Source organism: Trichechus manatus, unplaced genomic scaffold, assembly GCF_000243295.1.
Source record: "Trichechus manatus latirostris isolate Lorelei unplaced genomic scaffold, TriManLat1.0 scaffold00051, whole genome shotgun sequence".
Classification (NCBI taxonomy): Eukaryota; Metazoa; Chordata; class Mammalia; order Sirenia; family Trichechidae; genus Trichechus; species Trichechus manatus.
This window is the reverse complement of record NW_004443987.1, coordinates 383,754-440,846: the sequence shown is the minus strand read 5'-3', so window position 1 is coordinate 440,846 and position 57,093 is coordinate 383,754. Positions and strand designations below refer to the sequence as shown.

The 57,093-nt window shown below is 42.3% G+C and overlaps 4 protein-coding genes across 6 annotated transcripts in view; 1 reads left to right on the top strand and 3 right to left on the bottom strand.

Moving 5' to 3' along the window:
• Positions 1-1,637: 1,637 nt before the first annotated feature.
• TIMM8A (translocase of inner mitochondrial membrane 8A) lies at positions 1,638-5,858 on the bottom strand. Its single transcript, XM_004377529.2, has 2 exons — positions 5,666-5,858; positions 1,638-3,978 (listed from the first exon to the last, which is right to left on the bottom strand). The coding sequence occupies exons 1-2, from the start codon at positions 5,795-5,797 to the stop codon at positions 3,817-3,819; spliced, it is 294 nt and encodes a 97-aa protein (XP_004377586.1). The 5' UTR covers positions 5,798-5,858; the 3' UTR covers positions 1,638-3,816.
• A 722-nt stretch (positions 5,859-6,580) lies between these two features.
• Positions 6,581-42,340, bottom strand: BTK (Bruton tyrosine kinase). Of its 3 annotated transcripts, none has more exons than XM_004377528.2 (19): positions 42,178-42,340; positions 30,555-30,725; positions 29,925-30,023; positions 27,883-27,951; positions 26,225-26,306; positions 19,495-19,623; positions 19,101-19,168; positions 17,093-17,280; positions 16,627-16,689; positions 16,017-16,071; positions 15,640-15,719; positions 15,337-15,464; positions 14,379-14,453; positions 13,353-13,524; positions 12,625-12,841; positions 11,546-11,610; positions 10,802-10,920; positions 9,685-9,842; positions 6,581-7,081 (listed from the first exon to the last, which is right to left on the bottom strand). In XM_004377528.2, exons 2-19 carry the CDS (start codon positions 30,693-30,695, stop codon positions 7,010-7,012), a joined length of 1,980 nt encoding a protein of 659 aa, XP_004377585.1. In that variant the 5' UTR covers positions 30,696-30,725; positions 42,178-42,340; the 3' UTR covers positions 6,581-7,009. The 3 variants fall into 3 exon arrangements, with proteins under 3 accessions (XP_004377585.1, XP_023588147.1, XP_023588145.1); XM_023732379.1 differs by having other exon boundaries at positions 6,605-7,081; positions 30,555-30,744; positions 42,178-42,307; XM_023732377.1 differs by lacking the exon at positions 42,178-42,340 and adding an exon at positions 33,446-34,127 and having other exon boundaries at positions 6,605-7,081.
• A 4,545-nt stretch (positions 42,341-46,885) lies between these two features.
• Positions 46,886-49,348, top strand: RPL36A (ribosomal protein L36a). Its single transcript, XM_004377527.3, has 5 exons — positions 46,886-47,038; positions 47,464-47,569; positions 47,713-47,780; positions 48,878-49,000; positions 49,278-49,348. The coding sequence occupies exons 1-5, from the start codon at positions 46,928-46,930 to the stop codon at positions 49,296-49,298; spliced, it is 429 nt and encodes a 142-aa protein (XP_004377584.1). The 5' UTR covers positions 46,886-46,927; the 3' UTR covers positions 49,299-49,348.
• Positions 49,349-50,783: 1,435 nt separating this feature from the next.
• Positions 50,784-57,093, bottom strand: part of GLA (galactosidase alpha) — a 15,135-nt gene continuing 8,825 nt past the window's right edge. Inside the window, exons 5-7 of the mRNA XM_004377552.3 lie at positions 52,863-53,024; positions 52,551-52,748; positions 50,784-51,697 (exon numbers count right to left, since the gene is read on the bottom strand). Coding sequence (XP_004377609.1) covers positions 51,431-51,697; positions 52,551-52,748; positions 52,863-53,024 — 627 coding nt within the window. The 3' untranslated portion in view covers positions 50,784-51,430. The remainder of the gene's footprint in view (positions 51,698-52,550; positions 52,749-52,862; positions 53,025-57,093) is intronic.

Here is a 57,093-nt window from a genome sequence, read left to right as displayed (position 1 = left end):
GGGTGGGGAGGGAGAGTGAGGGTTATTTACTAACTAGATAGTAGATAAGAATTATCTTAGGTGAAGGGAAGGACAGCACACACTGCAGGAGAAGTCAGCACAACTGGACTAAACCAAAGCTAAGAAGTTTCCTGAATACAATCAAACACTTTGAGGGACAGTGTAGCAGGGGTAAGGGTCTGGGGACCATGCTTTCAGGGGACATCTAGGTCATTTGGCATAACAAAGCTTATTAAGAAATTGTTCTTCATCCTTTGTTGGTGTATAGCATCTGGGGTCTTAAAACCTTGCAAGCGGCCATCTAAGATGCATCAGTTGGTCCACCTGGAGTAAAGGAGAATGAAGAACACCAAAGACACAAGGAAAGTAGTAGCCCAAGAGACAGAAAGGGTCACATAAACCACAGACTTCATCAGCCTGAGACCAGAAGAACTAGGTGGTGCCCAGCTACCACCGTTGACTGCCCCGGCAGGGAACACAACAGAGAGTCCCTGATGGAGCAGGAGAAAGGTGGGGTGCAGACCTCCAATTCTAGTAAGAAGACCAGACTTGGTGGTCTGACTGAGACTGTAGGAACCCCGGAAATCATGGCCCCTGGATTCTCTATCCGTCCAGAAATAAAACAATTTCTGAGGCCAACTCTTCAGACAGTGATTGGACTGGACTGTGGGACATAAAGTGATACTTGTGAGGAGTGTGCCTCTTAGCTCAAGTAGATAGAAGAAACTAAACAGGCAGCTTCTGTTCAGAGGTGAGGTGGGAAGGCAGAGAGGCTTATGAGCGGGTTGAATGGACATGGGGACTCAGGGGTGGAAAGGAGGAGTGTGTTGTCACAGTATGGGGATAGCAATTAGGGTCACATAACAATGCATCTATAAATTTTTGTATGGGAGACTAACTTGAAATGTAAACTTCATTTAAACTGCAACAATAAACAAACAAACAAAAAGAACTGAAAAAGATGTCAATTATGCAAATTGGTTTTTAAAAAAGGGCCATCAATTGTTTCCCATTATCCCATGCAAAAGCTGTATGGGGTTTATTGACTTGTTACAAATTCAAACTCCTTATGCAGCTTCATTATCATAAATAAGTATGAAGTGCTTGATTTCTTTGTATCTGTTATTGCTAATGTTAGTTCCTGAACTCACTGGCATGGACGTTAGGGATCGCCTTATTCCTGTTTTCAAAGTATGCTTGGTAAAACCCTAAAGGTTCTAAGATAGTGCTTTAGGCCATCACTGGGGAGTGTGAGGGAACCCTGGTGGCGCAGCAGTTAAGAGCTCAGGGTGCTAACCAATAGGTTGGCAGTTCAAATCTACCAGCTGCTCCTTAGAAACGCTATGGAGCAGTTCTGTTCTGTCCTGTAGGGTTGCTGAGTCAGCTTGATGGCAACGTGTTTTAATGGAGGCGTGTGTAAGGAGAGAACACAGGCAGGGCCCCAGATACCCCCACTACCAGAGCAGCTTCGCTTTTCTATTTTATATATTAGGCTTCTCAGTAAGGTTTCATTTCACGAAAAGGCACTATTAATCCTTTTGTTTTATAGTTGAGTCTTGAGTTTTATACCTTAAATAATTGGAATGAGGACTTTGAATGCCATTAAGGCTAACAGCACTAGCTTTCTATCTAGGTTCTGAAAACTAATTTGAGATTGATAAAACAAAAATCCAAGTGGTTGTTCTGGTAGTTAATAACCTTCTGAGGACAGAGGCAAATGTTTGGTGCTCAAACATACTGCCTGAATGTGATAGAGTGTTTCTCATTGTGTGTATTAGCTCAGCAAGCAATGATACTGTAAAAGAAGACATTTCAGTTTGTGTCTAAATGTAACGAGAATGCTTTAATACTAAATGAAGTTAAATCAGTAAGAAGGAAAAGACTCAAGAGCCTTCCTTCATGACTTGAAATTTTACATGACTACATTAAATTTTGGAGGGAAGAAATTAACAAAGGCATATAGATACAAGGTATATGCCAGCTAAAAAACAAAAACCAGATTTCTCTGGGCTTCAAAATGCCATTGTTTTTATTACTACATTTCTCTGACCTCATTTCTTACCATTCTCCTTACTTTACTCCAGCCATAAAGACCTTTTGGCTGTTCTACAGGGCATACAGCTCCCACCTTGGGGCCTTTGGATGTGCTGTCACCTCTGCCTGAGATGTTCTTCTCCTAGATACCCACGTGGCTTGGTCAGTTGATTCCTTCAGGTTTCTGTTGAAATGCCACCTTCCCAAGGCGGCTGCCTCTAACCATCTTATATAAAATAACCACCTCACACATACATTCCCTAGTATCTTTACTCTGCTTTTTCTGCATAGCATTTATTGTATTGACATATTTACGTCTATTGCCATTTCTGCTCACAAGGGGAGGAGAGGCTAAGGACGGAGACTTTGTGTACTGCTGAATCCCCGGCACCAAAAACAGTGCCTGGCACAGAGTAAGCACTCAAATGTTCGTTGAATTGTGTTTTCATCATCATGATTTTAAAAAAATTCTTGTTGGGCTTATATGGCAAAAAGCTAAAGAAGGACTTGAGACTTCTGGAAATGTTTATTTCCCCAGCTTTCAAGAATCTGCTCTAGAGGCTCCAAACAAGTGGTTTCACTTTACGTCTATACTCCAGTCTACTAGGATTTGAAGTAAGAGGAGGGGAATCCAGTCAATATAATCTCTTTACTGCACTCAGGGGCTTAACTGTCAGCATTGACTTCCTTCCCTCCCCATCTCATCTCAAGGTTTTGTTTTGTTTTTTTTTCTCATAAAATGGTCAGGGATCCATGAAATACTGTGCTATGCCTTACACAGACCAGGCCCCCAGACTGACTAAATTTCAGCCTTATAACCAGCCCACACTAAATCTCTCCGGGTTGCAGGTGATAACCAAAATAGGAATCCTTCTCCATCACAGAGCTGAATCTTGGAGAAGCTTTTATTTCAGTGATCAAAAGAATGCAGTAAATGGAATCTATACTGATTAACGTTAGGCATGCACCTCTACCTGAAACTGCTGTTAGGTTTTGACTGGCCGAAATCTTTATGACTAATTTAGGCACATCTTTGAATTTTCTGTACCCTGAAATACAGGGGAGATTAACTTCTTCCTTGTGGCAATCTAGTAATGTGAATTATGTTTACTGGCTTGATTCCTTTACAACTAAAGGCCTCCAGGCTCTCAGGCTGCCTGTACTGCCTCCAGAGACCATACTTTATGTAGGTCTGTAAGTAAATCATAGTATAGGGGAGGGAGATAATCTAGAAAGTGAAGTGTACAGTCTGAATGCTCCATAGATTTTTTTCCCAGCACTGATAATTGAACACTAGATAAGGAGGCATGCAGTTACAGTACCAAATTACTCTTCCCCCTCCCACGGCTGTCCTTTCTGACACAAATATGAGTATCGATCTTCCCAGAGATACGAAAAGGAATCCACACAAATGACAGATTTTTACCTATGTGGTCCCACTATCAAATTACAGAAAGCAGTTCCACTCTCAAATTATAGGAAGCAGTTAATGGGACTTTGAGAAAATCATAGTCCCACATACAGTAATATGCATCTGGTAGAGTTTTCCATTCATCTGTCAATTATTTTCACAATACCAGCATTAAAAAACACAACCAAATACACATATGACCCTCAAACCACACACACACAAAATGGTCTTTGTTCATTCTCAGATGACAGGATGTCCCCAAAGTGAAAAAAGGTGGCAGCCAATCCCCTGGTAGCCTTTTCTTCAATCATCCCATCAACAGCTCTTCATTTGTTGATCTACCTTCCTTTTCCAAAGAGGTAATGCTGAGATCAGTCAGAAAGGCTTTCTGAGAAGACTGGCTTGGATTTCTGGGTCTGTTCCAGTCGATTCAAGATGAATTGGCTTGTATCAATGAAGCGCTCAACGCAGTTCACAAAACAGGCCTCAGCCCGACTGTCCAACTTTGGCCCAGGCTTGTCCATGCACTTCTCCTGCTCAGGACAAGATACAGAATCACAAAGGGAACTTGGGGGTGGGGGGAGTTACTTACTGATTAGAGGAAAAACTTTACCTAAAATAGAACCTGATGTTAATAATATCAACACTTGGCAGCTTACCATGTATCCAGCAATTTTCTATAGACTTACATTAAATTTTCACAACAACCTTATGGAATAGATATTACAGTTTCTGCAAAAGCCAGAACCCGTGTAAGACGGAAACCTGTCAGAGAAGGAAAACTCAAGTATTTTCTACTAACAGAGAGCGATAGAAAAGTGGTAAGACTGCACTCTGTCAAAGGCAGAAAACTTGCGAGACCCAGAAAAGCAAGGCAGTCCTGTCGAGTTCTGGCTCTCACAGGTTTCACTATATCATTAATCCTCATTTCACAAAGCAGGAAACCGTAGCACAGAGATAATTTGCCCGAAGTCATAGCCAGAAAATGGTGGCGCTGACATATTACAAAGCCAGAAAAATGGCAAAATACAAATGAAGTAGCCCTTCACTGAATTTGGTTATAACCCTAATTCCACTTGCATTAAATGCCTTCAAGTTAACTGCAGAATAAAAGGGTGAAAGGATAAATCACTGCCGCAAGACAGCCTAAAACTTAGCAGAGCAGAAAAAGAAAATCTATGACCTGAGATTCTGTAACCTTGTCTACTTAAGCCAAAGGTTCCTGAATCCTCTCAAAATGCGTGGAAAATTCTATGAATTTTCCTAAAGGGTCCATAGCTTACACGTTCTTAAAGGAGTCCTTAACCACACCCCCTCCTTAACCAAATGTCAAGAAATCAAAGCACTCTGGTCCAAAGCAGACCAGAGTTAAGCAAGCATTTGTTAAGGGGCATGGTCCTGCCATACCATAAGTTTATGGGAAAAGGAATTATGGAAACCCATTACTGTATGTAGTTCAAGTTAAGTAGTTCAAATGAATTTCGTTCATTCTCTGTGTACACAAGCCTCAGATCCTCCAATTCCAAGAGAAGTTATCCTTGGCCTCTGAATTCTGTGGGGAGTATACCGACCGTCCTTGGCAGCCAGAACACTTTGATCCCAAGCTGCAAATGCCTTCCACCCTCTTGCCAAAGTCCCCTCACGGGCCACACTCACTTCCTCAACCTTCAGACCCGAAACAGCTCGGCGTTACCAAACAATCCAGCAAGAAAGGCAGATAAGTGTGTATGCTGGGAGAGATTACGCCACTTTTATAGTTAGTGGGCTAGAGCCACTCATTTCTCACGAGGGAGGGTAAGAGCAACTGGGTAATCAAGGTAAACCTCGAGGAGTCCACAAATAGCAGATTCACTCACTGACTCCTTGGGACTTGGGCTTCTAAAACTAAAATCCCAGTGCTAGGGGCTCTGGTCAATCTTGGAGACCAGCACTAGTCAGCTTCTACCTCAGGCGCCTGAAAGTGTTGTGTGGGACAGCGGCGTAAGTTTTGTTTGATCCCCAGTCCTCTGCACCGACAAAACCGAGGTCCGGAGTGACAGTCCCCTGAGAAGTGGAGTCACCCCTTCTCTCTTCCGGCTCGGCTTGTGGAACCTGGGGAAACCAAGGAAGTGCTGCCGGGTCCTCCCCCTCCCTGAATCCCCGACCTTGTAGCGGGTCCCGTGGGGTAAGGGTAGAGGGAAAGTAGGTAGAGTGTCCCGGTCCCAGCCCCAGGATCCTCACCCAACAAAGTTCAGTCATTTGGTGCACCAGCTGCTGAAAGCGCTGCTTCTGCGTCTCCACCTCGATGAAATGCTGCAACTGTGGGTCCACAGTACCCAGACCCGCCGCAGAGGAAGACGAGGAGGAATCCATCCCAGCGCGACCACGCGTGCCGAGACCAACTCCGCACCAACTCACCGACCTTCACGTGTCTCCGCGACGGAACCGGAACCACAACCCGCCGGCTCAGGGACCGCCCCGTGAGCGCACTGCGTCGGCGCGAAGCTGGCCCGGAGGCCACTCCGCCGGCTTGCCGCGGCCCCATGCCCGGGCGCTGCTCCCGGCTCCGGCGGGCCCGAACTCCCGCCCGCGTCCACCCGGGGGCGCTTAACCTGCGTCTTTAGCTCGCAGGACTTGCCGCCCAGCGCCACTGGCAAGAGGTTACTTCCCAAAATAAAATTATGTATATCTATATATTTAAGTTCCTTCAGACCTCGTGTGCCGTTCCTGGGGGCCCAACAGCTCCGCCCCTGCCTCCTTCCAAATTGGCCCGCGCTTTTCCCCCGTCACCGTGGTTGTGGCGCGAGCTGCTCATCCTCTTAGTGCTCTTAGCCATCCTCTGCCCCTGGCTCAAACATATTGATTAAAATTGAGTTCTTTGATGGAGTTTCTCCCTCCTGACATAGGGAACTGAGGCTCTGGCAGAATTTATCCCTAACTTTCAGATTCACCCAAATATTTAATGGCTAGTCTGTGCCAGACACTGTGCTTTGGCTTGTGAATTGGAATTCTCCAAGAGCTTGAGGGGTTCGATGCCGAGGATCCTGTTGAGTTCTCCGTGCAGGAATATGTGAAACCAATTCCACATGTAACAGGAATACTGAGATAGGGCGCTTCAGGGAGGCTGCATGACGAATGGAGATAGCAGAGAACTTCAAGCTTTCTAGTAATTTTATTTTATCAAAAACACCCTCCCTTCCCATTTTTACGACACTGTTTTATTCTTGCCCGATTCTGCCCCCGCCCCCTACCTTCCCAAGCTCTAATGCCTACCCAAAGAGCTCTTGGACCTCTTGTGAGGCTATTTACATCCCTCCCTCCCAAAAATGTTTCCATCCAAAATTCAGTCTGTCTTATACTCTTGGGAAATTTCCGGGGAGGGGGGAATACCAGGCAAAATAATTCCTTGGCCTTTGCTCTCAGGGAAGTCAAAGAGGAGAGGCATTCCTAGATGGAGAGTGGGGCCTCTGTGTATTCAAGTGGGAGTATAAAGGCCCTAGGGCAGAAAGCCTGAGATTTCCTCAGAGAAAGTGAAATTGGGGCTTGTGGAGGAGAGGAATAGAACCAAGAAGCTTATTGGCCAGCTCAGGATTCTTCATCCACGACATCTAGAATGTTGCTCAGAAGAATTTTGAAAGTGGGACGTTCATCTGCTTTCTAAAACCAAAGAAAAAGTAGAGTGTTATAATGGACTGAAGTCCAGAATTCAAGGAAAATGCAATGATTAAGCAGCAAATGTTTATTAAATGGAAACCCTGGTGGCAGAGTGGTTAAGAGCTCAGGCTGCTAACGAGAAGGTTGCCAGTTCGAATCGCCAGGCACTCCTTGGAACCCCTATGGGGCAGTTCTACTCTGTCCTAAAGGGTTGCCATGAATCGGAATCAACTCAATGGCAACAGGTTTGGTTTTGGTTTTCTATGTCCAGCAGCATACCCTGTCGATTACAGAAGAAAGAAAGAAATAGACATACAGGCTCTCCATAAAGTCCTTGTGCACTTTTGTTGTTAATAACTCAGGTTATAAGCGTGATAAGAACAATTTGCAAATTATACTGACAAACGTATTGAGTAAAATTGAGGGCCGGTTCATTACATAATTGTACACCGATACATTCTTATTTTGGGTGGTGGTGTTCAGTGCCGTCAAGTCGCTTTTCAGCTCATAGCACCCCATGTGACAGAGTAGAACTGCCCCATAGGGCTTTCTAGGCTGTAATCTTTATGGGAGCACATCGCCAGGTTGTACTCAGGTGAAAAACGGCTACCAAACAAGTTTAAGTGGTTGGCCAAACTAACATCCTATAAGCTGTGAAAATTTTTAGTTTGGCTTCAAACATTGTTGCTGTCACCCCATATATACAAAATTAACAAAGGGAGTAAGATTTCAAAATCATGGGCTGTGTCACTGGGCAGGGATCCTGAGCACCTGGGACCTTTTATCACTGTTTGACTTCTAGACTGAGGCTCTTTTTGACATCCACAGTCCATAAGTCCCTGGGACATTTGGTAACTCAGGGCACACTCATGCCAGAATGGTCACCATCTGTCAGAACCAAAAGGTCATGAATTCCTAGGTCCTTTGAATCAGTGTTTCTCAAACCTTGCTGAGTATCAATATTTCCTAAGAAGTTTAAAAACTTCTGAAAGGGTCCCTGGGTGGCGCAAATGGTTTGCACTTAGCTGCTAACTGAAAGGTTGGCGATTTGAACCTATCCAGTGGTGCCGTGGAAAAAAGGCCTGGCAATCTGCTTCAGTAAAGATTACAGCCGGGGGTGGGGGCAGATTTCTGTGTCCCACTCCAGACATACTTAATTAGAATCTCTGGGGATGAAGCCCAGTAATCCATATTTTGAAGACTTCCCCAGGGATTCTGATGCACATCCAGTTTTGTGAAGCCCTTTTTTTGTTTTTTATTGCGCTTTAGGTGAAAGTTTACAGCTCAAGTTAATGTCTCATACAAAAATTTCTACATATGTGACCCTAGTGTCACATTTATGTGACCCTAGTTGCAGTCCTCACAATGTGCCTGCACACTCCCCCTTTCTACCCTGGCCCGTGTTGTGAACCACTCTTTAAACAGGCTGTGGAGAACGTGCCTATCTGAAATCGTTTTTAACTAGCAGAGTGAAAGTGCCCTAGTTGTGAGGGAGTGGAGCCAGTCTCCCTTAATCCTGCCTCACATAGGAGAAAGAAGGGAAATTGTTCCAAGGGGTTCTCCCTTTTTCCGCACTTTCCTTGGGACCTCTGTTCATTTGTTCAAGGGCAAGGAGCCATGTTCTGACTCCAGATACCCCTCTTCACCTCACCAAGAGGGCTTCAAATTCCCATATGTGCTTGTTGGACACTGTCTGTCTTTCCCTGTTTCTAGTAGGGGCAGAACTAAAAGCTGGACATCTATTTCCTATGAGAGATTTAGGTTGTCAAGTTAAGTTGCCAAAGATCTATTGAAAAGTGGAGAAGACACCTTTGGAAGAACCCAATGTGAGAGCAGTGAAGCATTTAGTAATAGTAGGACAGGTTACTTATTCCCCAAATACCACACCCACCCACATATCCCACAGTGTACTATATTAAAAAAAAAAAAAAAAAACTACCTATTTTAGTTTCCTATCATGTCTTAGGGTTAAAAAAAAATGTCATTTAGGACCTCAGGCAGAAAAGGTTGGCAGCTAGTAAAGTAGAAGAAAGGGCCTATGACTCCCAAAAGAATAAACTTTAATGACTTTTCATTTTTAATGTCCATACGCTTGCCTGGGTGCCTTTGACTGCCTGGTTTTCCTAGATGACGTGGCCCCACAGCACCCTCTCCCTAAAACTGAGTTGGTATGGGGGTCTGCTAATGATACTCTGGAGTCCGTGGGTGGCGCAAATGGGTAAGCACTCGACTACTAGCCAAAAGGTTGGTGGTTCAAACCCACCCAGAGGTGCCTCGGAAGACAGGCCTGGTGATCTGCTTCCAAAAGGTCATAGCCTTGAAAACCCTATGGAGCTCTTCTACTCTGCACACATGGGGTCACCATGAGTTGGAATCAACTCAAAGGCAACTAACAACAATGATACTCTAGTGAGAATAGGGGTAGGCCTGGGAAAGCCTCTGGCCATTAGAGGATTTGGGGTGCAGGCTGGGGTAAGGGAACATGTGCAGCTATCAGTCTGTGTCTAGCTGGCAGGTAGCCATGGAGGAGGGCCTGGGGGCCTGGCAGGTTACATGGGAAAGTAGGTTCAAGAAAATAATTTCAGAGGACACCATAAAACACTTACCTCATGCCAGCAGCTGTACATGATGGTATATACCCTCTCTGAAGCCAGATGAGGCCTGTAGAGACGTAGGCCTTGAGCAATGTGTTCAGCGGTCTCACTGTTAGTAAATCTCTCATATGGCATCTTCCCTAGAGAGTAGATTTCCCACATCAAAACCCCTAGAAGATTAAAAAAGAATGTGTTTAAGCCAGGTGGCAGTCTTTTTGGGTAGTTAGGGTCCTAGTCTTCTTATATCAACCTCAAAGATTAGAATCAACCGTCCCTCCCTCTGTGTTTTTTGCATTTGTACAAACTTCTGCTATAGTACTGACTACACGGGTTGGTGATCAGGGTTGCTCTAGAATATTAGCTCCTCTATGACAGGGACAAGGTCCCGAAGTGGTGCCAATGATTTGCACTCGACTACTAACCTAAGGGTTGGAAGTTTGAACCCACCCAGTGGTGCCACAGAAGAAAGGCCTGGCGATCTGCTTCTGTAAAGATTACAGCCAAGAAAACCCTATGGAGAAATTCTACTCTGTAATAGGGTCACCATGAGTTGGAATTGATTCGACAGCAATGGGTTTTTTGGTTAGGAGAAGGACAGCATCTTTATTTGTCTTTGTAGTTACAGAATCTGGCAGAATCCCTGGTACATAATTAACCAAAACCCGTTGCTGTTGAGTCGATTCCAACTCATAGCGACCCTATAGGACAGAGAAGGACTGCCCCACAGGGTTTCCAAAGCTGTAATCTTTACAGAAACAGACTACCACATGTTTCTCCCAGCGAGTGGCTGGTGGGTTCAAACTGCCAACCTTTCAGTTAGCAGCCGAGCTGTTAACAGCTGCGCCACCAGAGCTCCTTGGTACATAATTAGCATTCAGAAAATATCAAATACTGAATGAATTGTTTGCTTCCTCCAATATATTATAAGTTCTAAGAAAGCAAGGATCATTCTAGTTTACTGTTGTTATCCCCAGCAACGCCTTTAGTGCCTGACACATAGGTGGCACTCCCTAAGTATTGGATGAATGGCAGCAAGAACAGTCTCTCTGGGAAAGACGCAAGGTGTGAATTTTCCCATTGCATTCCTCTTCCTTTGGGCTGTATAATTTGTACGATCTTGTCCACTTACCAAAAGCCCAAATGTCAGATTTGCTGCTGAACTTGCTGTACATAAGGACTTCTGGTGGAGACCACCGAACTGGAAATTTGGAGCCTACTGAGCTTGTATATTCATCATCCAGGACATACCTGCAAGGGATTCAGGACTTGTTACAGTTAAGATTTGAAGAGCTTGATATTTGCTTAAGTTTTCTTGGCACAGTCACAAGAGCTGCACAAATATACACTAAAGGTTTTCTCAAAAGGCTCTGCTGGCCAATGTAATTTCTTTTTTTAATTTTCCTGTTTTTCATATCTGATTTAGCTTTTCAGATAAACATTATGATTGCAGGAAGGATGAAGTGAAATAAATCTAATAAGTACTCCCTCTTCTCTATCCCCCTTTCCATTCTCTGTTCCTTTCCTTCCCTTCCTTCTGTTCTGCCATTGTCAGTGGGAATTAGACTGATTATTAAAGAAGAAGGGATGGAGCAAAGTCAACAGGGTTATCAGATCAAAATAAGGTGTTGGGAGAATAGCTAACAAAGCGGGTGAGCAGAGATAAAGGGAGAAAGAGAGGGATATAGCAATAAAGCAAAAGGATGAGAGAAGTGACTTAAATACTTTAGAGGCAGAAAAGGAATAAGAAGATGGTAGAAAATACTAGAATGAGAAAACAAAAAGAAACAGAGGGGATTAAAAACTATAATGTCTCCTCATCTTTGTATTATGGTAGTTTTACTTTTAAAGGGAAAGATGAAAAGGGCACACTCACCTGGACAGGCCAAAGTCAGATACTTTAACAACTCCTTGGTCATTTACCAAACAGTTTCGAGCAGCCTGTAGTACAACAAATACCAGTGAGACTTGGTCCCTGGCACACAGGTTAAAGGCACAAAGCTTCTGCCCACTAGCGGAATGAAGCCGGGGGAGCTTCATCTCTTTCAACGAGACACCTTATCACCTAATAAGAGTCAGTTGATGCCACTAAGACACTTTGGTGCATTCTTGTAAAGCCCTGAGGACACACAGAACGATTTCATTCACACGGCCAATTCCATGACACCCATCCCTTCCCTGAAATGCTGAGAGAATTAAGGGAGACCAGAAGAGAAGTTTGTTTTCTGCTTTTCTGCCAGTGGGAGGAGGGGCAATTTGAGCTTTGGCCTAGCTGAAACAAATAAGGACACAAACTCAGATGCCGCCAGGCAGGTAAAGTAATAAGAGTGGAGTGAGGTGGGTGGTGATCGCAGGAAACGGGAGAACACACGCCTGGTCTCAAGGAGGCAGCTCCAGCTCAGCTGACCGTTAGCATGGCCTGTGAGAACGCTGGCCCAGTGTTATAAGGTGGTCCAGATTTTCAATAGACGCTAGAAATTCAAGTTTTTTGTTTTTTAATGTGAAATATCTCTTCTTAAGTGATTGCTAACTAACATATAACGTTTGTTCTTAAACCCATGTGGGCGAAATACACCCACAGGCCACTAGTTTGTGACTCTGATGTAACCAAATGATAGCTCGGTGCCAGGAGCAGTCCCTTTGGGAAGCGCGGGGTTGCCCTTCTGCTCCAAGTCTGGAATGGCCACTGAAGGACCCTACCATTTCCTTCTGGGTCATAGGGGGTTGGAGGGGAGTCACTGCTCTAGTACCCACCGTGGCAAAACCCATGGATTTGAGGCTGGAGATACTTAACTGGCTCACCACTGGGGCAGAGGCACAACTAACTTTTAGTGTTTTCTAGATAAAACTTAAATGACGGCACAGTAAGCCTCCCCATCAGTGTATGGTATATCTTCCACTGCTACTTCTACCCCCTCAGCCCTTGGCCCCAGGCCAATCCTCCTGAGGTCCCACCAGGTCTCGGTGAAGGAACTGCTTTGACTCCAGGTATTCCATGGCTTCACAGACATCCTTGCACATCTCCAGCAGCTGCTGAGTCTGGAAGCGGTGGCGCATCTCCCTCAGGTAGTTCAGGAGGCAGCCATTGGCCATGTACTCGGTGATGATGAAGATGGGGCGCTGTTTGGTGCAGACGCCATACAACTGCACCAGCTTCTCATGGGAAAGATTCCTACAGAAAAGGCAACGAACCAGTCCTCCCCTCTAGCTCTACATACTAGTCATAAAGGAGCTGGGGAAGAAAGGGGTTGGCCTAGAAGTAGAGCACCAGATAAAGGTCCATAATAGCAAGTTTACATTCCTCCTTCCCACCCTAAACCTCAAGTGCCTAATATGTGGAAGTGAGCAGAGATTTGGAGCCCATCAACAGAACAGGAAACAAGTCCAGGGCTGAAAGAACACTAAGGTTAGAATCTCTCTTTCTTTTGATAGTCTCATTTTCTACATCTACCCCCAAATGCTACTGAGATGGTACGCATTCATGATCAATACTATTCTCAACCAACATCTAAGGCAGAGAAATGATTACCTTAGCAATTAGGACTCCCACAAATTAAAGGTTGACCTGAGGCCCCGCTTCCAAATCTCTCTCACTGTAAGTCACCTTAAACCACAGTATGTTATCCTGGTCATTCTTAGATTCCAACAACTGGTTGGAGAATTGAGTTTGGACTGTAACTCACATCATGACTTTGGCTTCTTCAATGAACTCATCCTCGGACATGGAGCCTTCTTTGATCATCTTGATGGCCACGTCATACTGGCCTCTCCATTTCCCGTACTTCACTACCCCGAATTGTCCAGTCCCCAGCTCCTTCAAGAATGTCAGGTCCTTTGGATCTATTTCCCATGATCCTATAACAACAAAACCTTGGTATGATTCTTTGGGAGTTATGTATATATAATTCTACAATAGATAATCCTTACTGAGGTAGAAATAGGGAACTAGTGAAAGTGAAGTTCTCGGGAATACTTATCCATCTTTGCTCATGGTAATTCTCAGGCACAGGGAGTTAATGGTTGGGAGAAATCTGGGAATTTTAGGTGAAAGTTGGCCATAAGGTAAGAAGATAGATTCGACAGCCTCTCAAAAATTCTTTATGAGGTTAGATAGGAAGCTTAGGGGGCAGTGAGTTCATGATAATGGGGGAAGAGCAATTCAGAATAGCAGAGCAAGAGTTGTTGTACAATTGGAAGAATGTGATCGATGTCACTGAATTGTACATGTAGAAATTGTTGGATTGGTGTATGTTCTACTGTGTGTATTTTCAAGAACAATAACAAAAAATAAAATAATTTTAAAAAACCAATGCCATTAACAATAGCATCAAAAAGATGAAATATTTAGGGATAAACCTATTAAAAATATTCAAAGTATTTGTATTAAAAGTACAAAATATTGCCAGGACAAATGTCTGAAAAACTAAATAAACGGAGATATACCTTGTTAATGGAAAAAAAAAAAAAAACCCTTTATGAATCTATGTGTTTGCAATACCAACAGAAGCCACTAGAGGGAGAAAAATCATTAAAAAAAAAAAAAAAACAAACAAACTTGTGCTTGGCTCTGTCTTAATCTTTATTGAGGTAGCTGGTGCCCAGAATTGTGTGCTGCACGGACACTCACTGACTTAAGGTCTAATTGGCTCTCCCGAAGGTAGTCCTTGCGATTGGCTACCCCACCCTACCCGAGAGAAACAAGCAGTTACCGTAGCCAAGGCCCGCAGTGGAAGGCGCATTCTTGTTTTGTTGCGACACTGGATATTTGAGCCTGGATATGAGTCCTGAAACATACAGAGAGGTCATGCAGTTGGCGCAGCCTAGAGGGTGATGCCTCACGTATCCTCACTTACAACTTCATACTTCTGATGTGCGTTTTTCTAGAAAATCTCCACAAAACCACGTTTTTGGGAAGTTTTCCCTCTCACAAAAGAGTTCTCAGGGACAAAAAAGAGAGAGAGAGAGAAAATACTAATTGAAATACATCCCCTTCCCCCAACTAAATATACCCCTACCTCCTAGCTAAGGCTTAGCTCAAATCCTACCTTCTCAGTGAAATTTTCCCCATGAATTAATGCCCTCACCAAACTTCCAGTTTTTAGAATTTCTACATTACTTAGAAACTGGCTTCTGATGTTTTCTAACCTGTATGTTCTTTGAGGGCAAGGACCTTGACTCATAATGTTCCTGTGTGCTTCTCTCTCCCTCTCTCTCTTTTTTTTTTTTTTTCTTTTTACAGTTATCGTTGGGTCGATTCTGACTCATGGCGACCCTAGGTTTGTCAGAGTAGGACTGTGCTCCATAGGGTTTTCAGTGGCTGACTTTTCGGAATTAGATAGCCAGGCTAGTATTGAGAAGATTTCTGAGCATACAGTAGGAACTCAATGAATACTTCCTGACTGATCAACCATCAGCCTCTTCTGTGTCTTTCCTTAGCACTGAGCATTTAAATCAACTGACCAATCACCAAAAAGAAGTCAGTCCCTACTGGGTGTCAGTTCTGCCTTTGACCATCTCTTTATTTGACCCCTGTCCAGCCTCAGAGGGGTTTATTTTCACAGCTGATTCACGCTGCCCTGTGAAGCTTATTCTTCCCCTCACCACCATGTTCTCAATTGCTTTTCTAGGTGTTTGTAACATCCTTCTTTTCAGTTGCCCCTGACTCACCTGCAGAGTTATGCTGATGATAGTTAATGAGCTCAGGGATGGTGCTGAAAAGGTGCTTCTCAGCCAGGTAATACTGGCTCTGAGGTGTGGAACAGACAACATAATGGCGTATCACCCCTTGAGGGTCCCTGAAGAAGTGGAAGCTTAGTCAGCAACTTGGGAACCAGAGTCAGTGGAACCCAAGAGGTGAAGTGAGATGAGTTTTGAGTTGGACAGAGGGATGGGGAGGGGCCCACCATTAAGGAGCTGTTGGGAGGGCACCCCCTTCCTTTCTCGCCAGGGCTTTGGAGCAGTAGCACTTACCCTGCAGATTTAGCAAACACAGACACAGTGTATTTTCCAGCTTTGCTGGAGTCTCTAACAATGAAACCTCCTTCTTTCCCCTGAAACAACAAAAAAGAAGCTGACTGTAGGAGGAAGTGGCACTGATACCTGCATCCCACCTGCCCAAACCTGAGAGAAAATAGAACCCCTGATTTGACTGCCCAGTTCCATGCTTGAGCTGCCAGCCTCATTGCTTTTAGTACTGAAAAGTGGAATTGGGATCCCGTAGGATGGTGGCCTTGCCACTGCCTTGCCTGGAGGTGGTGGGCAGCAACAGGCCCTCAATTCAGGATCCTTGCTTATTGTGCAAGGAGAATGCTGTTTGTCCTCATAGTTGCTTGTGGTCCCACACTTACCTCTTGCTTTAGCAGTTGCTCAGCTTGACTCCGAGTCATGTGTTTGGAATACCACCTGTAAAGGGAAAGTGCTTGAGTGGCTCCTAGGCCACGTAGTAATCAGTTCAGAGGTTAGAGCAACCTCTAGGACTGGTTCGTGTCAGTGTTTCAATCAATTCACTCAGACCTTATTTACTGAGTGCCTATCATGTGCCTAGGGCACTGCATCCTTTTCCCAACCCAGGCTGGCACCAAAGATTCATGGCAATGGACAGTGGAGGGTGAAGGGACCAGGACTCTCAAGGAGAATCCACTTCCATGATTATGGAGAAAAGGACGATAGAAATTTGCCATTTTCACCCTTTGAAATGTTTCCTATCAGGCTGTCAACTCCGGTTCTTCTGCAGCTGGCGGGGGGGGGGGGTGACCTCACCAGCTCTCATAAGCAGAGGGTGTTTGAGGTAAGGGGAAGCAATAGGTACTAACTTGGGGTGGTAGTATCATTTGACCCAGTTGGCACTAATTTTAATCTGTAACTTGAAATTAAAAATTTGTTGGTGGTATAAAAAAGATATATACTCTATTGTGTTCCTTCTGGAAGATCATGCGCTGGGAACATAAGCATACTCACTCATACATTTCTATGGAGTCTTCTGCTTCTGTGACATAGTTACTAGGGATGTAGCCTTCCTCCCTGTAGAGGAGACAACATGGTAGATCATCCAGCATCTCCCCAGCTTTGGGGAGAAACAGATTCATATACCTATATCCCTGGGCTCAGAACCAATCTCAAATGGAGGTGTATATATATATCATGCCCGCTCTCAAAGAGCATCATGTCTCCAATGCACAGTTAGGCCACTTAAATGGGTGGCTTCCACACATGTGGCATTGACTCTATGTGCACGACAACATGTGTGCCATACCCTACGGGCTCAGAGTGGTGGCAGAGGCCAACACTAGGAAATGCTTGGAGAGAGAGCATATTCACTTTGGCACATAATGATCAGGATACTGAGTAGGGGAATTATGCTGCAGGATTTTGCAAGGATGTGAGGGGGGAGCACAAGGCTCAGGAATGGCTGGCATGAACTTACCCATTTTTATCCCGCGCTCTCCACCATGGTAAGTTGCTCTCCTCCAGGATAAAATACTCTTCACCCTTCCGCAGCTGTAGATCATTTGCATTCATTGGCATGTAATCATAAAGGGCTACTACCTTTTTCAGCTCACTTGTGCAGACAGGGGCTGCTGTTGGCTCAGGAGGTAGTGGCTTTTTCAAGATCTACATAGTTAGGATAAAAAGTAAGGGGATTTGGCTAGCTATAAAGCATTCTCATCGTCACCCCCAATTCTCTGGTTTACTAGAGACACCATTCTAACCCAAATCAAGCTTAACAAAAGGTTTATTTAGCATTCATTCAACAACCATTTTTGAAACACCAATGTGAGGGCTCTCAGCCTGGGTTGTGCACATTAGAATCACCTGTCGTGAGGGCGGAGCCAACATGGCACTATAGACAGACAGAATCACCTGTTGTTTTTGTTAACTGTCGTAGAGTCAGCCCCCGACTCCTGGCGACCCCGTGCACAATGGGATCAGACCATTGTGATCCATAAGGTTTTCACTGGCTGATTTTTGGAAGTAGATCTCCAGGCCTTTCTTTTCTAGTCCATCTTAGTCTGGAAGCTCTGCTGAAACCTGCTCAGCGTCATAGCAACACACAAGCCTCCAATGACAGATGGGAGGTGGCTACATATAAGGTTCGTTGGCCAGGAATCAAACCTGGGTCTCCAGCATGGAAGGAGAGAATGCTACCACTGAACTACCACTGCCCCCAATGGAATCACCTAGGGAGCTTTTTATTTTTATTATTGAAATTGTTTATCAAGCATTATTCTTTTTTTTGTGTGTGTGTGCTTTAGGTGAAAGGTTACAGAACAAATTAGTTTCTCATTAAACAGTTAATACAGAAATTGTTTTGTGACATTGGTTGCCAACCCTGTGATGTGTCAACACTCTCCCCTTCTCCACCCCGGGTTCCCTGTTTCCGTTCATCCAGCTTTCCTGTCCCTTCCTGCTTTCTCAACTTTGCTTTTGGGTTGGTGTGCCCATTAGTCTCGTATACATGATTGAACTACAAAGCACGTCCCTCACGTGTGTTCTTGTTAGCCCTATAGACCTGTCTAATCTTTGGCTGAAGGGTGAACCTCAGGAGTGACTTCAGTACTGAGTTAAAAAAGGTGTCCAGGGGCCATACTTGCAGGGTTTCTCCAGTCTGTCAGACCTGGGGAGCTTTTAAAAATCCTAACGCTCAGGCAGTTTCCCAGACCAATTACAGCAAAATCTCTGGGAGTGGGACCCAGGCATCAGTATTTTGAAGCTTCCTGGGTAAATACCATGTACAACCAAGGTCAGGAAACCTGCTTGGCACTGAACTAGTAAGTGGATTTAGTAAGTGGCTCATAACCTCAGTTTCCGTATTTGTAAAATGACTGTAATAATACCCATGTTGCTTACTCACAATATATGATAAAGGGCTTTTTAGACCTCAAAAAGTAATGAAAAATAAATCAAATTTTAAAGTGTTAGTGGTAGATTCTAGGTGTTGTTCACTGTTAAATTATTTCAACTTTACTGTATGCTTCAAATTTTTTATAATAAAATGATGGGGAAAATACCAGGCTTTGTGATGGTGTTTCAAACAGGTGATTGGATTAAATTGTTGGCAAAAGCATCCTAATAGCCCTCTACCTTTCCAGTGAAGAGGAAGTCCTAATAAGCAGGACAAATCCTCTGTCTCAGCAAGAATATCAATTAACACTGCCGAGTCCCGGGGGAATTCTAAGACTCTGCTGGTGTATTTCACAGTGGTTAAGAGCTCAGCTGCTAACCAAAAGGTTGGCAGTTCAAATCCACCAGCCGCTCCTTGGAAACCCTAAGGGGCAGTTCTACTCTGTCCTGTAGGGTCGCTATGAGTCAGAATCAACTGGATGGCAATGGGTTTGGTTTTCGTTTGTTTTCTTTTCTTTTTTTGGTGTGTTTCTAGGGTGTGACTGAAAATTTCCATCTAAGCAGTAGCAGCATCCAATTTCCCCGTATACCTGGTCCTCCTCAGGAGTGGGAGGAAGAGGCTTTTTCGTCTTCCGGTGGGAGCTTCCAGGTTTTAAGCCTGAAAAATAAGAAACCAGTGACGATATGTAATGCATTTTAGGAAAGTGGTCAGTGTCAGGTTTGGTCAGGAACTTGGCTCCCGTACACAGTGACTTTAGGTAATGTAGAAAAAGGCTGAATGGATACAGCCCTGGGCCAGGGCACACAGCTTGGAGAGCAGAGCCCCAGCTGGATTTCCATCCCCTCTCCCGAGCCCGTTTGTGCCAGGGCCAAAATGAAAAACCATGCGCAGTGTACCTAGGTTTGGCAAGTTGGATTAGACCCTTGGAGAGTGATAGACATAGAGTCAGAGGAGGAAGAAATTAGACTGATCAGATCTCTTACTTCCATTCCTGTTCTCCAAAATTTGGCAGCCCATGGCGTTTTTGGCTGTCTGAGAGCAGCAAAGATACTGCCCGTCAATCCAGAAGCAAGGGTGATATTTCTGTACCAGATCACTGTTGTACCGGATTACTGTTACAGGAGAGAAGAGAGAGAGAGACATCACATCTGACATGAGGGAGAATCCATCATTTGCATGTTTTCGTCTTTGACTGGGCTTAGTGGTGAGCCTCAAACAACTGCCCCTTCCTCATTCACCCTGAAGGAAAGAAGACGACACGACTGGTTGGCTCACATGACTAGCCTATCTGACGTGTGTCCTGGCCCTGCAGACTTCCCATGCAGTTCTCGCCAGTGGTCTGTCATGATGAATAACTCCTGACCAGCAAGATAAAGATATCTGATGTCTCCAGAACCCAAGAACAAAAATATGTTATCTATATTTTCCCAGTAGCCATTACAATCTTCCTGTAGGTAGGGCAGGTATTGATTATGATGTCCATTTTCCACATAAGGCAAACAATGTGCCCAAGCGAAACTCTCACTCCAGTGTTTAATATACCAAGTTGCCAGGTCCCTCAGTGATCTTTTAGAGATACCTGCCTTAGTGAGAACTTCTGGATTAAGCTTTCTGTGTTAATAGAATAGTCAACAGAGCTGAGCTCAAGAGCAAAACTATTGGTGGAAGTGGAGGTGATTCTGCCTCTAGAATAAACATGGTCTCAGTCTTCTTAGGGACACTGGAGTGGGTTGAGCTCATTGCTGGACATAAGCATAGCAGCTCCATTTCCCTCATTGGCTTATGAGCCTCAAAAGATTTCCGAGAAGTCAAAATACTTTGCAAAGACTGAGATGGTTTGCAGATAGGAGGAATTCGTAGGACTGTTTTTAATACTGTGACATTTCAATAACTGTAACATGAAGTCAATCAGAAAAGCCATCCAGGGATCGTGTTGTCAGATAACCAAGAGAAGCAGAGACAGTGCTCCAAGAAACAATCGACAGTAGTAAGCACTGGAGCAAACCCAGGCTGGTCTAAGAACATGCACATTTTATGACATACACATTTCAGCATTTACTACTAAGAAAAATCCCTGGATCGCTAAAAACCAAACAAACCAAAAAAACTTTCCTCTGTAGAGACCAACTCAAGTCCTTAAGAGCATGCTAGTTACACTTTACTCACTTATGGCCTTAGACCAGGCCTAGAAGCTTCTGGTGGCCTGGTGTGTTTTACAGGCAAATGAGCAAAAATGCTACCTTTTTTGTTTTTGTAAGTGCTATCTTGATGCTTTTCTAAACATGGATTCGAGACTTCCAGCCACTCTCCCCTGCCCACCCTCACCGTTCACTTTTTTAGCACTCCTCTTCACCATTGGGAACCCTGGTGGTGCAGTGGTTAAGAGCTGTGGTTGCTAACCAAAGGGTTGACAGTTCAAATCCACCAGGCGCTCCTTGGAAACCCTATGGGGCAATTCTATGAGTTGGAATGAGTTGGAATTGACTCAGTGGCAACAGGTTTGTTTGTTTGGTGGTTGGTTGGTTGGCTCTTCACCACTGGGGAGTCACTGGATGGTGCAAACAGTTAAACACTTGACTACTATCCAAAAAGTTGGTGGTTTGAACCCATCTAGAGGTGCCTCAGAAGAAAGCCCTGGCAATCTACTTCTAAAAGGTCACAACCTTGAAAACCCTATGGAGCACAGTTCCACTCTGCACGCATGATGTCGCCATGAGTCAGAATCGACTTGATGGCCACTGCTTTGTATTTTGTTTGTTTGCTGTTTTCTTCACCATTGTACCAATGGCAGGGTGGTGGGAGCTGTTCAGATGGGGTGCAGGCAATAATGGGCTGCACAATCTGTACAGAATTTAAAAACAAAAATAAAACCGACTAAAAGTCCATCTGCCTTTTATTTTTACCATGCACTGGCAATTCTGAACAACGTCAGTGATAAACTATTCCTCCCTGCCTGGGCTGATTGCTGATTGCTCTCACCACCTCCCTTCTCTACCTACCTGCCCATGCCACTACCCTTCACCCAGAGATCTGAAGACCCTCAGATCCTCTGAGCCTTCTGCAAGGCTGGGCAACAGTAGACGTACCAAGAACACTTAACTGACAACTAACTACTCTGATAAATTAAGTTATGCTAATATGCTAATGAAGGAAAATAAGGCTTCCTTTCCCTCTCTACCCTCCCCACCCCCAGCACACTCATTAAGAACCCTCCCTACATTCCCAAATAATGTCTGCCTCGTAAGAGTTTCCTTGAAGATGACATCTCTTCTTTTGTTGGCTAATCCAGAGCTGGTATTTCCACCTACTTAGCAGAGGATTGCAAAAGCAGGTGTCCTAGTGGGAGGACTAAGGCAGACTGCTTACTTCACCAGTGCATAGGGCCAGCCCTGCCTGAGAAGCACTAATGGTTGGTGCACATTCTCCAAGTACTTGATGGGCTAGCCTTTTATATCTAAAATTTATCAAGATAGCTATAATTCTGTTTCAGGCATGGAGGAATCATTCCTTCCCATATTGGTCTTTGGAGTTTCACTAATGCCATCCTTTCACTCATTTGGTGAGACTGGGTCGTTTGTTTGCTCTCAAAGTGCCAATGAGGATGGGCTGTATTGCCCTTGACCAAACAAAGATTGAAGAAGGAGTGTAGACAAATATCTGTGGAGCTGTTACATAAAAATGTCCACTGCCACATTCAAGGAAATGTAAGGAGACAGGCCATGGCTAAGTCCTCAGGGATACAACCTATGCATGGAAAGTACCATTAAAACAAAGGTGGCAGCCAGATATGAGGCCCCTGAGGCCCTACTTTATTAATTGAGGTATAACTTACATATAATAAAGTGCACAGATCTAAGATGTACAGCTAGCCACATTAGTCTAAAAAACAACTGTTTAACCACCATCACTCAGATCCAGCACCTCAGAAGATCCCCTCATGCCTCTTCACAGTCAATACTCCTGCGGAGGTAACCAGCATTCTGATGAGTTCTCTTTTCACGTTAGTAACTTTCAGCGGGTGCATTTCACCCAGGAGAGAGAGAATCTATCAGTAGAGTAGGATTTATGAGTCCTAGGGCATCCCACCACTGGCGCTGCCAGAACCCTGGGCTGACCTGGGATTGTCAGTGACTTGTACCTAAATCTTCCAGAAACCATGGTATTTGTTGGTAAGTGCCTAACTTGGGGTTCATGTTGTCAGCCCTGGCACGTTCAACAAGACATACACCCAAGTCTGGAACAACTAAAAAAAAATTCCTATGGTAAAACATAAGGGAAGAGAAGGCAAAACTACACGTAGCCACATTGCCTACCCACTAACGACCCAACTGAAGTGGTGGGGGCGTTTTGTTTGTTTGGGTTTTATTTTTAGCCTGTTCTAATTTTATTTACCCAATGAACTTTAATAGCAGTGCATAACCAACACAGCAAGGTTAAGATCTGAGTAAAGAAACCAAGTTTATACTCTGGATATTCTTATTCGCAGTCATTGCTCACATCTTGAATATAGTGAGCACTCAATAAATATTTGTTGGATTAAAGTACGACTGGTTTTGAAATTAGTATTTGAAATGTAAAGGAGTTTCTAATTTTAATGTGCTCTACTTTTTTTCCCCCTTGTTTCGCCCTCAGCTATTATGCCTCACATTCCGCCTACTTCCAAACCAAATCCTAGCTGTCCATCAATGTGGAGCTCATTGGAAAATAGAAAAATTAATCAATACAACTATTTATTGACTCCTCTTTGTGTGCAAGGCACTGTGGAGAGACTCAAAGAAATACAAAGAGGTATACCCTCTGAAGCTTTTGTCTCAGTCTTTTGCGAATATTTCTCTGGCTTGGAAATAGCCCATTGATTCAGAGCATGGACTTGGGAGCCTGAGTGCAAAGCCTGACCCTGCCACTTACTGAGTGCCCTTGGGACAGTAACTTAACCTCTCTGTACCTCAGGTTTTTTTGTTTTGTTTTTTTATCTGTAAAATAGGGATGATGAAAATAACTGCCTCATGTGGTTAATATGAAGAATAAATGAGGTAATATACGTACAGAACTTAGAAAAGATGGGAAAAGGGAGGTGAGAATGGTTGCACACCTTGAAGAACGTAATCAATTTCACTGACTTGTACGTGTAGAAATTGATGGATTGGTGTATGTTTTGGGCTGTATATTCTCAACAACAACAACAACAAATTAAATTAAAAAAAAAATTTAGGAAAGAGCCTGATCACAATAAGCACTACTGAAATGTTTGCTCTTTTTGTACTCCCCAGGGCTATTTTGCTCTTTTTGTATTCAAGCTCCTTATCTCAAAACATCCGAAAAACTGGGTGGTGTAATATATCGCCTGTTCGTAATACTCAGCAAGGCCTTACCTTGAAGTATTTTGCAACCAACTACAGGTGGAATTTCTGGGCTTGGAAACCCAGCAGCATAGAACTATGTAATGCACTTGGGCTTTGGAGTCATACAGATGATCCAGGGATGTGGTAAGAATCCAGGTTCCACTACTCACTAGCTGTGTGCCCTTGAGCAAGTTACTTAACCTCTTTGAGCCCCTGGTCCCTCATCTGAGGGTAATAATACATACTTCACAAGGTTAGCATGAGGATTAAATGAACTAATACATTTGAAGCACTTGGCACAGAGCCTGGCACATAGTTAGTGCTCATTAAACACTAGTTATTATTAGTAGTATTGTTTTTAGCCCAAGGTTGCTGAAAGAATTAAATGAGCTAATAAATATAAGGTACCTAGCTCAGTGTCTGGCCCACAGTTGGAATTCAATAAATGACCCTTCTTGTCTTTTCTCCTTTCTTTCAGTTAGAAAGACCTGGTGATTATTATTTTGACCAGTCATACTTGCATTCAAGGGAGTGAACAAAGCTGGTATAGCCAGCCACCAAGTATCAGAATCTAAATGTTTATTAAGACAAAGGGCTGTCATGCAATAACCCAACCATGCTGTTATCAGCCTGCCATCCTTCCTGTTTCTCTAGGCAGCCTTTCCTGATGTCAACTCAACCAGTTAATCTCTCAGTCACTTGACATATGGCTATATATATACACAAATATGCGTGCATGCATCCTGTGTTGCAAGCATTTACAGTCATGTTTATCTGAACGCACACTGGTATGGTCTATGGGAAATGCTGAAACTATATTCAAGTTTAGATCCTCAAAAAGCAAGGAACACAAAATAGTTCCTTGGAAAATATTTATCCCCAATGAAGAGATGTACAGTGCTTTCTTAGTACTTTACAGTTTTCCACATGCTTTCATATACGTTACTTCATTTGATCCTTAGGACAGCCGTGGAGTAGGGCAGTTTTTGTTATTGTTGTGTGCCGTCGAGTCGATCCCAACTCATAGCAACCCTATATAACAAAGTAGAACTGCCCCATAGGGTTTCCTAAGCTGGAATCTTTAAGGGAGCAGATCGCCAGATCTTTTCTCCCCCAGAGCAGCTTGTAGGTTCGAACCACTGACCTTTTGGTTAGTAGCCAAGTGCTTTACCATTGTGTCACCAACATTATTATCCCCCTGTTTCAGAAGAAGAAACGGAGCCTCAGAGAAGCTTATTGGCTTACTTGCCAGAGGTCACCCAACTTGTAAGTGGTAAAAGAGGATTTGAAGCCAGATTCTCTGACTCTGACTTCAAGCACTCTCATGTGTCATCTATTTAATTTTTTGGAACAAGATGTTTCATGCTTAAGATTCCAACTATCGCTTAACCATTGAACTCCACGACACCTTTATAATTGGTGTGAAGAACGGGGACCTTTTTATACATGGAGAAATGGAGGTGCCTACAATTACAAAATTGCGCTAGAGACATAGTGGTAAAACTGGACTGGAGCTCTTAGTCTAGTGCCTGATCTTTATTGTCGTGCTTTAAGTGGAAGTTTACAATTCTAGTTAGTCTCTCATACAAAAATTTATATATACATTGTTATGTGACCCTTGTTGCTCTCCCTATACTGTGACAGCACACTCCTTCTTTCCACCCCGATTTCCCGTGTCCATTCAGTCAGCTCCTGACCCTCTCTGCCTTCTCATCTCACCTCTGGACAAGGAGCTGCCCATTTAGTCTCATGTAACTACTTGAGCTAAGAAGCACACTCTTCGCCGAGTATCATTTTATGTCCCATAGTCCAGTCTAATCTTTGTCTGAAGAACTGGCCTCGGGAACAGTTTTAGTTCTGGGTTGACAGAGAGTCTGGGGGCCATGTCTTCTGGGGTCCCTCCAGTCTCAATCAAACAATTAAGTCCGGTCTTTTTACTAGAATTTGAGTTCTGCACCCCACTTTTCTCCTGCTCCATCAGGGACTTTCTGTTGTGTTCCGTGTCAGGGTGGTCTTTGGTGGTAGCCAGGCACCATCTAGTTCTTCTGGTCTCAGTGGTGCCTGATCTTTATATGATGAAAAATACTAAGCCTAATTGTATTACCAGTATCAGGGCAAAATGCAATCTTTCTTCCTCCCTCCCTCCTTATTTCCCTTCCTTTCTCCTCTTTCTCTTCCCTCTTTCCTCCCTCTCTTTCTTTTTTCTTTCTCTCCCCTCCCTTTTTCTATCCTCCCTCCCTTCCTCTCTCTCTCTCTTCCCTTCCTTTCTCCCTCCCTCCTACCCTCCTTTGCTCTTTTTTCCCTTCTTTCTTTCTCCTTCCTTCCTTCTTTCTTTCTTTGGAAACCAGTTTATTTTCCAAGTAGTTCTCACCGTTTTTGAGCTGGTGAATCCACCGCTTCCTCAGGTCTTCAGTTGGGGAGAAGACATAGAGAGGCCCTTCATCATATACAACCTGGGGCAGTGGACACACAGAGTTCAGCAGTTAGGGTTCAGGAAAAAGAAGAAAGACTTTGAAGGAACTATAAAGCTACAACTTTGTACATTCATCGTGGAGAACAAAGAAAGGCAGGGTCTTCAGTCAGCAGCAGAGCTGGGGTCAAGTAAACTGCCTGAGGAATTCCTGAACAACTTATATCCAGGGATCTAGGACTTAGAACCTCTTAGCTTTTTTAATACAGTACTCCTAGGTCCTCTTGACATGTGTTTCAATTTGTGTATAAACTTAGTTCATAATGTTGCTCTCAGCCGTTGGTGGAGACAAGATTTTTGTTTCTTCAGCAAAGAATATTTTATGGTATTATTAAACCTTGAGTTGCTGTAGAAGACAATTGAAGTAATGATCTATATAACTTAAGTCTTGATTATTACATATAGATTATTCAACTGGATAATATGGAGCAAAAATTTAATTCATGGCTAATTTTCCCCCATTGCCTAGTGATTTCCCCTCACCAGTATTAGCCAAAAATAAACCAAACTTGGAACCACAAACCTACTTCAAAAAGAATCAAGTATATATTAAGCACTATCATCAAATCGATCAGCCAGTATTTTCTGATGTACAAGGCATCGTGCTAGGTGTTGTGGAGGTGCATGAAATATATAAGATTTGGTTCCAAACCTCACAGTGTTCATAGATATCACATAGTGGATTCTAAAGTCAAATATAAATTAATTTTGAATTATCTGCTGTTTAGCATCATCCACTAGCCCAGTCAAACAACATCATCTTGTTGAAAGACAACGGTAGTAAAAATTATGCATAAAACACCCCCTTTCACAGGCTTTGCAAACTTTCATACAGTCAGGGACATGAACAAGATCCTTTTACATTTTTCTTTTTGCTTGTTAGTGTTGCTGTGCTCATAAATCCATGACAGAAGGCCCCCTCCCCTGAGACTTTCCACTTCCTTTTCTGGCTTTCACTGTTGCAGAGGCTGCTTTTTCATGACATGTGGCCTACAGAGTTCACAGGACATAAGTGAGCCTAATTGAAGATTGAATTTGAAGCCCTTGTTCTCCTTTATGGCTTACACTGCTTCTACCAAACAGATGCCTATGTGGCTTTTCAACTAAGCCAGACTAGGATAGAATTTAGGTTTATGTGTAAGTCTCATAAACCTTCCCCATACCAAACTTCCTAACAGTACTCCTTCCCTCCCTTTTTCTGTCTTTTCAACCCACATAACCACCATTAGACAGATAGGCAGAACCAGACGGAAGTGAAATGCTCACTCAACAAACAGCATCTTTCTCAATGCAGTTACCATAGACAAGACGTACCATAATAGAATAAAAGCCATCATGGGTCCCCTTTGAGGTGTAGAGACTAAAAGACACTATATTAGATTGGGAAAATAGAAAAGCAAACATTCTCAGCCCATGCCAGTCTCATTTCTTGGTTTAACTTCCTTATCTACCTCAACTCTATTTACTGGGACCTAGTATCCTTCCCTCTGCCCCATACCGCATCCCTAATGATTGCATTACAGGCTCCCTTGCAGAGTTGGTGAGAGAAAATTACTCACCTGGAAGGGGTAAGGGAACCTTTCAATGATTGAAATCTGTTCCATTTCACCAGACTCTTCACCCCTTCTCTGTAATGAAAGAAGAAAGCACAGTTATTGGTTGATGAATTGCTCTTTTCCAGATTTCTTTGGTACTGGAAGTTCTTTGCAATGGCACCAGAAGGCTCTCTGGGACAAACAGCTAACCACTAAATTTGTCGGGGTGGGTGGGAAGGATTAGGTAGCTATTTCACATCATACACCAAAGTAAATTCCAGATGGCTTCAAGAACTTAATATCAAAAATGAAACTATGAATGACTAAGAAAAAATATAAGTGACTATATAATCTTTATATAACGCTAAAGGTTAGAACTATTCCAAAAAAGAATAGTTTAAAACCCAGTATGGCAAAAAACAAAAAAAAACAAAATTCAAAGATAAGTGAAAACCTGGAAAAATATTTTCAACATTCATTACAGTTAAAAGATTGAATTCTTAATACATCCGAACCTCTTAAAAATGACTGGGAATAAGGTGAACATCTCAGTGGAAGAATGGGCAAAAAATTAGAAGGCAGTTCACAAGTGAAAAAACATAAATGAGCAGTAGATATACACTTTTTCAACTTTACTAGTAATAAAAAAAAATACAAAATCAGTCAGCAATGACATACCATTTTTCTTGGCTGTCAAATTGACTAATGTTTAAGAACAATTATAATATCAATGTTGAGAGATTATAGAGAAATAGATACTTTCATACATAGCTAGTAGGAACTCATGAAATTCAAATTCCACTTCTAGAAAATAAAACAGAATAAAAAGATAAAAATAACCAAGGTGCACAGATTTCATAAAGAGAGGAACAAAATTTTACTTCTAGGAAAAGAATAAGGAAACTACACAAAGATGTATACAAGGATGTTCCTCTCACCATGGTTTATAATATCATGTAATTGGCAACAACCTAAATGTGTAGTAATAGTAGATTAGGTAAACAAATTATGATACATTCATAATAAAGAATACTATGCGGTCATTAAGATCATGTTGTTAAAAAGTATCGTCATGGGAAAAAGTTTACCATATATTGTTAAACTGAAAAAATTAGGTTACAAAGCAAGATATGTAGCATGAATCTACTTTTTAAATATATATCATATATATTAGTGTGAGTGTATGTATGAATTGAGTTTGTGTGTATATGGTTGTTAGCAGAGAAAAGCACCTGTAAGTCTAGACACCAACATGTTAATAGTTGTTTTAGCTGGGTGATGGGATTATGAATGATTTTTATTTTCTTATTTGTGCTTTCAAAATTCAGTATTTTCTAGACTTTCTGTAATAAATACACATTAAATAAATACATATTATTCTTGTAATCAAGGAGCCCTGGTAGCACAATGATTAAGCACTCAGCTGCTAACTGAAAGGTTGGTGGTTGGAACCCACCAGCCATCTGCAGAAGAACCATGTGACAGTCTGCTCCCCTTAAAGATTACAGCCTAGACAACCCTATGGGGGTAGTTCTACTCTGTCACATGGGGTCACTGTGAGTTGAAATTGACTGGACGGCACCCAATGACAATCAGGAAAAACAATATATGATATTTTTAAAAAATCAACTCAGAAGTCAGCGGCTGTTGTACCTTGGAGGGGTTCTGGGAAATGAGAGGAGAATAAACAATGAGATATCAAAGAATCTCATATTACTCAGATCCCTAGGATTCCAGCATTCAGACAAACTCAAGCCTCTAAATTTGATTCTGGTAACTGAGGGAGAAAACCAACCATCTCTGGCCAGTTGGAAAACTTGATATGACATCATTTTAAAGTTGGTGTTACAAGGTTTTCAGGTTAAGTGAGATGTTCTTCATCTGGGGGAAAAACACTGAGACTCAGTATGACAAATACATGGTAGCATGAAGAAGTTTATAACGGTGTTTTACTGTGTTACACATTGAACAGCATCACCAGCCTCTTTACAGAGAAATTAAATGTTCCAGGTTTATTAAAGTCAATCTCTCTCCTCTCTTTCTCTGGGACAATGGTCTCTTCTTACCGGAATCTGTCTTTCAGGGGGAGGATTTTTTTCGGGAACCACTGTTTCAACACAGGTGATCTTCTCAACATCTATCGAACCCTTCTTACTGCCTCTTCTCTGAGAAAGAATGAGGAAGAAAATGGAGAGACATGGAGAGAGATTAAGAGAGATTAAGCAACCAGATGATTAAATTTTATTATCTAATCATTCAACATAATGAGGTGACACCCACACACTATATCAGGACCTGTCATTTTGAAGAGAGAGAGAAAAAAAAACTTCCAGATCTAATAATCTAACTTTTTTTTGACTACCGGATGTAGGGCAAATACTAAAGAAGAGTGGATGACTCTGTGTGTCTTTACCATAAGAAATAAGGAAGCAATTTCTAACTCTTAGATTTCATTCTCAGCAGTCATTTAATGAGTTCTCACCAACTGCAAGATTCTATGTTAAGGTTTCCCCTGTGGCTTCTTAGCAACTTTGAATTTTTGTCCCAGCGTGACTGTAGCTAGTTCTAGGCTAGAAAATATTTTGCTGAGTTTGAACATGTACTTAGGTTCATTCCACCTCCCTCCTACTACCTCGTCGCCAAGGAAGATCTAAGACCAGTCCATGAAACTAAGTTTTCACAGCAGAGAAACTTACCCCACGTTCAAAATCATACTCATAGTAGGAAAGTTTCTGCACAGTCAAGAGAAAGAGGCGCTTCTTGAAGTTTAAAGGTGATGTTTTCTTTTTCTGCTGGGATCGCTTCAGAAAGATGCTCTCCAGGATCACTGTAGCCATAGCTTCTTCTTTCTGGAGCTCACTTGTATGCTGTTGATAACGAGAGTTCCTGAGGACACAGCACATTAATCCTAATCCCTCCTGGTTCCACCTCAGCCTAGCCACCTGGTTTCAAATGGAACAGAAACGTACAACACTAACAAAAAGCCTTCTGCCTGCTTTGGCATCCTGTTTGCACAGCTCCATCTCTGTCAGTTTTCAGGTATAATGGACGCACATTGGATCGGGGCTATTGGTCCTACATTTCGAGTTCATATAAACTGGGATTTTATATCAGGCAATGCAATGCTCTGGATGCCAAGTGGCATGCACCTGTGTGCTTCGGTAATGCCCACAGGCGGCTTTACATTACCAGTTGCGCCGAGTTGACCCTGCCTCATAACGACCCCATGTGTGTCAGAGTAGAACTGTGCTCCATAGGGTTTTCAATGGCTGTGACCTTTCAGAAGTAGACTACCAGGCCTTTCTTCCAAGGCTCCTCTGGGTGGACGCGAACTTCCAACCTGCCGGTTAGCAGCCGAGCTTGTTAACCATTTGCACCACTCAGGGACTCCAGCTGTACGTTAACTAGCCTTTTATGGTACTTGCAAGTAGAATCTGTGAACATCAAAAGCCTCTGTGCAGCTGTTGACCCTGATACCCCCAGAAAGGATAATGCAGGTGTCAGAACTCCACTGAGGCAGATGTTGGACTTTCAGTTCCCAGTTTCCTAGACAGTGAATTAAATTTTTCAAACAGTGTCCCATTGGGGTCTGTAACTGAGGGGTCTCATAAGGATATGGAGGCTGCACCTGCAGTAATGGACATAGACTAACTGCCGCCCAACCGATTTTGCCCCTCACCCACTGAGCTACAAAGGATGGAAGCTTTGTTCTAAAGTTGCAACAAAAACAAATTGGGGGCAGCAGGGGAGTTTTTTTTGTTTTAGTTTTTGGGCTTTTAAAAAACATGTCTAAAAAACATGTCTTTTTGCTTAGATTAGTTTGTTTAGACAGCATCATGCAAAGGTGGTGCGACTCTCTTACTGTGGTCAATGTTGGCTCTGATCATGTATGAAGAGTATGTAGCTTGTTTAGCCTCTCCAAACTTAATAATACTCCAGAAAGCTTCAGGTTAGATAACTGAAATACAGAAAGGCTAGGAAAGTCACAGAAAAATCACCATTGGTTTTTTCCTCTTGCCTTTTTTAATTTTAATTTTTAAATAATTTTAAAATTACAGAAAATTTGCAAAAACAGTACCAAAAACCAAAACCCGATGCCGTCGAGTTGATTCCAACTCATAGCGACCCTATAGGACAGAGTAGAACTGCCCCCATAGGGTTTCCAAGGAGCAGCTGGTGGATTCGAACTGCCAACCTTTTGGTTAGCAGCCGAGCTTACAGACTTCCCATATAGCTTTCATCTAGTTTCCTACAATGTTAACATCTTACATACCATAGTACAATGATCAAAACCAGAAAATTAACATTTGTACAATACTAGTAACTAAACTACAGACCCTAAACTGGTGACAATTTCCCCACTATTGTCCATTTTCTCTTCCAGGATCCAGTTCAGGACCCCACATCACCACTGGTTTTTTATTCACACAAAACAACACTTCATATCAGTTGTTCACTTAAAATTCATGCATGATCTTATATTACTAATTTCAAAACTTTCATTAGAAAGATAAATTCTGCCACAAAAAATGGAGCACTAAAAATTACCAGCCACCTACCCCCCAACAAAGTTTTGTTAGCAGTTGGGGTTACTTTCCTGTGGTGGTTGGATTTATTTTTTGAAACCAAACTCCTTATGCTTTTGGTGGCCCCATGGAAGCAGAATAAATAAAGTCAGCAGTTTTTTTCTACTTGTCCAGTACAGATTATTGCTCATACTAGGCAAGCAAAGGAGTGGTTATTTTTGAAGACTGAGGCTATCCACACCATTATTTTGCTCTTTCCTGTGGTGTAGAAGGTAGGGAGACAAAAATAGATTAAAAGAACACTAAGGATGTTCAGAACGATCACGTTGTCACTTTGCCTCCTCTGTCTTCTGGTGGTGGATAGGTTCAATGTTGTATAAATGACCTTTTGAGAAATATCGGGCAAAGAAGGACACCTTTCCTCACTGCTTTCTCACTGCTCTTCCCTGACTCCCTGGTTTAAGTGATTTCTCATTGGAGCGACTAACTGATAGAGTTTACAACCAATCATAGCCCTTTCTAGCATTCAGATTCAGCTCAGATCTCAAAGAGGTTCCTTTTAACATTAAAACTATTTATTTACCCAGAAGTAGTGGTAACTAGGGAGTCCCTGGGTGGTACAAACGGTTAACGCACTCGGCTGCTAACCAAAAAGTTACAGGTTCGAGTCCAGCCAGAGGAGCGTTGGAAGAAAAGCCTGGAGATCTACTGCTGAAAAATCAGTAATTGAAAACCCTACAGAGCACAGTTCTATTCTGACACACGTGGGGTCGCCGTGAGTCGGAATCCACTTGAAGGCAACTGGGTAAGTGGTCACCAAATAATTAACAGTGTGTTCTCAGGAACTGCCAACTCATTGAGATCTCTGTGGTAATATCACATTGGTTCCATGGCAAATTGCAATTAAGTACCTCTTCACAATCAAAACCTCAAATTACAGATGACAAAATAATCCCTAGAGAAACACAGTGGCATGATCAATAAATCAGATGAGAAGCATCCCAACAAACCACATCCAGTTGTGCTTCTTTTAGCAGAGTAAAGGACACACAACATTTTACCTTTAGTTGTGGTGCATGCTCTTGGATGCACTCCCTGCTCAGACCCAACATCTGCTTCAGTCTTGGCCTCTGCTCTTATTTCCTATAAGACACATTCTGCTGGAAGCTGCCTTTGTCTTCTTCTTTTTTAGAAGAAATCCAGTTTGTACAAGAGGAAGGCTTCCTCTCTTTCAAGTGTCTGGGTTGGGGTAGGGTTTAGTACTGGTCTAAGTATGAGGAAGTAAGTAAGCCTATTACTAGCCATCACCCCTCTGAGCAAGGGATGAAACGGCCTCCCCCTCTAGATCACTGAGCTGAATGATTACCGGGATTTCCATGGCCTGGTATCCCCTTCTTTGACTGCATTCCCTCTGTTCCTTATGATCCAGTCCAGATACACACAGCCTGAGAATGCAGTAGTTCTTCCTTAGTCACCACTGATCCATCAATAATGTTAAAGGAGAGGGATCTGTCTTTATGTATCCCCCAGGGTTGGTGTGCAATGGCCAGCTCCGAGTTACAGAGTAGCTGCAGCTTCTTTGGGTATATATTTTGGAAGGCCTCAATTTTTTTAAAAAACAATTTCAGCAGCCTAGAGTCAATTCAGCCACAAGAGATGCACAGACGGGGTGACTTTGCACCTCACTGGGGTGGGGAGTGGAAACGGAAGTGACATGAATGTTATACACACACACAGACTATTGTTCATATAGAGAAAGAAAGAGGGAGAGGAAAATAATCAAAAGGCACAGAGCTCTTCACTTAAAATGGAGTTCTAGCATTACAATATTTTCTATATTAAACTGCAGATGCCAAAAGGGGGAAAATGCAGAACAGAATTTCAAATTCTCATAGACTCTAGACTTTCTATAGCCATGGAGGCTGGATGAACCTCCAAAACCATTGCCCTGAGATAATTTTTAAACCTTAAACCAAAACTATCCCCTAAAGTCATCTTAAAATCAAACAGTAGTTTTTAGCTAAACTAGTAAAGAATGTCTGCCTTGAGCATTGTGCTCTTTTAACCCTTTTATGCTTCTTGGAACAGAATGTACCCACAAACATTATTGGGTTCTCAGGTTTCTCGGGAGGGTGCTTGTCCCACTAGAAGTATATGCTGCCCTCCAGTGGAGGCTTCTGTAAGAGTGAACCATGAAAGAATCGTTCTTTGGTGAAAATTCACTAAGGTAGAAGGCTTAGGAATGAGGCAGTGCATCCAGGGAGCATGACTCGGTCAAACTTTTGTCTCCTTTGGCTTTTGTACAGCTAGATAATCCTTGTAAGCATATCTATTGCTTCCTGTGTGACATTTAGGGAGACCTGGTGGGTTTTGTATTTTCTTTTGTGTGTCATATTTGGAAAACCAATGTAACAAAATGGAAGGCGCCACCCTCCAAAGATCCTTGGGACAGATAGAGCCCACTAAACATTGCACCAGACTACTGCCAACGTTTTGTGGAAAAATGTATGCCCACATGAAATTTTCAAAATGGTTGCACAACTTGAAGAATATAATCAATGTCACTGAACTGTCCATGTAGAAATTGCTGAATCGGTGTATGTTCTGCTGTGTACTTTTTCAACAACAACAACTAAAAAGTAAAATAAATTTTAAAAAAGGGTAGTGGAACAGTAATCAAACCATCCATCCTTTGTATTTTTGAACAGTGTAAATGTGTTATCTATTCCAAAAAAAAATAATAAACTTAATTGAAAAATGTTTAAAAAAATCTATAAATGCAAGAATTTTCACATGATCACTTTTTGCAGCTTCCCAGATCCCTATTGAGCAGCCAGATTCAGAAAGTGGTTGCTTACTAGTAAAGGTTCAGCCATCATACAAACTGTGCTATGCCGAGGAATTAACATAAATAACACCTGCAGAATCAGTAAACTCAATCATGTTTGGCTCCTACATTTGCTTATATTAAGACAAAACACTATTAAGGGTAACACCAGAGAAAAATCCAGAAAACCACAACCTGCCTATGATTGGGAAGAGTCTACAAGATGCTAGTTAGAAATAACTAATCAGTTATAGTTCAAACGATACCTAGCCAGGACAGAGCTGGAGAAAAATGTAGAACAAAATTCTAACTCAGAAAAAAAGACCAGACTTACTAGCTTGACAGAGACTGGAGACAACCCGAGAGTACGGCCCCCGGACGCCCTTTTAGCTCAGTAATGAAGTCACTGCTGAAGTTCACCCTTCAGCCAAAGATTAGACAGGCCCATAAAACAAAATGATACTAAAGGGGCACGCCAGCCCAGAGGCAAGGAAAAGAAGGCAGGAGGGGACAAGAAAGCTGGTAATAGGGAACCCAAGGTTGAGAAGGGGAGAATGTTGACACATTGTAGGTTTGGCAACCAATGTCACAAAACAATATGTGTATTAACTGTTTAATAGAAACTAATTTGCTCTGTAAACCTTCATCTAAAGCACCATTAAAAAAAAAAAAGACACCTAGCCACAATATCTAAGAAGTGGTGTTTTCTCTTCATTTCTTCTTCAAGGTACTGCTTAATTGGCCAGTGAGTCTCTGGCCATTCCCTTTCTCTCCCTTAGGGGAATGGACGGGAACTACCATTTCTCACAGTGCAGTCTACCTGTCAGATATTTTACACGCGTTATCTCATTTATTCCTGAAAACAAACAGATGAGGAAACTGAGACTCGGAGAGATTAAATGACTTGCCAGACATCATTCATATGTGACTCCATAGCCTCTGCTGTTTCTGTGATACCTCACTACCTCCTAGAGGATTGTTTTTATTGATTGATCGATTGCCTCCAAATGAGGTGTGATGCCATCCACCTCAGCACCTGTGTCATTCTCAAAGGCTATCATGAAAGAGATGAGCCTGGATGGCAAAAGTGGTTTGCAATTGTTTGCTAACAGAAAGGTTGGTCGTTGAAACCCACCCAGTGGCTCCTTGGAAGAAAGGTCTGGCAACCTGCTTCTGCAAAGGTTACAGCTAAGAAAACCCTATGGAGCAGTTCTCTGTGTAACACATGGAGTCACAATGAGTTTTATGGTTTATCATCCAAAGAGCAGTTGGGACAGACCCCTCTACATCTTCTGGAAACATTCATCAAGAGAGAGAATGGTGGTAAATACAGGGGATAAGAGAGAATTCAGGGTTCTAGGGCACTTGTCTCTGCAATATTCCTCCAGGCTAGTAAAGAGGATCTGTCACCATTAACGGTCCACTGTATTTTTTCTCACATAAGGACTCTCTTCTCAATTCTGCTAGGTTTTCTTACAGTTTCCTTCTTTAACTCCTCCACAGGGAGATCCTGCCTAACTGGTGGATTCTTACAGTCACTTGCTGTTTCTTAGGGTTTTCAATGGCTGATTTGTTGGAAGTAGATCGCCAGGCCTTTTTCCGAGGCACCTCTGGGTGGACTCGAACCTGCAACCTTTCGGTTAGCAGCCAAGTGCTGAACTATTTGCACCATCCAGGGAATGTATAGTGGTTGTTTATGAAAGTTACTTGTTTCCTTTCCAGGATGTTTCATTGTTGATAGAATGAAAGCACAGGGGTTAAGTGGGGACTCACTCTTCTCTGTCCCTGTGGTTGTTATTGTTTACTGTGAATAGAACACTTTGGTTGAATGTACTTTGTTGTTTTTTTTTTAATTGTTGTAATTAAATGAAGTTTACATTTCAAGTTAGTCTCCCATACAAAAAAAATTTTTTTTACATACATTATTATGAGACCCCAACCGCTCACCCCATTCTGCGACAGCACACTCCTCCCCTCCGCCCCTGATTCCCCATGAACGTTCAACCAGCTCCTAACTCTCTCTGCCTCCCCATCTCATCTCTGGACAGAAGCTGCCCCCTTGGTCTCTTGTATCTATTTGACTAAGAGGCACATTCTTCACGAGTATCACTTTATGTCCCACACGAATGTACTTTGTTTTATGCTATGAAATATTTCAAATAGACAGAAAGTATGGAGAATAACATTACACTCTTGTACTCACCACTTAGCTCAATAAAATCCTAACATTGTGCTTCAGGTGTTTTTTTAAGAAATAAAAGATATTGATAGAGTCAAAAACCCTTTGTGTATTCCCCCCACAATCTTAGTCCCCTCCCTCCTCAGAAATCTTGAATTTTCTAGGCACCTTTTATATTATTACTGCATATGTAAGTATCTATAAAAGATATATAGTATCATTTTGCATGTTTTACATTTTTATATATTAAAAAAAAAAACACTTGCCATCGAGCTGATTCTGACTCATGGCAACCCCATGTGTGCAGACTAGAACTGCACTCCATAAGGTTTTCAAGGCTGTGACCTTTCAGAAGCAGATGGCCAGCCCTTTCTTCTGAGGCACCTCTGGGTGGACTCGAACCACACCTTTTGGTTACTAGTCAAGTGCTTAACTGCTTGCATCACCCAGGGACTCAAAATTTTTATGTAAGTGGTATGTATTCTTCAGCAGCTTGCTTTTTTTTTCTCAATGTAATATTTCTAAGATTTCTTTATTTTGGTAGCTCTAGTTCATATATTTTAATTAATTTTTATATGCATAAAATATTCTGTATGATGAATACTTCACAATTTATTTCCCATTCTCCTGCTGATGGACATTTAGGTTGTTTGCTTTCACTTTTTAAACAATGGTACACTGAACATTTTTGTACACATGCTCATTGTCTTCTACTCTTAGAGTGAATTCTCAGTTACTTAGATAAAGTGGCAAACTCAGGTCTGGCTTATCTGTTGGACTGTGTATTTCATGTTATCCCTTGTTCCCTTTTCAGTCCTGTCTTCCTGATGCTTCACTGTGAAAACTGGCAGAATCATCAACTGTTTAATCAGAGGTAGACTATAACTGATGGGCTAAACTCGGGGCCTACCAAAGATCTCTTCTCAGTCTTCAGAAGGGTCCCTCAGGTTTTGATTGAGATTTCAACTGAGAATTCCCTGGCCTTGGAACCAGAAGAGAATCGTCTTAAAAAATCGTAACCAGAGCCAACAAAGCAACCTAAGTATTCCATGATAAGCTTCAGGGTCAGTTGTATAAAGTGGCCAAATTTGCAGTGAAGGCTTCCAGCGAACATCCATTTTCTGGCTGCATGCTACCAGGTAAACTCTCATCTGCTGTAGTCATTTCCAAGAGATCCTGGGGTGCAGGGGGTCTTGCCTGACATTTCATGTTGTTAACCTTTTACATGTTTCTTCTGTGATTTTGGAAACTTCTGGGTCTCCGTGATTCACCATTTCTTCTGCTCTGCACTAGAGACAATAGATTCTGGCCAAGAGATGATGAAAAGAGACCCAGAGAGCCAATCTGCAAGTTTACACTCGGCATCAGAGTGGTGGTACTATTTTGGGCATTGTCCCTCTACCCTGAGGGGACTGCTGATGCTGGGGTCTCCATCTTCCACTCCAGACTGGTGTTCCCCTTTGGCCTTCTTTTTCAGTTTAGATTTTGTTCCCTTATTTAAACATTTTCCCTCTGGATATCAAAATAACATGCTCATTATAAAAAATATTTCAAGTACAGGGATATTAAAAGAAAAAGTCAGCTGTAAGTTTGTTATCCAGAGGTATTAATATTTGGGTATCTTTCTTTCCATTTTTTCTGTGTGTTTTTCTTGTATTTAAGAGCATATTGTACATACTATTTGCCACCTGCTTGTTTTTCTTAACATTATTTATCTGTCCATCCGTCCATCCATCCACCCATCTACCCACCATCTATCTGCCCAACATACCTTACCCTTTTCCAAAAAGAATCTAAAGTTCTTATTTAACATTGTTGTTAGTTGCTGTCGAGTCGATTCCAACTCATAGCACCCCTATGCTCAACAGAACAAAACGTTGCCCGGTCCTGCACCATTTTATCATGTTTAACGTTATTCCTGATTATTTCCCCATGTTATTAGGATTTCTCTATAAGCGTCATTGAAGTCTCTGGGTGGCACAAATGGTTTGCACTCAGCTACTAACTGAATGGTTGACGGTTTGAACCCACCCAGCAGTGCCATAGAAGAAAGGCCTGGCAATCTGTTTCCGTAAAGATTACAGCCAAGAAAACCCTACGGAGCTCAGTTCTACTCTGTAACACATGGATTGCCATGAGTCAATGGCAACAGGTTTGGTTGTATTTTATTTTTTTTTAAGCATCATTCACTGAGTCAAAAAAGTACGTGTATTTTTTCATTTTGTATTGCCAAAATAGTCTCCAGGAATATTGTACCAATTTCCACTCCAAATAGCACTTTTTGAGAGTCCTCTTACCCCTACACTCTCATCTCCTTTATGCTTCATGTCTAACCAATTTTTTACCCTATTTTTGTTCACACTGCAGTGTTCCGCAGACAAATCTGTTTTTTCCATTGAGGCAGTGATCTTGGACTCCAGTAAATTCCAACCTCCAACTTGTCTCAAATTTACTTCTCTTGGCTCTCTAGAATGTCCTTCTTCTAGGGGTGAGCTAATAGAATACCGTTTATTTTCATTTCAGGGAGCCAGGACAGTGAGATGAGCTTCTCATTGAGGTTCAAATAACCAACATTAGCCCTACAGCCATCTGGTGATGGCATTAAGGTTTCCAGGTTCCCAAAGCTCCCTGAACACACTCAGCCGCTGCACTTGACTCTCCACAGAAACTGAAAGTCACATGTGGCCCAATTGTTTCAGGGTCCTCAGAGGAGTTCTCTTTCCCCCTCCCTTGGCTTCATTTGCATAACCAAGCAGCTTTGGGGAAAAATAGGTCAAGGTTTCTTCTGTAAATTCTTGTTGAGCACTGAGTCACTGAAAATTCTAGCTCTCTTTTTCTTATTCCCAGGAGTTGCCAATCAGATCTGAGTATCGTTGGGGGAGAAGTGGCAGGTGCCTGAGGCCTTTTTTTGGAGAACATCCATACTTGGGTTTTCATAAGCCATATCTTCCCCTTAAGAATCGACTTGACGGCCCTGGCTTTGGTTTTTGGATCTTTCCTTTATACCTAAATCACTTGCTGGTATGGGTCTAATCCACTGAAAGGAAACTCTTATAGGAAGTTTGCCAGAATGGAAATAATAAATCATAGTGATGATAATTTAAGATTGTCATCAATACCCTAAAAGTGGGTGGAAAAGTTACACTAGTTCTCACCATAAAGAATTTACAAAGGATTCTAAACAAAAACATCAATAGCCATAATCAACATGAACTTGAACTTTAAAATAAGCAACTAGTTTAGTGTGACGATAAAAGGGGTCAGAAGAGAGCACATAGGGCTAGCCCTAACGGGTACCGTTTCTGGTCGCTTTAGGTTTCCATGAGCATTTGCATTTTGTGGCTTATTTGGAGGGCGACATTGTTTTATCAAATAACTGAAGCTCTAGAGAGGCTGTAGCACCCTTGCTTCAGGGGCTTGGCATGCAAAATGAGTCAAGGAGCAGAACTAATACACAACTAACAGCACAGAGTACAGCCCATGAGCTGTGTAGACTCCCAACATCAGAGCGTTGCTGCTGCCCTGCCTCTGGAAGTGCAGAGCATGGAATAGAGACTTCCAGCTTAGAGAGTTGGTGGCTGAGAAATTGCACTGGGATTCCAGCTGGAGGTCCAGCAACTCATCCAAGAATGTTTTCAACAGGGTCAGCAATCTCTTGTATTCTAAATGCCGTATCATTTGTTCTAGGCAGGGCCCTCTGGGGACATTGGCAGATCTCAGACAGAATAAAAATAATAGCCAACACTGACAGATAGCAGTTACTATGTGCTAGGTCCTATTTTAACTGCTTTACATATATTAACACTTTGAATCCCCACAACAACCCTATGAGGAAGATACTAGGCAAATAGGGGAAAGGGAAAAGAGCAGGGGAAGGAAAGGGCAAGAAAAATCCAATGCAAGTCGACCATCGTTTATTAAGTGCTGACTTTGTGCCAGAGGGTATAGTAATGAACAAAATAAAGGAGGGGATAAAGAAGAAGGGAGATAGGTAGAGGAAGGAGGAGGAAGAGAAGAAGGGGGACGAGAAGGAGGAGGAAGAAGACAAAGAGAGAAATAATGAGGACCATAGAAAAGAAAGGCATGCACATGGTAGGCAGTGGTAATAGGAGAAAGCTTCACCACGACCTCAGGGGTTGGCCACACAGTGTCTGGGCTGAGGCTGAGGCTGCCTTCTTCTGGCCAAGTCTCTTACCCACTGTTACCACGAGGTTGGCTCAGCCTCCACGCAATCCTTCCAATAAGCCAGCTCAGGTCCCAGCCCCCCGTTAGGCCTGATGCAGCCCTGTGTTGTTAGCCTTTTCCCTGCTCACAAAGGTCAACTGCCTATTGTGGCATGTGAACTTTGACAGTTTTCTCAGAGAATCTGCCTCACGAAACTTCTTCTAAGGGCTTCACTGACACAAATCTGCATTTTGAATCTTCCAACACTATTTGACCAAAGGGCTTATTTTTACCCTACTGCCACCTGCAATGTTATTTTTCCGCCAAGTTTTGCAGAAGTGCCCCTTTCCAACATTTGCTACCTGTTCAGATGGTCACCTCTTGTTACCTTTTTCTCTTTGTGTTCCCCCCACCCCATAGCGCTCCTCAGAAAGGACCCCGAAAGCCCCCTCTGATCACCAGAAGGGACTGCCAGAACCTTGTGCTGATGACACTCCCTCCCTCCGGCAGCCTCCTCCGCCAGCCGACTCTATGGCACCAGCTTTGCTTTCTCTCTGGCATTCAGGGGCCCCCAGAAAGGTACTTGCTGCTGCTGCCCAGCCCCTGCCATGCCCCAGACCCACCTCAGTCCTGACTTAAAGCAGGTAGCTTCCCAGATGCATTGAGATGCCAGGACTTTGAAGGTGGGACTCGATCTCAGAAGACACTGGCCCTGGAGACATATTCTTACAGTCCAGAGAGGAAGGACAGTCTGAGCAAACCCCACCCTTTCACAGCCACTCAGTTCCCTTTTTTTGTTTCCTGACTTAAACCAATGTCTTTTTTTTCTTCTTCTCAGCAGCATGGTATCTGGTTCCCTGCTGCTGTCCCTGTTCCACCCCCCTAGCTGTCCCCGCCCTTCATTTGCTTGGAACCTTCGACGTGACTATCATGCGTCCTTCTCTGAAAGAACTCTCCTCAACATGACTGGGACCACTGAGACTCTAGAAGGGGCTAGGTAGAGCAGAGGGGTCGGCAGGCCGAGCTCCCCCAAGGTGAAGGGATGACATATCTGAAGGACTAGGGGGATGGTCAGCACAGGGAGTGGAGACATATAGGAAAGAGGAGAACTGCAGAGACTGGCTGAGACAGGAGGAAGGGACTGCCAAGGAAGAGTGTCTTTCGAGGCTCATGTCCTCTGAAGTGGCGGAGACTTCGGGGCCGCACAGGTAGAGTTGATGGTAAAGGATGGAGAGTGCTCACACAGGGACCCCAAAGTACGGAGCCTGACAGAAGTCAAGACAAGACTTCCCCCTGCTGAGTCATTTTTTAAGAAAGCATTTTGTTTCTATAGATAAAAGTGTCAGAATGTAAGCCCTAACAAAGACTTGTGCCAGTCCCCATTTTCTGTGGTTGTTGATTTTCTCCATTTAAGATTTGGCCTCAGAAATTAACTCTTAATTTACACTTTGCCCTTTAATCCTGTAAAGTGATAGACCAGACTGGGTGCATGACTTGAAGCCTGGATGTTTTCTCAACGGCCTCCTAGCCTATGTTTCAACTGCAATATTCTCCCCTAGGATTCTCCTTGGAAATGCAGCCACTATTGGCTGCAGACAGTGATGGCAGCAGAGGCCCTGGTGACTGATCTGCTTGTCTACCTTGACACATCTGGTATTCCCATATCTACTTGTCCCCAAGCACTGAACACTAATGTAGACACAGGAGTCCTTGGGTGGCATAAATGGTTAAGGGCTAAGCTACTAACCAAAAGGTCGGTGCTTCAAATCCACCCAGAGGCACCTTGGAAGAAAGGCCTGGCAGTCTACTTCTAAAAAGTCACAGCCTTGAAAACCCTATGGGGTTGCCATGAGTGAGAATTGACTTGACAGCAACTGGTTTACCGGTTAAGCACCTGTTATGGATTGAATTGTGTCGCCCAAAATATATGTTGTAAATCCTAACCCCTATACCTGTGGTTATAATCCCATTTGGGAAATGAGTTTTCTTTGTTATGTTAACGAGGAAGTATTAGTGTAGAGTGTATCTTAAGTGAATTTCTTCTGAGATATAAAAAGAGCAGATTAAGTAAGGAAGCAAGCAAGCAGAGACAGGGGAAGACAGATGCCATGCCACATGAAGATCCCAAGCAGCAAAGGAAAAGAAGCTGAAAACAGACAAGGACCTTCCCCCAGGGCCCCAGAGCTGACAGAGAGAGAAAGCCTTTCCCTAGAGTCAGTGCCCTGAATTTGGACTTCTAGCCTCCTAACCGTGAGAAAATAAATTTCCGTTTGTTAAAGCCACCCACTTGTGGTATTTCTGTTATAGCAGCACTAGATAACTAAGACAGCACCATACCCTAATGTAGAAACAGATCACAGATCCCATTATAAGTTTGTCAGAATTTGCAAATCAGTACTGTTGTTGTTAGTTGCCATCGAGTCAGCCCCTGACACAATGAAACAAAATGCTGCCTGGGCCTCCACCATCCTCCTGCTCGGTTGCAGATTGGACGATTGTGATCCACAGGGTTTTCATTGGCTGAACTTTGAAAGTAGATCACCAGGCCTTTCTTCCTAGTCTGTCTTAGTCTGGAAACTCCACTGAAACCTGTCCAGAATCATAGCAATACTCAAGCCTCCACTGACAGACAGGTGGTGGCTGCACTTGAGGTGCATTGGCTGGGAATTGAACCCAGGTCTCCTGAGTAGGAGGTGAAAATTCTACTACTGCCCCCCTTTAAATCAATAGGGCTTTTTTTTTTTTAAAAAAAAAAAAAAGGTATTTGTAGGCTATTTACCCATTACTGTTACCCATTGCCATTGATTCAAACTCATGGTGACCCTATAGGACAAGAGTAGAACTGCCCCCACAGAGTTGCCAAGGAGTGCCTGGTGGATTCGAACTGCCGACCTTTTGATTAGCAGCCGAAGCTCTTAACCACTACAACAGCAGGGTTTCCTGTAGGATGTTGGAGAGGTTAATTCTCACATCTGCACAAGGTAGATGGGCAGTAAGTTTTGTATGATCTCCCTATTTTATTGATATCTTTTCACTAGTCACCCCTGAACAGCTGCTCCAGTTGACTGCCTGAGAATTGGCCACAGAAATTTATCTTCCTTCCCTCCCTTTTTCTTTAGTCAGATGCTGCTTGTTGTCATATGCCCTGTCCCTTCTCAAGATCCATTTTAGGATGGGGACTGGGAGATGATAGGCATAAGATGGGAGATCTAGACAAAGGAGGGGAGGACAGGGGAAGGGGAAACGTAAACCTCAGGCTGTTCCTCGCCTTCTGCCCCACAACCACTCCCCTAGCACACTTGTCTATACTGACAGAATGACTGTACCCACATAGTGCAAATGAATGGCCTAGTGTCACCTCAAAAGGTTACCAATGTATGATGGAGTAATTTGGAAAAGGATAGTGAGAATAGCAGCACAACTGGAAGAATGTAATCGATGTCACTGAATTGTACATGTAGAAACTTTTGAAATGGTGTTACTTTGGCTATGTATGTTTTCACCAAAAAAAAAAAAAAGGTCCTTCAAGGTCAAGAAGGGAGAGTGTTGACATGTCGTGGGGTTGTTAACCAATGTCATAAAACAACATGTGTACTGACTGTTTAATGAGAAACTGTTTGTTCTGTAAATCTTCATCTAAAGTACAGTAACAAAATTTTTAAAAAAAGGTTACCAATATCATATAAGGTTCTGTTCTTGCTGTTGTCCTGTTCAACATTTCTACTGATGACCTTTAAGAAGGTATAGAAGATATAGGAAGTAGCCTAGCTAATTTGTGCATGGTACAGGGCTGTGTGGGCTAGACTGGATGGCAGAATCAGAATAATCAAGTTTTCAAAATGATCTTGATCATCTGGAGTAATAAACCAAATGCAGTAAAATGTATCTTACCAGGGCTAAGGGTTACGTCCCATAATTGGGCCCCAACATTAAACCTCAAAGACACCAGGTGAAAGTGGGGTAGCAGTAATACTTGTAAATATTGCTCAGGGGTTTGTTGCTACTAGTAATCAAGTTAGATGAAATGCCAGTGACATGGCTGCCAGAAAAGCCAAGGTGACATCAGGCTTCACTTGGAGAAATAAAATATGTAGACAGGAAAGTGAATGTGCCACCTGTTGCATGGCCAAGGCACACTTAGAGTCCTGTGTTCAGTTCTGAGTACCTCATCTTGTGGTTGTTAGGTGCCATCAAGCCAATTCAACTCCTAGCGACCCTGTGTACCACAGAACAAAACACTGCCCAGTTCTGCACCATCCTCACAACCGTTTTGATGCTTGAGCCAATTGTTGCAGCCACTGTGTCACTCCATCTCTTTGAGGGTCTTCCTCTTTATTGCTGACCCTCCACTTTACCAAGCATGATGTCCTTCTCCAGGGACTGATCCCTCCTGATAACATGTCCAAGGAGCACTGTGGCTGTACTTCTTCCGCCTGGCGTATAGTAATAACTTAATTCAAAATAACCCTGCTGTCTTTTCTTTGTGGAGCCCTGGTGGCTCAGTGGTTAACAGGTCAGCTGCTAACCAAAAGGTCGGCAGTTTGAATCCACCAGCCGCTCCTTAGAAACCCTGTGGGGCAGTTCTACTCTGTCCTATAGGGTCGGAATCAACTGGGAGGCAATAGGTTTGGGTTTTTTTTTTTTTTTTTTTCTTTCTCTGTTAGACTCTGTTGAAACCTAGCATATGTCTTCTGCCGGGTATGCAGGGAAAGGAAGAGCTTCTGCCTACTTTCTATGTCTTGGCCTCATCATTGCTATTGCAGGAGCTGAACAATTTCATTGTTACTTTTCAGAACCTAGAGCAGCCAACTCTTACTCCCTCAACAAAAGGGGACTGCTTTAATGCCGATAATTGTTCCTTTTCTTCAAAGTACTTAGACTGTAATTATACATGTATGACCATTATGATTTGATTATTATGTCCCTCCTCTTGAACAGTGCCTGGCACATAACAGGCATTCAATTAACATTTATTGAATGGGCCATGTGATAATGAACTGAAGCGTCTGGTTCCCTCTAAACCTTCGGTGAAGCAGCAGTTCGCTGCGAAAGATGTTCCCAGTGTCCTTGAGGTGAAACAGGAATAGACCCTGGAGGCAGAGGGCCCCTCCACTTGACCCTAGTCCCTGCTTCTCTCGGGGACAGGGAGGTCAGAGAGTCTGGGCAGAACACTGCTCCCTCCACTTAACGCTGCTGTGTAGCAGCTTCGGCCGACAATGATGTTGTGATGAAAAGTTGCAAAGCTGGGGGGCGAGAGAAGGAGGAGAAGAAAAGACCCGCTTTAGGCCGTGTTCTTCCTTAAGTTCACGCCCGCGGTTCCGAATTGAGTCCCCTCAGCCGCCGGAGGGCGCTGTGCACAGAGCCTTAGACTCTATGGTCGCTGCCACTGTCTCCCATGAGGAAGTGCGCTCAGGAACCTCGTATATACTTCCGTTTCCGCCCCTGCTCCCTCCTTTTCCCGTCGATACGGCTCCAGCAGACATGGTAGGAGCTTGGGGTTGAGCCTCGTAACATCCAGTTTGATCTTTTACCCCTGTTGACGGTACTGTCCCAGAATGGGTCCAAATCCCTACGTGGACCCGATATACTAAAGAAACCCAATTCGGCCGGGCCCGTCTCCCAAGGGCCTGGGCTCTGGGGCCAGGAATTGAAGCGGTGGGATCGAGAAAGTAGACTTAGCCGGGGGTGGTCAGCCCTGTCGGGGGTTGAGTTAATATGATCCCTTCCCTCTCGGGCGCGCGGAGATCGCTCTACCGAAGCACGTGCTGCTGGGCCCCTATCTAGTCAGCTACGTTAGCGTTGGGTGTTAGCAAGGAGTTAAGCGTCCTCGTGGCTTTAGCTGCGTCAGTTCGGGCGTTGTGTTATCGTGGTCTGATAACGCTGCATGTTTTGGATGGTTTACTTACTAGGTGAACGTTCCAAAAACCCGCCGGACTTTCTGTAAGAAGTGTGGCAAGCACCAACCCCACAAAGTGACACAGTACAAGAAGGGCAAAGATTCTCTATATGCCCAGGGTAAGGTTTTTAATGTAATTTGGTTTTGATGTGGCATTTGCATAGGAGTGTTGATAAGGCCCAACGTAAAGCCCGTTAGAAGACTTCTGTGTGCTTCTTGTGACATGTACTGTAGTACTATAACAAATAACTTGTTTTTCCAGGAAAGCGGCGTTATGACAGGAAGCAGAGTGGATATGGTGGGCAGACTAAGCCGATTTTCCGGAAGAAGGTTAGTGATAATTGCTATTTGACATGTTTCCCAGGAACCGGGGTCAGGGCCTTGAATTTGTTGTCACAGGTCCTTGCACTTCTACTATATAGGTGTGTTGAAGTTATCCAAATTGCCAGCAGTGACATACTCAATAGGTAATGGAGCTGGAAGTGTAACCCAGGTCGACTCTAGTCTGTAATACTGCCTGTCTCAGTGTTTTGCAATTTTGGTTTTTCCCTTTCTGAAAAAATTAAGGAATATGCCCAACGTTCTTTAAAAGTCTTGAGAATAGCCATTTAGGCCTTCCACTGTCGTCCTCAATTCTTCGTCACTCTTAGGCTGAATGAGTTTCTGTCCCACTCTAGGTGATTTGGCTACCACATAAAGTAATTAGCACAGTGCCCAGAACATTTCTTTTGGCACTTTGCAAACTGCTCGTCACCTAGCCTAGTTCCAAAAAGCACTTATAGAATGATTTTAGTGTTAATTTAGTTGCAATAAACGGTTTGATCTCTAGATGGTAAACGGAATGCTTGAGTGTCTTTTTCATATTTGGGTAGCTTGTTTGAAGATGAGATTCTAGCTAGGTTTTGGCTTTTTTTTGAGACTGCAGGTTAACAGCAATAGAACTCTGAAAGGGCAGGCTGAAAAAGTTGAATATTAATAGTAGATTTAAGTAATACTTATGAGCATTTTAAATGAATTCTAAAAGCTGTTCATAATTGTAGGAATTTGGTTGACCCATTTTTGGTTGTCCTAGAATACTGGGGAACTATGTAGAAGAGCTGAAGAGCCAGCCATTCAAGGTGGCATGAGTATTTGATAGGAAGCCTTCTACTGGGATGTTTAATCTGAATGGAAATTCAGTAATAGAACTTGATGGATAACCTGTTACCTTTAAAATTAAATCTTCTGTCTAGAAATTACATTTTCTCTTTTAAATGCACTGGGGTTTTTAAGACCACCATTTTCTCCCTGCGGCTAAAGACAATTGGCACAGCTCAGTCATTTGCAAGGCTTTAAGTAGTACTTGATTCAACGTAGTCATATTCTTTTGAAGAAAATGATTTTATGCAATGGTTTGTGAAGGGTTTGACTTATTTTTTTTCCCCCAGGCTAAAACTACAAAGAAGATTGTGTTGAGGCTTGAATGTGTTGAGCCCAACTGCAGATCTAAGAGAATGCTGGCTATTAAGAGATGCAAGCATTTTGAACTGGGAGGAGATAAGAAGAGAAAGGTATATAATTAAAATTGGAAGGTGTCATCTTTTCTATGTAGCTTTATTATATTTGGAGAGGTGAATATTTATGCTCATATTGTGCATAGAGATAGAGACAATCTTTAAAAATAACTAGATTCATAGCTGAAGGTAATGAGGTTTTTGGTGCTGGTTTTGGCTTATATGTAGGAAGACTTTATAAAGGATGGTAATCTCTTTAGGGGGGCACAGATGATATTTGATTGGGCAGAGGTTCTTTGCAAAACAACTCACCTCTCTTTCTGTTCTATTACAGGGCCAAGTGATCCAGTTCTAAACTTCATCTTGTTTTATTATCAATACAATAAAATCTTGAGGTTATGTTCACTTCATTCGGTCGCATTTGGTCATTTGGGAGGGAAATAAACTGGGTGTCATCTATTCAATGCCCCTTGTAGAGGAATAAATTTATACTTTATGGTTTTTCTGGGTACTCATTTTGGATTGAACCTGACTGGTTGTGCTAACATCGGATGTTGGCACTTTTAACAGCAAGCCAGTGGTTATTGGTTAACATGGGAGATGAATAGAGAGTCACAGATTAACATTAAATCCAGTGAATGTAAGCGGGAAATAATCTGTTGCACGTACATTTGTTACTTCAAAATATTCTTTCCCAACAATTTTTACATGTATAATTCAGTGACGTTGATTATATTTTTTAAGTTGTGTAATCATTCTATCTTTTCCAAATTATTCCACCACCATTAACCAATATATTCTCTTTAGTAAGGAATTTTGACCCAGTTCTTTGGACGCAGTATAATACCCTTGTCTTATTAAGGGTATACATTTTCAAATACCATGTATGTGTTTGCATTTTTATAGCAGACATAATTTTTTCGCATGTTTAAGTAATTGTAAAGGGTATGATTTGTGCTGTAATATAAGTAACAGGGATATCCATTCCTAACAGAAATGATGTAAAATTTTATCTTCCTGATGTCAGCTCTTTATATTTAATGGAACAAAACTGTATGGCTACGGTGAAACAAATATGCTGCACATTGATACTGTGTTGCAGGTGCATCTCTGAGATGTAGCAGTTTTCACCCTAGAAAACTGTTGCTGTAAAAGAGCACGTCTGGGTTTGCCAATTCTGATTTTTGTTAAGAAACCTTGTTAACTACATGGGAATGGGAGGAGTTAAATGGTAACCACCTGACAGGCAAAAGAATTATTTACAACGTTGGATTCTGAGTGGAGTTTGACTTGGTTTTGAAACATTGAGGATGAGTGAGAAGCTGTGTGCCATTCTTGTTGCTCATCTAGGAAAAGGGTGATTGTAAAAGGGGAGGTGGATGAAGCCTTGACTACAGGTTCCTTCTCGGGCAAACCACTCTTAGCGAAAATAGGGAATTTGATTAATTCCCTTAAAATTACCTTGCCTGCATACATCAGTGTGAAAAGATCTCTGCCTTGTCACAGGACCCCATGAAATGAAGCACATCATCTTAAAGGGGTGGTCTTCTGGACAAAGGTATACATGCCTGTCTTGCACCATGGGCCATAATATATCTAGTTACTCTCACTTTGGTGAAAGTAAGCCATGGCCATCCTATAAACTTTGTTGTATAGAGATTACGAAACAGTCTTGGGATTTGGGAACCTAAGTTTTAAGAGTTTTTCAGAGGTTCTTGAAAGGAGTGGTGAGCTGTTTATCTGAACAAGAGTCCCTTAAAAATTCAGTATTGTGGTCCATGATTTGGTTGTCTCTAGTTCCAGATCTGAAGCTCCCACTTATCAAGGTTATTCCTGCCTGGGTGTTTTTTTTTTTTCCTGTCCTTTAATTGAAGTAAAGTTTTTTTTGTCTCCCTTCTCACCTAAAGTTGTAAGCAGAGCCACCCAAATAACCTACCTACCTCAGTAGCCCGGCTTCAGTCTGGTTCGAGCCCCTGCTGAGAATCTGCATTTCTAACAAGTTCCCAGATGATGCTAATACTGCTGTTTATGGACCAATTCTGAGAACCATTAGTAGAGAAGTGGTTCTTAAAACTTATGCATAAAAATCACCTGGGGATCTTGTTAAACTAGATTCTGAGTCAGTGTATCTGGGGTGGAAATAACAAATCCTCAGCAGGGGTTCGCTGGAGTCAGTAGGCAGCAGGGTGATGGTAGAGTCTGGATTCCAATCCTGGCTCTATATAATGAATACCTGCCTCAGGGTTGTGAGGATTAAAATGAGTTAATATGTGTTAAGTAAGCATCTAGAACAGTGCCTAGCACATTTTAGGTACCCAATAGACACCTTTAGAAGTAGTTTTATTAAAAGAACAACTTTGAAAGACTTTATTCAATAAGTAGGAATGAAAGAAAGGTGAACAGGAAGAGGCGGGATAGAGTCATTTCAGCAGCAACATACACATTCTATGCAATTTAAAGAAAGCATTTTGGTATTGCAGTCCGGCTTCAGCTTGGTCTTTTTATCTGAAGCAAAACAGTGCCTGTGGGATTTATTCGTGTTTTTAACACTGAAGTCCATTCAAAGAGCCCAAGCTCTTTTTTGACAGGGAGGAGCTGTGTGATGAGGCAGGCAGGATTACAGGCCACTGCTCGACCCAGGGAAGCAACTGAAATGGTATGAGAAAGAGGTCCACCTATCTCCAGCAGACTTCTTATAGCCACAGCCCAGGCTAAGTTTGAGAGAGGTCGTTCCCACACCTCAAATTTGTCTTCCTGAAAAGGAACCCAAGAATATACGTGTGATAGGTGTAATAATTAGGTAACTGGCAATAAGTTGCCTTATTAGTTCTAGCATTTAGTCTTATTGTCATAACAAGTACTTGTAGGGAAAAAAACTAGCATATTTTGGAGTCCCTGGGTGGTGCAAATGGTTAAGTGCTCAACCAATAGCCAAAAAGTCAGTGGTTCAAACCCACCCTGAGGCAGCTTGGAAGACAGGCCTGGCTATCTGCTTTCAAAAGGTCACAGCCTTGAAAACTCAATGGAGCACAGTTCTGTTCTGCAACTCATGGGGTCGCCATGAGTCAAGATCAATGGCAAGAAGTTTGGTTTTTTTTTTTTTAATAGCCTATTTTGGAAATAAAGTAATAGTTCTAGCAAAAAGCCTCATTACTGAGTCTAATATCAAGATCAAGAAAAAAAAAACACAAATATTTTTAAAAGATCTATACATGTCCCCACATAACAGAATCAGGCTCAAGACAAACTTGGTACTTGGATATAACCTAAACCAAAAAAACCTCTGCCATGGAGTCGATTCCAACTGATAGCGACCCTTTAGGGCAGAGTAGAACTGCCCCATAGGGTTTCCGAGACTATAAATCTTTACAGAGGCAAACTATGAAGTCTTTCTCTCGAGGAGCAGCTGGTGGATTTGAACCACCGATCTTCTGATTAACAGCCGAGTGCTTTAACCACTGTGCCACCGAGGCTCCTCTTGGATATAAAGCCAACTTAAAATACCCGAAATAAAACATTTGGATGAGTTGTACCATAAACCAGAGAAATCAGGAGAATATGTATCCGGCCAATTGTATTTTCTCCCATAGAGCATTAATTACTATACCTTTCTAAGCAGGTACCCCTGCTTGCCCAAGAGGTCCTGGTTGATGGCAATTACATCCTTATCCTGAAGTAGAGCTTTGGCTTGAGGGCTGATGTGTCGGAGGTCATTAGACATGAGTAAGGGAGCTGCCATGATAGCCCAGAGGGCCATCTGAGTTACCTGCTGATCCCAGCTGAGGCCAAAGTTGCCAATCACTAACTGGGACAAAGGAAATAATCCAAATAAGAGAAGATGAAACAGCACCCTGCTGTAAGCACACCCACATAAAGGCTCCTCCCACAGACTTGAACAAGGAGAACTCAAGGTTCTTACCATATCTGGGTCATTCCAACCCCCTGGTCCAGCAACATCAACAATCGTGTCCTGGTTATATGATGTCCAGTCCAAAATACCCTTTATACTTTGCCAGGAATCAAAGATATCACCAAAATTTCTCCAGTGATTGCAGTACTGTCGGATTTCTGTGTAATTGGGCTATGAAAACAGAGTTCTTCTGTTTACTTTTAGTAACATCCTTGTAAGATGAAAACAGCCAAGTTGAAAGGAGGCACTTGCAGCCTTCTCTTTAGTTAACACATCTACATCTACATCCTTATTACAGTAGTCCCTCCTTATCTGTGGTTTTTCTTTCCGAGGTTTCAGTTACCTTCAGTCAACCGTGGTCCGAAAATATTAAGTGAGTAGCCTGATGAAACCTCGTGCCCTCCCACTCCATCCCGCCCAGGGACCACATTCATACAACTTTTGTTACAGTATATTGTTATAATTGTTCTATTTTATTATTAGTTATTGTTTTAATCTCTTACTGTGCCTAATTTAGAAATTAAACTTTATCATAGGAGTCTTGGAATGCATCCCCTGTGGGATAAGTGGGGACTACTGTATAAGGGAATTTCATTGTGAGAAGTATGCTTCAGAACTAGGCAATATAACTTAAAATCCTTACTTAAAAGGCTTTAACACTGTTCATGCTGGAAATTTATCAAAAGGTGTTGGGGTTATGGGTGATTTTTTAATTTTCTTTACTGTGTTTTCAAATTAAAAATAAAATGAGCATTCATTACTTTTATAATCAGAAATAAGTATAAAATGATCTTAAGTAACAGTAAAAGCTGCAAAATTCCATAGTACTCATCATCAAGCATATAAAACAATCTGAATCCTAGGCATGTAATTTGTTAATGGAATGAATAAAAGTTTGTATCCGACGTTTAAGATGTTAAGAGGTGACAAATTAGAAGGAAATAATAGGGATTCATTCATTATTCAACAGTTACCATATGGTAGGGATACACTGATAAAGTCAGACAAGGTCCCTCCTCATGGAGCTTACATTCTAGACAAACATGTCAACTATACTTCCATATACTGCTAAGCAATCTGAAGGAAATTAAACATGAAAATGTGATAATGAATGGGTAGAGGGCTATTTTAAAGCAGAGAAGACCTATCTTCTCATTCTTCAACTGAGACATTGGTAGGAAACTTCAATAATAAGGAGCTGGCCATTTAAAAATCTTGAGGGAAGAGCATTCCAGGCAGAACAAAAAGCAAGTTTAAAGACCCTGAGGCAGGGTTAGCAATATTAATCTCCGACAAAATAGACTTTAAAGTAAAATCCACCATAAAGGATAAGAAAGGACACTATATAATGATTAAAGGGTCAATACACCAGGAGGACATAACGGTAATAAATATTTACGCACCCAATGACAGGGCTCCAAAATACAGAAAACCAACTCTAACAGCACTGAAAAGATAGATAGACAGCTCCACAATAGTAGTAAGAGACTTCAACACACCAGTGTCGGTGAAGGACAGAACATCCAGAAAGAAGCTCAACAAAGATACGGAACAGCTAAATGCTACAATCAACCAACTTGATCTCATAGACATATATCGAACACTCCACCCAACAGCAGCCAAGTATACTTCTTTTTCCAACGCCCACAGAACATTCTCCAGAATCGACCACATATTAGGCCATAAAGCAAGCCTTAACAAAATCCAAAGCATCGAAACATTACAAAGCATCTTTTCTGACCATAAAGCCATAAAAGTAGAAGTTAACAACAGAAAAAACATCAACACATGGAAACTGAACAACACCTTGCTCAAAAACTACTGGGTTATAGAAGAAATTAAGGATGGAATAAAGAAATTCATAGATTCAAACAAGAATGAAAATATATCCTACCAGAGCCTTTGGGACACAGCAAAAGAAGTGCTCAGGGGTCAGTTTATAACAATAATTGCACACATCCAAAGAGAAGGGCCATAACCAAAACATGAACCCTACAACTGGAACAAGTAGAAACAGAGCAGCAAAAGAAGCCCTCAGGCACCAGAAGAAAGGAAATAATAAGAACTAGAGCAGAATTAAATGAAATAGAGAATAGAAAAACAATTGAAAGCGTTAACAAGACCAAAAGCTGGTTCTTTGAAAAGATCAACAAAATTGATAAACCATTGGCCAAACTGAAAAAACAAAACAGGAGAGGAAGCAGATAACCCGTTAAAAAATGAGATGGGTGATATCACAACAGACCCAACTGAAATTCAAAGAATCGTTAACAAATTTGAAAACCTAGAGGAAATGGACAAATTTCTAGAAACTCACTACCTAGATAAACTAACACAAACAGAGGTAGAATAACTAAATAAACCCATAACAAAAGAAGAGATTGAAAAGATAATTTAAAAACTCCCAACAAAAAAAACCACTGGCCTGGATGGCTTCACTGGAGAATTCTACCAAACTTTCAGAGAAGAGTTAACACCACTACTACTAAAGGTATTTCAGAGCATAGAAAAGGATGGACTACTCCCAAACTCATTCTATGAAGCCAGTATAACCCTGATACCAAAACCAGGTAAAGATACCACAAAAACGAAAATTACAGATCAATATCCCTCATGAACATTAATGCAAAAATCCTCAACAAAATTCTAGCTAATAGAATTCAGCAACATACCAAAAAAATAATTCACCATGATCAAGGGGGATTTATACCAGATATGAAGAGATGGTTCAACATTAGAAAAACAATGTAATCCATCACATAAATAAAACAAAAGACAAGAACCACATGATCTTATCAATCGCTGCAGAAAAGGCATTTGACAAAGTCCAACACCCATTCATGGTAAAAACTCTCAACAAAATAGGAATAGAAGGGAAATTTCTCAATATAATTAAGGGCGTTTATACAAAGCCAACAGCCAACATCATCCTAAATGGAGAGACTTTGAAAGCATTCCCCTTGAGAACGGGAACCGGATAAGGATGCCCTTCATCACCACTCTTATTCAACATTGTGCTGGAGGTCCTAGCCAGAGCAATTAAGATAGAAAAAGAAATAAAGAGCATCCAAATTGGTAGGGAAGAATTCAAAGTATCTGTATTTGCAGAGGATATGATCTTATACACAGAAAAGCCCAAAGAATCCACAAGAAAACTACTGGAACTAATAGAAGATTTCAGCCAAGTTTCAGGGTACAAGATAAACATACAAAAATCAGTTGGATTCCTTTACACCAAGAAAGAGAACCTCAAAGAGGAAATCACCAAATCGATACCATTTACAATAGCCCCCAAGAAGATAAAATACTTAGGAATAAATCTAACCAGAGATGTAAAAGACTTATACAATGAAAACTACAAGCCACTACTGCAAGAAACCAAAGGAGACCTGCATAAGTGGAAAAACATTCTTTGCTCATGGATAGGTAGACTCAACTTTGTGAAAATGTCAATTTTACCCAAAGCGATCTACAGATGTGATGCAATCCCAATCCAAATTCCACTGCATTTTTTAATGAGATGGAGAAACAAATCATCAACTTCATATGGAAAAGGAAGAGGCCCCAAATAAGTAAAGCATTGCTCAAGAAGAAGAACAAAGTGGGAGGCCTCATACTACCTGATTTTAGAATCTATTATACCACCACGGTAGTCAAAACAGCCTGGTCCTTGTACAACAACAGATACATAGACCAATGGAACAGAGTTGAGAATCCAGACATAAATTTATCTACCTATGAACAGCTGATATTTCACAAAGGCCCAAAGTCCATTAATAGGGGAAAAGACAGTCTCTTTAACAAATGGTGCAGGCATAACTGGATATCCATCTGCAAAAAACTGAAACAAGACCACACCTCACACCATGAACAAAAACTAACTCAAAATGGATCAAAGACTTAAATATAAAATTGAAAACGATAAAGATCATGGAAGAAAAATTAGGGACAACACTAGGAGCCCTAATACATGGCATAAACACAGTACGAACCATAAGTAACAATGCACAAGCATCAGAAGAGAGACTAGATAAACGGGAGCTCCTAAAAATCAAACATTTATGCTCATCAAAAGACTTCACCAAAGAAGTCAAAAGACAACCTACAGACTGTGAAAAAATTTTTGGCTACGACAAATCTGATCAGCATCTAATCTCTAAAATCTACAAGATACTGCAAAACCTCAACAACAAAAAGACAAATAACCCAATTAAAAAATGGGCAAAGGATATGAACAGGC

Coding starts and splice junctions, on each gene's coding strand:
- BTK (XM_023732377.1), bottom strand. CDS start 33,496: ATGTTGGGTCTGAGCAGGGAGTGCATCCAAGAGCATGCACCACAACTA. Junction 16,690..17,092: donor AGAGCGCGGGATAAAAATGG/GTAAGTTCATGC, acceptor TCTCCTCTACAG/GGAGGAAGGCTACATCCCTA. Junction 15,465..15,639: donor GTGTTTGCTAAATCTGCAGG/GTAAGTGCTACT, acceptor CCACTTCTTCAG/GGACCCTCAAGGGGTGATAC.
- TIMM8A (XM_004377529.2), bottom strand. CDS start 5,797: ATGGATTCCTCCTCGTCTTCCTCTGCGGCGGGTCTGGGTACTGTGGAC. Junction 3,979..5,665: donor AAATGACTGAACTTTGTTGG/GTGAGGATCCTG, acceptor TGTCCTGAGCAG/GAGAAGTGCATGGACAAGCC.
- RPL36A (XM_004377527.3), top strand. CDS start 46,928: ATGGTCGCTGCCACTGTCTCCCATGAGGAAGTGCGCTCAGGAACCTCG. Junction 47,781..48,877: donor AGCCGATTTTCCGGAAGAAG/GTTAGTGATAAT, acceptor TTTTTCCCCCAG/GCTAAAACTACAAAGAAGAT. Junction 49,001..49,277: donor GAGGAGATAAGAAGAGAAAG/GTATATAATTAA, acceptor GTTCTATTACAG/GGCCAAGTGATCCAGTTCTA.